General features: G+C 34.8%; 2 protein-coding genes across 5 annotated transcripts; both read right to left on the minus strand.

The window, feature by feature from the left end:
* Window positions 1-1,786: 1,786 nt before the first annotated feature.
* Window positions 1,787-40,087, minus strand: LOC131164824 (uncharacterized). Of its 4 annotated transcripts, XM_058122314.1 has the most exons (5): window positions 39,660-40,078; window positions 21,747-21,813; window positions 20,651-20,699; window positions 3,217-3,261; window positions 2,530-2,908 (listed from the first exon to the last, which is right to left on the minus strand). In XM_058122314.1, the coding sequence occupies exons 1-5, from the start codon at window positions 39,900-39,902 to the stop codon at window positions 2,842-2,844; spliced, it is 471 nt and encodes a 156-aa protein (XP_057978297.1). In that variant the 5' UTR covers window positions 39,903-40,078; the 3' UTR covers window positions 2,530-2,841. The 4 variants fall into 4 exon arrangements, with proteins under 4 accessions (XP_057978299.1, XP_057978297.1, XP_057978296.1 ...); XM_058122316.1 differs by lacking the exons at window positions 2,530-2,908; window positions 3,217-3,261 and adding an exon at window positions 1,787-2,123 and having other exon boundaries at window positions 39,660-40,087; XM_058122313.1 differs by having other exon boundaries at window positions 2,530-3,261; window positions 39,660-40,085.
* Window positions 40,088-52,368: 12,281 nt separating this feature from the next.
* Window positions 52,369-60,638, minus strand: LOC131164825 (tyrosine--tRNA ligase 1, cytoplasmic). The gene is made up of 10 exons (XM_058122317.1): window positions 60,283-60,638; window positions 60,037-60,184; window positions 56,209-56,498; window positions 56,027-56,123; window positions 54,432-54,537; window positions 54,248-54,330; window positions 53,955-54,100; window positions 53,748-53,853; window positions 52,811-52,870; window positions 52,369-52,675 (listed from the first exon to the last, which is right to left on the minus strand). The coding sequence occupies exons 1-10, from the start codon at window positions 60,396-60,398 to the stop codon at window positions 52,655-52,657; spliced, it is 1,173 nt and encodes a 390-aa protein (XP_057978300.1). The 5' UTR covers window positions 60,399-60,638; the 3' UTR covers window positions 52,369-52,654.
* Between the last annotated feature and the right edge of the window lie 11,451 nt (window positions 60,639-72,089).

Here is a 72,089-nt window from a genome sequence, read left to right on the forward strand (position 1 = left end):
TTACAGGTGTAGGGACAAGAGAATTTTTAATCAAAATAGGTGTACACTAAGAATTTGTTTTAAGTTCTTATCTTTTTTGCTTTAGTGTTGGATGAACTGTGTAAGAGTATCTAAAATGAGGTTCATATGGTATATGTTATTTGGATTTGATATTGTCTGGACTAATAAAACTAGGGACAAAGTAGATTCTAGGTGATAATTATAAAGATAAACTTTAGAATTTAGAGACTTTAGCATAAATTTGGATAAAATGTAAAAAAAAAAAATTATATAAATTTTCTTTCAAATTTATATAAATTTTATTATTATTATTTTGGTGCAATTACCAGTGCTAGATGACTCAAATTGGAGAGAAACTCAGACTGTGATTTCATCATTATTCCTGAGACTTTGAGCATTGTAAGTTAATAAAAAAGAAAAAAGACAACACACACAATCACAATTTTCTTGTTTTTTTAAATCCCCTAAGCACTCTGACCTAGAATTCCATAATTGAGGGCGGTGTTTGGCTCATTCAATTTGTGGCAGAAGTAATCATAACAAATCAAAGAAAAGTTGTCTCTGTATTAATTGAAGCAAGACGAATTAATGACGACCTCATAATTAAAGCTCCTCCACTTCACCTCGCTCATATGTCAAACCTGGGAAAATCTTTTTCATATGAAATCAGCACATCTGAAGTAGAAAATATTTTTTAAAAACAAAATTACCAAAAATTAGTCAATTTTTTTAATTTTTAAATATTTATATAAAGTAGGTGAATAGAAATTTTTTTATTAAAAAAAATGACACCATTTACTGTTAGAAATAATATAGGTTTTTATTTTTTATTTTTCAAATATTATACAAATATGACCTTGCTTTTTAATTTTCTATATTTATATATAAAAGTAAAGGAGAAAACAAGATATGTTATTCGGATCTTAAACTTTTATTTATGAGAATTATATATTAAACTTCTTTCAAATCCAACCCTCAAAATCTATGCTTCCATATACTATTTTATGCAATTTTTTTATAATTATTTTGAAATCTAAAAATATATTTTCACTCATGAAATCAAACAAACTCTTTATTTTCTAATTTTTTAAACACAAATATAAAAAATAAAAAAAAGTTATTCTTATAACTAACAGGCCCAAAGCATTTTTTTTTCAATACACCTATTTATTTTGAAAAAAAAAAAAATTTCAAGTCACTTCAAAATTCAAATAAGTTAAGAAATACATATTAAAGATAAACTATGTATTTACATTTATATTCAAAATGAATTAGGAGATTTGGATGGGTTGATAAAAGGCTAAATTGTTGGGAAAATCTCAAACTCATAACTTAAGACTTGAGAGATGAACTTAGGTGGCCTATAAATAGGATAACCATTAAGGAGTTGATTCAACACTATTTTACCATAATCCATAATGCACTCGATGTCTTCTTCCTCCTCCACCTCTTAGCCTCCTTTTATCTCTATCTTTAATTTCAATTGCAAATGAGCCGAACCACTCATGAGCCAAGCCATTTGATACTCAACTCGATAATGATTCGCTCAAACTCATTTTTAAAGTTAAACCAACCCAATTCGAGTTGAATGATACTCGATTTGCTAGACTCATAAATTAGCTTGTTTAACAGCTTACGAGTCGATCGTTTGTTAACTCATTTACTAGTTCGCTAGTAACTCATTAAAATAAATTTGATAATAGTTTCATTAAATATTTAATTTTAAATTATCTACTTTAAAATATCACCTCAGTTTATTTATAAGTTTGAAATGAAATCGAATCGAATCAAGTTTAAGACTTAAACTCATTCTCGAACCATTTGTTAATACGAAACTATACATGCGTGTAACAAATGAATCGAGCAGAGACATCAAAATTTAAACACAATTTGAGTTCAAGTTCTCCTTCAAATAAATGAGTCAAACTCAAGTCGACAATTATTGTAAAGCCAAAAATAATAATCCAACGGGTGCCGCACAAAGAAACATTAAAGCATAGGATGCGACCAAGGGTTGGTGGTGATCAAGGGGCGCACATGCTTCACAGCCCTCGATGTGGCAGCCTGTGGAGCCCACGACTATTTGAAATGCTTGCAGGTGACAAAGGTAGACCCCACCTCATCTGCTGCCGTCCAGCAAATCAGCCAATCAGATACTGTTATCTTATCAGTAGAAGCCTCTACCAGCTAGCCATCCCTCCCGCTTATTACATCAATTTTAGCTTTAAAAACCTATTCTATCATTTTCATAAATCAAAAATCATACAATTGTATATTTAACTTTTACATTGAAATATAGCATGAATTTCAACCTTAAATTTGAATAAATTTAAATACATTTTATATTACATCTAATCAAATTTGCACTATGTTTTTCTTTATCATCTTTTATTTTTATTTTATTTTTTTGTGATGGTGACAGGAAAAAGAAGATACAAGGAGTCTGATCGTAGTAAAATGTCTCCACCCGGGATATTTCCTGCCAACTGTGATGGATGGATGGATGGATGGTTCACTTGCTAAACGATAAACAAACAAAAAACTGGAAAGATCTTCATAATTTAGTAACTTCCACATCAGATGAAAGTTTCAACATCATAATTCACATTCTTCCTTGTCTCTCTCTCTCTCTCTTCAACACAAGGAAGAAAAAAAAAAGGGCCAACTCCAAGTGGGCAGAGACTATTCTAGCAAGAAGAGGAAAAAAAAAAAAAGCATAATAATAGTAAGGTGTGCTCTGTTTCATACTCTTAACAGTATCAGCCAAGCATGTTCTTTGGTGTTGTAAATGCAGCCAGATAAAACTGCAGGAATCATCTTCACAATTAGCAGAGGTTGGCGTTATGGCAAACGGAGGAGACTATTCACAGCTGAATCCAGCGCATCTACGTTCCTCCTCAACATCTTTCTTGACAAACGTAAGGGAGAACACACAGCAAAGTCCAATTGGTAACAACTGGCGAACACTAATCCAAATGAAATGCATGTTGGTAACCAACCAGACGTTTGATACATAAGAACAGAGTACGACGACATGGTATCAAATTCATCACTCAATTTTGTTATTTTCTCTATACAAATTTTCATCATCATCCATTCCCACCCAATTGCATTTCGCAAACCGAACGTCACCTAAGGTGGGTTTTTTTCTCACAATTAAAAATACATATATACACACAAAAAAGAGGCATTTTAGTGGGAATGTTAAAAGGATACAGCCGAATAGCTAGAGCGTCAATGCCCTTGATTTCCTCATTTAGTCTGCAGAAACAAGTTTCAAAAGAGTAATCTGATGTTTCTTAAAAACAGCACAAAAATAAAATTCAAAATAGAAATGCAAAAGAATAGCATGAAAGCTTGAATTCTTCCTATCAAACAATGATGTGCAAAGCTAACCAAGATTCCCTGCCGCTCTACAGAAAACCACTTCCACAGGAAAGTATGCTAGTGTACCACAAGTTTATCTTCTCTCCAAAAGAATCAGAATCCTCGACTTGTTATGCCCAGAAAAGTGTAATCAAAGGGGTACGGGAATAGACATTCTCATTTGAGTGTACCGGGTAGTACTACAATTTTTGGAATAATATCCCGTTTACCCAAAAGTTTGAAATTTCCAATTAGCATGAGCACCTATGCTGCTTGGGAATAACGGTAAGAATGTAAGGTGAGAGTATCTATTAGATTCCTAGGATACTTCCAGCTCCATGTCAATTGTGGAGGGGATGTGGCTCACAACCTTGAGCAGGCCTATTAGCAAGCAACTTTGCTTAAGAATTCCAGAATACTTGAGAAGCCTCAGTTTCTAGGCTAGTAGGCTTGGCCCAGGGGCATTACAAATGGTATCATAGAGCAATTGAGTGGAGATCTGCTCATTGTTACTCAAGTGGGAGTTGGAGACATGGCGTAGAGGTGTTTTATCTCATTGCGGAGTCGGACAATGAAGCAAAACAGATCTGTTCCCCACTCCGGTGAGACTAGGCATTTGAATTATGAAGTGAGCCTATGATGCAGTGCAATAAGGACATTGCATATTTAACTAGCAGAGATTGTGCTGCCCCAGTTCCAATTTACATCAATTGTGGGGGCAAATATTTGTGTCGCTTATAAGCTTAGTCAAGTTTACTACCGAGTAACTTGAGCATTTTGGATTAGCTAAAACAAGACTAAAAATTCATGTGCTAGTCAATTTGGCCCTAGGCTTTTACACAAACCAGCTCTATCAAAATGAACAAAAGCAATGAAACTCAAACTAGTTACTAGAGCCTAATGCAAACTCTTCCAAATCTGAGATCTAAATCTGCAATCTTTGTCAGATACAACTGAATGCAATGCACTGTTAGGACTGAGGGACTCATCAGTGGGTTTGATGTACATGGGCGAGCACCAACTTGACCCAAAAGCTTAAATCATTACCATGTATATAAGCACCCATCCTCCACTTTATTTTCCAATGTGAGACAAACTCGGAAGTGAAATTATCAACATGCACCCTACAATCTCCTTCATATACAACTTTGGCCACTCTCGCCAAGGAGAAAGTGCAGACTTCATTAGTCCATCCAAGATCACCAAAATAGCATAGCATTACCACTTTGGGTCCTAGGCAACCGACATATGAAGTCCATCAAAGTAGAAAGGGAAAATAACAAACCAGGCAACCGTCAATGTTCAGTTTTCACCGGTTAACACACTGGGAACTAAGCTACAAAATTTCCATCCTCTCCCTTCTTATCATTCCAACAGAAGGTTCTCTTAAAATCCCTCAGAATCTCTCTCTTCAATTCTTCATCGTTAGGCAATCAATACTTGTTATCAAAACTCAAGGTATCACACTAATGAATTTGAAAATCTGAAAGCAAATCAGCATCTATTTCACCTTAATTTTCTGCTTCCGAGGATCATTTTATTTGAGCTGCTTTAATTTTCCCAATCAAAGTGGGTCGAATTCTAATATTTGCAAATTGCACCTTCCCCTTGTAAGGCCTCAAACCTTTTTCACTCTTCTCAAGTACTATAGAATCTCCTTTGCCTTACATCAACTCCTATGCAAAAAAGTATTTGAGGCTTACCTCACATTGTTCCACAAACAAAGAACATCTCCAAATTGTCAAAGCAAAAAATACAGCTGCCAGTTCAAGATCAGGTGTAGGGTAAAAATTCTTCTGATAAGGCTTGAAACCTTCATTTGTTTGCAAGCATAAGCTACCACTGTCAGCATCAAAACAAAGTCTAGGCCCTTCTTGGAAGCATCCTCATTAACAGTAAAACTTCTGCTGCTTGAGGGAACATATATAGAAACTAACACCAACTACTTTAGCTCTGGGATAAACTTTTTTCACTCATCAAACTTCTTAAAACTTGAACTCCTTTCTGAGCTAGGCAAGTTAATACAAGAGAAACAAAGTTATGGTTAGCCCCGGTATCAACCATAGCATGGGTGCTCTTCCCTTTGATCCTTAAGTCAACAAAAATCAACCCTTTTGTTTGTGTAATTTTTGGTTCTTTTGTCCGCCTTTCCAATGCGTTCACTAAGCCGCATTACACCAATCCTCGAGATATCTTCCTCATCCTTATTATCCTCCAGCGCCCTCTCATCGATGGAAGTTTGTAAGGCATTTAAGTGATGACTTGTGAAGGCACTCAACAACTTTGTGAGGACCTCAACATAAGAAGCATGTCATCTTACCCTTACCATTGCGTGTGTTGGGTGATCGAGATGCGGAAGCTTCCTTTGAAGTTAACGCCTAACTGTCTACTTCCCCACTTTTGGATTTGCCCTTCTTGAAGGACTTTCCGCCATTTCCACCCACGCCACTCTTTGGATGAAGCGGAATTCTCTCTAGTAGGGGTGGTCAAGGAAAACCAAAAAACTGAACCGCAGAACCAAACCAAGCTAAACCATAAAATCAGTTAACCATATTTTTGGATTCGAAAATTTGAATTTTTTCGGTTAATGGGTTGGTTTTGGTTTTGGAAATTTCATTAACCACAGTTAACCAAACCGAACTAATAATATACATATATAATATTTAATATATATATATATATATATTTCAATTAAAAAATAAGGTAATGATATACAGCTGTACACCACTCCCGTCTCCCCCTCAAAATTAAAATCTGAATTCCCTTTTTCATAATTTCATCTTCATTCTTTCACTTCCCTCCCAAAACCAAAGAAACCCTTAATCCTAATAGCCTAATCCCCCTCCCCCACATTGTCGTCAGCCCATCACCCACTTCCAGCAGCTGACAGCCATCGTCTCACATCGCCACTGCCCACTAGCCGAGTCGCCGTCGCCGTCGCCACTACCCGCTCACTGTTGTCGACTCATCGCCCACTCACCACCATCGTCATTTGTCACAGATCTCACAAGTCACAAAACACTGCTGTCAGCCCGTCACTCGCTCCCAGCGGCCAGCAGGCAGCAGCCGACTGTCATCATCCCACATTGCCACTGCCCACTCTCTGTCACCGACTCGCCACCCACTCGTCACCATCATCATTCGTCACAGATCTCACGAGTCACAAACTCGATAAGTACGGTGGCACCTCTCTCTCTCTCTCTCTCTCTCTCTCTCTCCTTAGGTGGAATATGAGTCACTAAGTCCACGAATCCAACAATGAGCCAGTGAAAATTTTAATTCACATAAAATCAAAATGGAAGAAAAATATCAATTTATGTGAGTTTAAAATTTTAATTGGATCTAATGGTTCGGTTTGGTTAACCGTTGGATATTGGTATAAAATTCAGAAACCATTTGAAATGATTCGGTTTCAATTCACAGTTTTTAGTGAACAGAAAATTCGGTTCAATTAATGGTTTTGAGGGCACGGTTAACAGAACCATGCCCACCTTTACTCTCCAGTGTAGTTAGTCAAGCATTCTACGACAACTTATACAATAGACAAGTCTAACTTTTTGTCTATGAAGTTTTATCCTTGCCCGTGAAATCAACCCTTCTAGAAAATAGAACAACTTATATTCTTTGCATGTCTCAGATATCCAACATCAAAGCGTAAAATTGTTTCACGTATTCCCTGATTGACCAATTGTGCTTAAGGTCTCTCAACTTTCTCCTGCCATTATACTCAACATTCTCAGGAAATGAGTTCTTTGATCTAGTTTGCCCAACAATCAAAAACACAACGTCCATTCTCAATCTCATTGTACTTCGTACACCACCATAGTTTAAGGTCACCAACCAAGTACATGGTTGCAGTATTCACTTTCACTGAATCCATCCTCATAGCACAAAAGTACTATTCCATATCAAACAAGAAGTTCTCCAACTCCTTGGCATCAAGGGCACCCCCAAACGTTCTAGGTTTTGGTACCTTGGTCATGCTAAACTTCGAAGTGTTAAAGTTTCCCATTACAAAAACCATCGAGTTTACCTCCGCAATAAGATAAACCATCTTAGCCTACAAGGTTTCTACAATATGGTGAAGGTCCTCTGACATTTCCACCAGGGAACTTCGTTGATGTTTTTGTAATCCCTCCAATTCATCAACATGTTCAGCAAGTTGGGTCATCTCTACGACCACATTGTTGGCTATCGCAGTTTGGGCTTCTAGCATCCCAATTCTTTTGACAATGGTCGGCATGACCTCTTTCCTAAGCTTTCGAATCCCACAACAAAAGCAACCGAATTCATGCAACAATTAACAAAGCTCTAATACCAACTATCATGGGTCAAGTATTTCACACCTTTGTGAAGGGTTGTACGGTGCTAGCTAAAGCACTCTTGCCTAACCATCTAGCCAAAAGTTTACCACAATTTACCAACAAAACACATTCATCGTCATTAATGAAATGTAAGCGTAAGTAGTAAGCAATTCATGAATGTAATGGCAAGCAAGTGGTAAACATCGAAGAAACATAATTCATTAAAGCAATACCTCCATTAACCATGTCTGTCCAGCCAAGGAGGCAAGCAGGCTAAACACGTTTACAATGACTAGTGGGTTTCATAGATTGATGATCAATCATCCTCCCCTAAAAAGCTTTATATGCAAATCTAGCTTTGCCACTAGGATATATCAAAATGTCTGAGCAGTCATACTCCAATATTTTTTCTAAGAAAAAAATATCCTTCAAAAATAAAACTACACTAGTATATATATGATAGGTAACCCATCCCATGCACACAAAACGAGCGGTCACAAGCAAGGATAAAGCCTAGCTCGTAATGATCTAAGCATTGTTTTATGAATATCTTCCCACTTTAATTTGTAGTTTATGGTAATGACACTGATGGTCAATTTTTTAAATTACACTTGCAGCTGGCAACTGGTCAAAAAAATCATCAATTCTAGGCTAACAATAATTTTGCACCACCACCTTGTTTAACTAACGGTAGTCAATGCAAGGGTGCATACTCCATCCATCACAAACCAAACTGGAGTAGCCTATGGTAAAACACTAAGTTCCTTTACCCAACAATTCTAGAAAATGCTCCTTTAAGTCCTTCAACTCCATTTACATTTATATGGTACCTTACAGCATGAGTGCAACAAAATTAAATGAATTGAAGCAGCAGTGCAAGAACTATTGGAGGAGCTTTAGGAATAGGACAAGCACTTGGCACTAAATAAATGGAGAACTCAATGTCTATGTCAGGCATAGTTGCCACATTGAGATTCGAATAGTGAATCGAAACTCCAATTTTGGGAATCAAGAATCAAATCGAATAGTAAGATTCAGAATAAATTTCCAAAATCAATTCTAAATGACATGCATATATTGATATACAAACAACAAGTAAAATAGTAAAATACATTTAAATTTTAACAACAAAAAAATTCATATTTCATTTGAATGCTTTCCCTAAACAAATGAAAAGTAAGAGAATGAGTCACAAAATATTAATAAAAAAAAAATGAACTTTGTGTTCTTTAAGGAAAGGAATCAAGAAAAATAATAATAAAAATTTGAATTTTTGGTATCTATCAACAATTAAAAAATAATAATATTGCATGCATATTCTTTCTCGGCTTAAAAGAAGAAAAAAGAAACAATTAGCCAAAAATGATAATAATTGAACAAACTACTGAAAAAACCAACTAAATCTTAACAACACAATGAAACAAGAGTACCACCATAGTCAGTGAGTGTTCTGCCATTTCTTCCCAATGATAGAACACAATACTCCTCCTAGAGTGAAGGATGATTTTGTGAAGACAACATGAGACGTAAAATTCTATTTTCTCCTCTTCTTTAGTACAAAACTGACATAGACAAGGAATGGTGAAGGTAATTGTGTAAAAATAAAAGCAATAAAAAAAAATTGTTTTGGCGGTTTCAAACTAGTTGGGCTTATTTAAATAACTGCTGTATGAACGCTTAGTAAACGTAATCTTAATTGACAATTTACTGTGTTGTATTAGCTAACTCTTTCTTTAACATTTCTGCAGATACTACAGATGTGTGTGGTAGAGTCTGGCAATTTGGGTTATGTGGTGAGAGAGTGATTCTTCTTATGATTTTTGGTTATTAAGGAGTTATAATTCTTTGATTTGTTATCTGGTTTAGACATTAATTGTTGTGTTTAATTCTCTCAATTTGGCATTAGAAATGTTGTTATGGATATTGCAGTGGATATTCTTGGTGTTAACTTTGCTCACAAAGGAATAAAGGTTTCAGGTACTATGGAAGACAAGACTCTTGAAACAGTCAAGAGAGATTAGTCCTCGCAGTTATTCGTGCAATTTTTGAAATATTTATCAGCATGTTAGCCTTGCATGCACATGAGGGTAGGCCCTATGCGCAGAGCATCATTGTGACAATTCAAGCCTCTCTTCAGATGTAGGCACTACAGTATTTGTTTTGAATCTTGCTTATGCTACAGAGTTTGTGGCAATAGCTGTTGCGAGTAAATAAGCAAAATATCTTAGAAATTTGTCACCAGAAATTTCTAGATGATCTAAGCCTATGCAACCAATTTCTTCTTATTGTCATACTTAAGTGATTTCGGCAAAAGCATAGAGATAGAGACATGTTTGCAATGGTAAATCTAGACATGTTGCTTTTAGACACAATAGCGTAAGCTAATCAAAACAGGATGGTATTATTATAGTTGATTCTGTTACTGAGGCAAAAGGTTGGAAATTTCGCAAACAAAAAGACTAGCAAGGAAAATGGTTCCCATGACCACTACAGCACTATGGGATAGGATTAAAACCATATCTATTATCCAACTATTATGACAACTTCATACCCAAGTTCAACTAGTCAACAACAACAACAACAAAACCAAGCCTTAGTCCCACTAGGAGGGGTCGGCTATATGAATCCTCTTCCGCCAATTTATGCGATCATGGACCATTTCTTTTGATAGATAAAAATACCATAATAGATGCCTTCCTAGTGTAAGATGTTTGGTTCCTGTAATGAAAAAAAGGTTGAATTATATTATCTTTACAGGCCCATGACTTATTTTATGTCAAGTATGTTAATTATGGAAATACCTTAATAGGTTAAACATATGTGAGTGTGAAAGTGGGCCAATTCCAAGAGTTTAAAAGGCTTTAACTATATTTCATGTGGATTGTGACTCTCAATAGGATCAATGCATATGATTTGTTACAAATTAGAAGATCCTATCAGACTTTCAGTCATGATATGTCCATAGTGTGTTGTGAATCTAATGAAGTGCACACCTTTTTCTTCATTGTTGAGCGGCGAACCATCTATGGAGTGCACTTTTTTGTCTTTTTCTAGACCTGCTTGTTTGGGTTTCCCTTTTTTTTTTTTGTGCCCCGGTTGGTGGGGGGTTTCAAACTTCAAATGAATTGGAGGGCAGCTTTATTGTAATTTCTTTCATTTTTTCAAAGACATCGTCTTCTCTTATTGCATGTTTGTTTGTTTTCTTTCTTTAACTCCAAACATACACAAATATATGGTCCAAATTTTCAAAATTAATATATTTTTATTTATTTTGAAAATGGTGAGAGATTTTTGAGGTTTTTTCAACAACAAAAAAAAAAGGAATTTAAGTAACAAAATTAATGAAATAAAAAGAAGGTTGGGAAAGGAAGGAAACTTTGGTTTGTCTTATATGCATTCTCCATGCATTTTTCTTTAGATAAATTGTGGATCCCACATGGTGCAATCCAAGAGAAAGGTACACCTGTGTACACGCATGATGCTTTGATGGCACACCTTTACTTTGCACACAAGTGTCAATGCAATTAAACTACTTGGATTTATGCAAACTGGTCAACTCACATCCCAATAGCAATTTCATTCTAGATAGCAGTGCACCAAACAACCCCGCCTGTGATGCACTTAATGTATTAATCTTTTCACATACAGCTGGTCCCAAGCCCGGGTAAAAGAGGAGGCCTGCGTTAAGTAGCTGATAGTTAGTGTAAAAACTTGTTAGATTACTATGATATAAATCTTTATCAATTATTTGTTGGGGCGTCCCCTACGAGCAACCCGTTGCACTTATACCACCCGGGTGTAGCGAAAAGTGGGTGAGAGTAGGCAAGGTCATCACCCCGAAGCGACACCCCATGTCAGTGCCCGGGTATGATGTCAAATATGTAAGGGTTCCTACATCATTTTGGACATGAACGGGTAAAAAGTTAGTTCAAGAGACTAGAATTAGATTAGCAACTTGGAATATAGGGACATTTGCGGGTAAAAGCATAGAAATTGTGGAGACAATGATTAGAAGAAAAATTAATCTGATCTGCCTTCAAGAAACTAAGTGGGTGGAGAAGAAAGCTAGAGAAATTGAAGGATCAGGATTTAAAATTCGGTTCACTCGAAAAGAAAAACATAAGAATCAGTAGGAATTATTGTAGACAAAAACTTAAAAGATAACATTGTAGATGTCAAAAGAGTAGGGGATAGAATTATAAAAATCAAGATGGTCCAAGGCCAAGAGATAATGAATATCATTAGTGCTTATGCACCTCAAGTAGGCTTAGCAGAAAACCTTCAGAGACAATTTTGGGAAGATATTATACAAGGCATATTAGAGCATATCTCATGGACACGTTGGAAGAGATAATAAAGGTTATGAGAGGATATAAGGAGGATATGGATTTGGAGGCAAAAATGAGTCTAGGAAGATGATCTTTAGACTTCACCATGTCATATGATTTTATTACAACGAATACTTACTTTAAGAATAGAGAAGAACACTTAATAATCTTCAAAAATGGACAAAATAGAAGTCAAATATATTTTTTCTTAACTAAGAGGGCAGATCGTTTATCATGTAAGAAATTGTAAAGTTATCCCAACTGAAAGTTTAACCACACAACAAAGAGTTTTAGTGTTAGATATATGCATTAAAAAATGGAAGAGAAAGGATAAAATAAAACAGTGTAAGAGAACTAGGCGATGGAACCTAAAGAGAGAAAATATAATAAAATTTAAAGAAAAAATTATCAAAGATGACAATTGGACTATAGAGGATGGTGTAGACACAAACATTCTTTGGAGTAGGATAGCTAGCTCTATTAAAAAGATAGCAAAAGAGATTTTACGTGAATCAAAAGGAAGATTCTTCAATAGCAAAGAAAGGTGGTGGGATCAAGATGTCCAAAAAATTATAAAGACAAAAAAAATTTGGTATAAAATATGGCAACGAAGTATAAAGTCTGAAGAGGCGAGAAAAGATGCAAAAAAAGGCTATTAGTGAAGCTAAAAATAGATTGTTTAATAATTTGTATGCTAGATTATATACAAAAGAAGAGGAAAGAAACTTGTTAAAGTTAGAGAAAGAAAGAGTAAAGACTTGGGTAATGTAAAATGTATAAAAAGTGATGATGATATTGTCTTGGTTAAGGAAGAAGGCATAAAATAAAGATGACGAAATAACTTTGGTAAGCTATTTAATAAAACCAAGTAAAGAGCTTAAACTTTGAATTGACAAATGAGGAAAAAACAAAAAATATGAGATTCATTCGCATGATTAAAGTTGAGGAAGTTAAGTTTGCACTCATAAGGATGAAAAATAAAAAAGCTATAGGACCGGATAAGATCCAATCGAAGTTTGGAAATGCTTAGTTGATAACAGAATCATATAGTTAACTAATTTATTTAACACAATTCTAAAAACTAAGAAAATTTCAAACGAATAGAGGAAAAGCACTTTAATACCTATATACAAAAATAATGGAGATATTCAAAATTGTAATAAATATCGTGGAATTAAACTTATGAGTCATACAATGAAACTATGGGAAAAGGTAGTTAAACAAAGATTAAGGCTAAAAACAAAGGTTTCAAAAAATCAATTTGGTTTTATGCCTAAGAAATCTACTACAAAAGCTATATATCTTTTAAGAAGATTAATGGAAACGTTTGGGAAAAGAACAGGGACTTGCAATATGGTATTTATTGACTTAGAGAAAGCGTACGATAAGGAATCTAGGGTGGCGGGTGGGGGTTTTCAGAAAAAAAGAGTGTATGTAGTAGGTATAATGATGTTATTAAGGATATGTATGATGGAGAAATGACTAGTCTTAAGACTATAGGTGGAGAGAGTAGAGAATTTCCAATCACAATAGGAGTACATCAAGGATTTGTTTCGAGCCCTTATCTTTTTGTTTTAGTGATGGACAAATTGGCTAGGAGTATCCAAAATGAGGTTCCATGATGTATGTTATATTGTCTTGATTAATGAAATAAGGGTCGAGTAGAATTTAAGCTAGATTTGTAGAGAGAAGCTTTAGACTCTAGAGGCTTTAGTATAAGTAGAAATAAGAAATTTCAGTAATAGTAAGAGGAATATTGGAGACAGTTTAAAAAAAAAAAAAAAATCAATAGGACTAATAGATTTCGATACTTTGGATCTATTATGCAAGCTAAAAAAAGAAATTGAAGAAGATGTAAAACATAGAATTAAATCAGGTTGAGTAAAATGGAGAAGTGCTTTGAGTGTACTATGTGATCATAAAACACCCTTAAAATTAAAAGGGGTGTTTTATAGAGCGGTTGTAAGACCAACTAAACAATATGGATCAGAATGTTGGGTGACTAAGAAACAACATATCCAAAAGTAAAAGTTTTCGAGAAAAGAACGCTTAGATGGATGAGTGGTATAACGCTAAAAGATAAATTAAGAAATGAACATATTCACGGTAAGTTGGGTGTAACTCCTGTAAAAGATAAGATAAGGGACGGACGACTTAGATGGTTTGGGCACTTGCAACATATGTCACATAGTGCACCAGTGAGGAAGAGTGATTTAATTACTGTGAGGGACAATAAAAGGGGAAAATAACTTGGAATGAGATAGTGAGAAGAATTTAATAGTCCAGTATTTGTCAAAGGAAATTGTCCATGATCGAAAAATTGGAAAAAAGAGATTCATGTAGTCGACCCCACCTATTGGGACTTAAGGCTTGGTTTGTTCTTGTATAGTAGTGTGCCTAACACTCCATAAGACTTGTGGTTCAGCAAGTACAATTAAATGCCTTAAAGTTAGGGCATTGACAGGTAACTGCTAGATTGAAGGTGCAAAATCTACCTAATGGATAACATCGAGCATTTCAAATTATAGAAAGATTCTTGCAACCAGAGAGCTAATATTGCAACTGAATATCTTTCTTCTATAGTAAATCCCCTTATTTTTTTTCCAGACAACCAAAATTTTGTCCATCATAGAAACAACACTTTTGAATTGTTCATCTTCATTTGTGCAAAGTCCTCGTTGTATCCTTAGGATATTCACTCGAGCCCATTGAACACCATTTGTAATTGGAGAGGACAAATCATTGCAGAAAACAAGTCATGTAACATGCCTTGACACTACTTTCCACTATTCTATTTCATCTTTTTCACACCATTGTTCCAACGATAATTACTACATCCGACTGTTTAAACGTCCATGCCAATGCTATTAGGATTAGTAAAACATAATTTTGCCAAAAGCTTAGTCAAATGGTGAGAATAGCAAGAAAGACATATTAAAACCTATTAAGTCATCACTCAAACAAAAAGCATAATGACACAGCAGTAGCACTGAGGTTGTGCCATGAGAGAGATTAGAAATAGAAGGGGGAAAGGGAGGAGAGAGGAGATGCCAAAGGGGAACCCACATTCAATCAAAACTTCAAATTCATCAACAACTAACGCACTATTTATAAGAAAGCCTAAACACATAAAACTACACACATACTCTTAAAACTACATGAATTACAAACAAAAACATACTTTACATAAATAACACAAACAACCCCCAAATACACATAATCCTATACTAATTAATACTAAAAACACATAATAAACTACTAACCTAACCACACAATTCCTTAACACACTCTTCTTAATTATTTTCCAGCAAGGATCTTCCCAATGTCTTACTTCTTGTCCTACATCAACCATCCCACAGCTAGAAAAAATTCGGCCTTGAATTTTGAAATGCTGGAGGATCAAAAAGGCGAAGCAAACTTGGATTCTTTGAAAGCCAGCACTTGAGTGATACAAGAAACCACGATCCTTTGGCAACATCATAGACTTGAATGGAGAGTTGGCATCAATAAGCACATTAGGAATGACAAACTCAACAATTGGAATGTCTAAAGGACTATGGATGTCTTCAAACACAGTAATTTCCTTCCTTGTACTGTCTTCAAGCTGAGTAGTTATGATTGATTCTTTGTCTTAGTTCTTTGGAAGAGCAGACGTCAAAACGATTTTCTTCCCATTCTAATGAAAGACATATGTGTTCTCATGTCCTTGAGCCACACCTAAATCATCCAACCAAGAAGAACCAAGGAGTACATGTCAAATCTTCATAGGTGGGATATCACACCAAACATTAGCCAAATATTCACCCATTTGGATGGGAACTAAACATCGTTCATGAACATGTATAATAGAGTTGTCAACCCAAGATATCACACAAGGCTTTGGGTGAGGTTCTGGATGAAGCTGCATTTGAGTGACTCCGTTTATGGAAACCATATTCATTGGCCATTTTCCATCAATGATGATTTTGCAAACCTTTTCTCCACACTTGAGTAAGGTGTTGAAAAGCTTGAAATTGTGCCCAAAGTTTGGCAAATGACATCCCATAATTTGTCACCATGCTGCTGAATTTATACATATACATGCAGCTACATATCAAAACCCTTTTAACACAATTTCCCACAAGCCTTATTCTCAATTTCTCAAATACTATCTTTAATTCGCCTTGATATTGATTGACCTGCTGAAATGAAACAAATTCACAAAGGAAACTCACAAATTACAGCAACAAAACCTGATTTTTGATGCTGGCAGTTACAATTTCTAGGCTTTCATGCCAAAATTATCATGCTTGCTTCCAATATGTTGTGCCCACAAAAATATATCTCCTTGCAGGTCAAAATACCATGAAGAAAATCCAAAATCTCGTGGCTGAAGCAATTTTTCTCGAGACTGGAAATTGCAGAAAACTGTGGAAGTTTCCCAGTCACAAGTCACCAGCGCGTGGGGCATGTGCGCTGCCGGTGAGGCACCTCCAGCAATGAAACTTTGGTCGAGGGGAGATCAAGTGATGAGGAGCTTAACAGTGGTCACCGTGTATTTGAAAAATCACCAAATGTTGGGGATTCAAGGGGGGCGACGGCTGGAATCCTTTTGGCCAGCGTGAGAGTCTGTTCCAGTGATCGGAAGGCGATAAAATTATAGGGGAAGGGGTGTCAGGGTGTTCTATCTTTGATGGTGTGGGTGGTGTTGCAGGATAATGGCTCGAAAGTGGTATTTGAAGAATGGGGACACAGCTGGAATTTTCTGAGAAGTTCAGAAACAGCAGAACTGCTTTTCAGCATTTTCTTTTTTTTTAACTGATATTCAGAAATGGAAGAGAGAGAGAGAGAGAGAGAGAATTTAAAAAATGAAGGAGAGAAAAGAAGAAGATGGGAGGTTGGAGGAGTTTCTAGACAGAAACTGCCAAGAGACAACCACAGAATTCAGAAATGAGAAAGAGAGTTGAGACAGTCATGGAAGAGAATTAAAAAGAAGAGGAAGAAGAGAAGGAGGGGAGAAACAGAGAAGAAGCAAAGGGCAGAAGGCTGCTGGGCAGCAAAGGATTAGGGACAGAGCAGGAGATTAGAACAGAAAACCAGAGAACAAGAAGAGAAGAAAGAAGAAGTTGCAGCAGAGGGAGATAGAAGTTGCAGCAGAGGGAGATAGAAGTTGCAGAAGAGAGGGGGAAAGGAAGAAGAGAAGAAGAGGGGGAAAGAAGAAGATTGAAAAAAAAGATGGGTGAATTGAAATAGAAGAAAGTGATCGTGTGTGGGCTCTGAGACCAAATGATGCAGGGGCAGCACCAAGGTTCTGCAGCCATGGAGAAATTAGAAGAAAAGGAGGAAGGGGAGGGGAGGAGAGAGGAGATACTAGGGGTGAACTCACATTTACTTCAATTCAAATTCATCATCAACTAACAACATGGCTTTCCCACACTAATAAGAAAGTCTAAAGTCTAAACACATAAAATTACACGCATACTCCTAAAACTACATGAATTACAAACAAAATCATACTTTACATAAATATTACAAGCTGCCCCCAAATACACATAATCCTATCCTATACTAATTAATACAAAAAACAAATAATAAACTACTAACTTAACCCCACAATTCCTTAACCCACTCTTCTTAATTATTTTCCAGTAAGGATCTTCCCAATGTCTTACTTCTTGTCCACATCAGATAAGCTCTCAGATTTTGCGCTAACAATGCACACATCAAGCTTTAACTCCCCCCAACCCACCCCCCCCCCCCCAAAAAAAAAAAAAATTCCCAGCACATGTCAATAAGCAAACAACCACTGAATAACACCGATAACAACGCCCCACTTAGGATATAACCAAACTATAAACATGGGCAATAAAATAGAACCCAAGACCTCTTGACAAACATGCCTCGGAAATCATTTTTAAATATACCACTAACATAAAAGCTTAGGTGATGCAGGGGCAGCATCAAGGTTCTGCAGCCATGGGAGAATATAGAAGAAATAGAAGAGAGGAAGGGAACAGAAGAGATAGGAGATGGGAACTCATGTTCAATTCCAATTCACATTCATCAATAACTAACTTACAACATGACTTTCACACTCTATTTATAAGAAAGACTAAACTCAAAATTACACACAAACCCCAAAAACGACATGAATTATGAACAAGCCCATACTTTACACAAATATTACAAACAACCCCCAAATACACATAATCCTATATTAATTAATACTAAACACATAATAAACTACTAACTAAACCCAACAAGTCCTTAACCCTACTCTTCTTAATTATTCCCCAACAAGTATCTTCCCCGGGTCTTGCTTTCTTGTACTACATCAACTCTCCCCCAATTAGAAAAATTTCAGCCTTGAATTTTAAAATGTTGGAGGATCAAAAGGGAAAAGCAAACTTGGATTCTTCAAAATCCAGCACTTGAATGAGACGAGAAACTAGGTTCCGTTGGCAACACCATAGACTTGACTTGAGAATTAGCATCAATGAACTCATCAAGGATGACAAACTCTACAATAAGAATGTTTGGAAGACTTCGGATGTCCTCAAACACATTCATTGCCTTGCTTGTAGTGTCTTCAAGTTGAGTAACTTTGACATAATCAACAATCTCATATACTTCGTCCTGGTTGGTTGATAGAGCAGGCTTCAAAATGATTTTTTTTCCATTATAGTCAAAGACATACGTGTTCTCATGTCCTTGAGTCACACCCTAATCATCCAACCACAAAGAACCAAGGAAGTACATGGTCAATGTTCATAGGTGTGATATTACACCAAACATTAGCCAAATATTCAACCATTTTGTAGGAACCAAAAATCTCTTGCAAACATGTATAGTAGAGTCATCAACCCAAGATATCACATAAAGCTCTGGGTGAGGTTCCGGATGAAGTTGCATTCAAGTGACTCCATTTATGGAAACCACATTCATTAGACATCTTGCATCAATGATGATTTTGCAAACCTTTTCTCCGCACTTGAAAAAGGCGTTGAAAAGCTTGAAATTGTGCCCAAAGTTTGGCAAATGGCATTCCTTTTTCCTATAATTTGTCACCAAGTTGCTGAATTTATATACATGCTGCAGCTATATATCACAACCCTTTGACCCAATTTCCCAGGGGCCCTTACTCCCTAATTTCTCAAAAACTATCTTTAATTCACTTTGATATTAATTGTCCTGCTAAAATGAAACAAATTCACGAAGAAAACTCACAAATACAGCAACAAAACCTGATTTTTTATGTTCGCAGCAATAATTTCAGGGTTGCAATATGTTTCGTGCGAATTATCACCCTTGCTTGCAATATGTTGTGTCCACAAGAAAAATATCTCCTTGCAGATCAAAATATCGCGGAGAAAATCCAAAATATTGTGTGTCTGGAGCAAATTCTAGCAACACTGGAACCAGGACAAGAATCAGTCAGAGTCCCACTTGCAGGTCGCTAGGGCGTGGGGCGCATAAGCCATCAGCAGCGATTTCCCAGCGATGAGTTTTGGGGCGAAGGGAGATCAAGGGATGGGGAGTATAGTGGTGTTGGAGGTGTGATGAGAAAAGAACAGGGGATTAGGGTTTTCGAAGTGCCAACGGATGGAGGTGTTTTGGCTGGCACATGGGGTGTCCTTTGGTGGTCAGACAACAAAGAAAATTGGAGAAGGGTTTTGGGGGGCAGGGGGGGGGGGGGTGGTGTTGGTGATGTGGATGGTGTTGTAGAGTCTAAGCTGGAAATTAGGGCTTCAAAAAAATGAGACACAACTGGAATTTTCTGAAAAGTTCAGAAACTGCAGAACTGCTTTTCTGTTTTCTTTTTTTCTTTTTTTTTAGCAGAAATTTCAGAACAGAGATGAGGAGATGACAAACTAACAGAAAAAGAGAGTGATTAGTGGAGAGAATGGAAAATAAAAGAACTATGAGAATTTCATAATGCAGTGTCAGAGAAAAGAGAAGAAGAAGAAGAAGAAGAAGAAGAAGAAAGAACAGAGAAAGAGAAGGAATAGAGAAGGCAGAACTGAGATGGGGAAGAAGAAGACTGGAGGAGGAACAAGAAGAAACGAGAAAGAGTGAGGGAAGAATGGGGTACTGAAATGGAAGAATGAGATCGTGATTGGGCTTTGATACCAAGTGATGCAGGGACAGCATCAAGGTTCCGCAGCCATGGGAGAATTTAGAAGAAATAGAAGAGAGGAAGGAAAAGAAACGGAGGAGAGAAAAGATATCAGGGGAGCTCACGTTCAATTCCAATTCAAATTCATCAATAACTAACTTACAACATGGCTTTCACACACTATTTATAAGAAAGCCTAAACACATAAATTACACACATACCCCTAAAACTACATGAATTACAAGCAAACCCATACTTCACACATATATTACAAATAACCCCCAAATATACATAATCCTATACTAATTAATACTGAACACACATAATAAACTACTAACTAACCCAGAAATTCTTTAACCCTACTCTTCTTTATTATTCTCCAGCATTGATCTCCCCAAGGTCTTGCTTCTTGTCCTACATCATTAGGTTATTAGGTTGTGGGCTAACATATATTAAGCTTTAAATCCTATGTCTTGCCATTTTCAAATATATATTTCAGTCATTTCCAATATTTTTAAAAGAACAGAATAGTAAAAGTTGAGCATCAAAATACATACCTAAGACATGAATTTATATACCGGCTTCCCTTCGTCGCCGCATCAAGGGCTACAGAATTAGATAATAAAAGGAGGTTACATTTAGATCAGTGCAGACACTGTACAACTCAAAACAAACAGTTCCCACAATCTTTCAAGTATAGAGGTAAGCAAAAGAAGCATCTACACGGAATCAATGCTTAACCAAACCTTAACCAAACTAAACTTATACACTGAAAAGCGTGATTTTTTCAATCTAGTGAAACATCAAAAATACAAACATGGACAGTGGTAAAATGCATACCGCAAGATGACAGGCTAAAGCATCATGCCAATCACATTTGCATACAAACAAAAAGCAGAGAATAAATATTCTTTTCTTTTTTTGCAGAAAATAACAAGAGCCTCAAATAAGCTTAGATATATAGATCAAGAAATATTGCAAATTTAGCCCCAAAAAATATTAGAAAGAAACCAAAACAGATGCCATTATATGCAATTTCACCAAATCCCTTCTGACCATATTAAGGACAAAAGCGGCCTTAACATGCCTAATCATCCCAAATCTTGCAAAAAGTCTGGAGGCCCTAGACATAAATTTGAACATAAACACATAGGGCAACTTTTAGTAATTCCTTTTTTTTTTTTTTAAGTTCTTGTTTAAAAGCATCACATTTAAAATATTCAGTAGTCAGTCCAGTTCAACAAATTCTATGCCGGAGATTGAAGTATAACAGTACATGAATAAAGGCCTTTTCTTCCTCAAGCTTTCCCATCCTTTCTAGGTTTCAACATGCAACTGAACCAGTGAAGCTGTACACTTCTAATGCTGGTCATATCACCTAATTGCAACCGATTTTCTTCGCATCTATCCTGGACTCTCTTTAGGACAATAACTGCCAATAACCCACTTCAGTTCTCTCAGAGATGAAGTCTGCAATGCATCATATATTTTCTGCCTTAAATTCTGCTCATGTCACCAGGCATAAGTGTCAAATCAACTGGCTTTCAAAATCTCAGGATTCAAAAATTAATGCAAATTCACTTCACCTAGCAATCTGCAATATGTTTAAAAATATTTAGAACATTATATGCCGCACATGCATCTTCAATTTACCAGATTCTTGAAGGCGGCCAGCAGCATCACTAAACAACTGTACATGATCAACCGAACTGCTTGTAACCTACAAGAACAATATTCCATCAGATTCACCACTATTAGGTAAAATAAACAGTTAAAGCTTGACATACATGTCGGCCCACAGCCCAATAGTTTAAGCTTTTAGGTAAAGTCATAATCTAACATGTTATCAGATCTGACTACCAAGAGGTCCTGGGTTCTAGTCTTGTTGTCCGCTGTTAATGGTTATTTAGTCTTTTAGCATTATTATTATTTTGTGTTAGAGCTTTCTTAGTAATAAGTGTGAGTTCGTAACGATGTTATGGTCATTCCTATTGTATTACATACATTATAAATAGAGGGAGAGACCTATCATTGAGTTTAGGTCTTCCATTTTACCCAATTACTCAACATGGTATCAGAGCGTGATCCAAACTAAACCCTACTCTCCTCAGCTGTCGCCGAAAAATACCATTCCCACGGCTGTCCTTCCTAGATTCACCTCCATCCCATATTTTATTTCACAAAACCAACCATACACCCATAAACACTCGCCCCACAAAACCCCATTGCCGGAGGAGCCCCCACGCACCGGCCAAATGCTAGTAGGGCCGACCCCGCACGCCGGTGCACGAGTGAATTTCTAGCCACCTTTTTCTTTTTTTTTTCCCCCTCTGCCATGCTCAGATTCCTTCTCTACCCTTTGCTTGCACAGTCGCAGCTACTCCACTTCAAATCCATTGTTGCCTTAGTCATCCATCCTTGGACAAGTTGAAACAGCTAGTTTCTACATTGAGTTTTGTGTCTAATCTTGAGTGTGAGTCCTGTCAATTGGGCAAGCATCATCGTGTTCCCTTTGCTCCCCGAGTCGACAAACGGGTGGTTAGTCCTTTCATGCTTGTCCATTCTGATATTTGGGGTTCTAGTCATGTGACATCAAAGTTGGGGTTTCGATGCTTTGTTACATTTGTGGATGACTACTCTAGGATGACTTGTTTATATTTAATGAAAGATCGTCCCAAGTTGTTTGATATCTTTCGTGCTCTCTATTCCCAAATAGACTCAATTTGACATGCCAGTCAAGATACTTCGTAGTGATAATGCTAAGGAGTACTTCAGTACCCAATCTAGTACTTAGAAGACCAACTCTAGTATGATCCATTAGTCCTCTTGCACCCACACTCCACAACAAAATGGAATTGCAGAGCGGAAAAAAAAACATATTCTTTAAGTCACTCGTACCCTATTTTGTATCAAATGAATGTCCCCAAAGTCTTTTGGAGTGATGTTGTGCTCACCGCTTGCTCCCTCATCAATAAAATGCCATCCTCTATCCTTGGTGGTAAAATCCCATATTCAGTTATCTTTCCTAAGGCTCCTTTGTTCTCCCTTCCTCCTCATATATTTGGTTGTGTCCTTTGTCCGTCAATTAACTCCAGGAATGGATAAGTTGGATACTCGTGCTATCAAATGTATTTTTCTGGGCTATTCCTATACTCAAAAGGGATATCAATGTTATAGTCCTACTTTACTTTGATTCTTTGCTGATGTCACCTTTTTTGAGTCTACACCATACTACTATGATTCCTTGAGTTCAATGGCCTTGATGAGTCCCTTCCTCTACCTCGCCTTACAGATCCAAACCTAGCATCTGTGCCCAATCCTCCTACATCTTCACTAGTTTGAGTCCTTCTTGTTGCTTAAATCATCCCAATTTGCATGTACACGCACGACAACTCAAGCATGAAGTGCCTCCGCCAGCTTCTATTGTGCCTCTAGTACCCTCGTCAAATGATCAAATTTCTCGCGATGTTGATCCTCCAATAGATGTTCGAAAAGGTAAACGCAGTTGAACCCAACATCTGATCTCTAATTTTGTTTGTTATTGTAGACACCCCAATTTGTCTGGGGCTTATATAACAAAATTTAACAATTTTTTACAGGAAAAATGAAAATACAGGAAAAAATTCTGAATAAAGCAATTTTACATTGAAAAATCAGAAGAAAAAAAAATAATAGCAATACAAAAAAAAAAGGGGAATAAAAAAAAAATCGAATTCTCCAATTCCATGCTGGCACCTGCACACATGCACAAAGGAAACAATTAGGAAAATCAGCAATAAAGATTGACTGGTCTGTCTCTTAATTTGATTGATCTGCAATAAAGATTGATTGATCTGTTTCTTAATTTGATTGATCCGTTTTTAAATTGATTGATCAAATTTAAATGCTTCCGAGACACACATGGAAGGAAATCAGCAATAAAGATCAAGTTTCAATGCTCCCAAGCCTATGATGGAAGTTGTTTTTCAAAAGGAGAGGACACACATGAAAGGATAAACAATTAGGAAATCAGCAATAAAGATTGATAGATCTATTTCTTAATTTGATTGATCCATTTTTTATTTGATTATAATGCTGATCAATGCTCTCGAACCTATAAATAGAGGCTTTTTGAGACACACATTCACAAAGACAAACACAAAATCATAGAGAGAAAAAACATGTGAACCATTGTGAGAATTCTGATTGATTGTGAGAGTTATGATCGTGAATTGGAGGTACTATGAAGGAGTAAAAGGAATTCAAAAAGTTGTTGAAAGAATCCAAGAGAACAGAGGCAATTGCAGAGTTGAAGGAATCGAAGGTTTTAGGAGGAATTCAAGAGATTCAAACAAAAAGCTAGTGGCAGAGATGAATTGAGGGAGGGCAAGAAGATTGAAGGAGTTGACGTCTGAGCTTGGTTTTGCTTTGTTTTCATGTTCTGTTTTGTTTTCATGCTCAATTTTTGCTTTTAAATTATACAAATCTAGCAATTTAAAAATGCAAAAATTTTGTTCTGAAATTGACCCATTGACCCAACCCAGCAGATTGGATCTGACTTGTCAGACTGGGTCCGACTCATTGACCCATAAACCATGACCCATTAATTAGATCCGATCTAAAAGCCCAGAACCCAAGTCCAATTTGGACCTAGGTCCACTACCCAATCTCGTTCAAACCCAAAGCCCAACTAAGGCTTAAGAGAGTTCAGCCCATTAGATTTAAGTCCATAGGCAATTGGACTTCGGCCCATTTCCCCATATTTAGCGTATTGGGCTCGGCCAAATGAGCTAAGCCCAATTTAATCCTAGCCAACCAAGCCCAATTGGGCCGAGCCTGATTAATTAGATTTAAAATGGGTAAATTTGAGCCCAAAATCAAACTCCAAAATACCATTGACCCGATTTGTTTGAGCCCAATAAACTGGACTTGATCCAGAGCCTAACCCAAGATGTTTAATTCAAAAGAAAAATAGGGGGGATTTTCTCAAGAAAATCCAAGTTGAAAAAAAAAAAAAAAACAAACAAACAAACAAATAAAGAATAAAGTTAGAGAACTCATCTTGATTTGAGCTCAATAACATCAAGGTTCTCTGTCCACGCTTTCCCTTTTCCTGGTTCAGATCTGCAAAACAAAATTATTGAATAAGGGTCGGAGAGAGAGAGAAAAGAGAAGAAAAAGGAAAGGAAAACAGAGAGATCAGAGAAAAAAAAGAGAAAAAAAATCGAAAGAAAAAAAAAGGGGAAAACAAAGTAAAGGAATCGAAAGAGAAAGAAAGACTGCGAGAGAAGAGAAAACAGAGAGATCTGAGAGAGAATAGGAATCGAAAGAGAGAGAGAGAGAGTATGCGTGAGAAAGAAAGGAAAAAGAAAGAAACAAAGGAGAGAGAGAGAGAGAGAGAGAGAGCTGCAAAGCGCAAAAAACAAATGAGAGAGGATAAAGAGAGAGAAGAGAAGAGGATAAAGAGAAAAAAGAAACAAGAGGAAAAGAAAAATGAGAGAGAAAAAAAAAGCTTTTATATAGGATTCGTGGAACACGTGTCACCGTCCACATGGTGACACGTAGTAACGTGGCGCAATTCTGGCCGTTTGATCTATGTTTTCTATGGACTATCAGATTGCTGCCACATCAGCAATCCATGTCAGACTTTCACAACCGCTCAAAGTCAACCACGTCACCTAGCTACAGAAAATAGAAAAACGAAAAAAAAAAAAAAGGGAACGTGAAGATTCACCACGAGGAGGGTGAAGTCATGCTAACGTCTCCCTGCTACAGTGAATTTTATAAAAAAAAAATTTAAACTGAGCCACGTGTCACCACTGTGGATGGACGAGTGGCCCACTAAGCCCAACCGATTGAGCCCGATTCAGATTGATTGAACCCGATCTGATTCTCTGAACCATTGGTTTTTAAAAAATTTTATTTTTAAAATTTTTTAATTGATTTTCAATTTTTTTTAAAATAGGAAAAATAATAATAATAAATCAGGGAAAAATCAAGAAAATTCAAGAAAAGTATTTTAAAAATCAAGAAAAAATAAATAAAAATTATTTGAGTTATTTTGACTCAACTAAAAAAATGAAAAATAAAAATACCAAAACAAATGAGGAAAAGTTTTTAAAAATCCCAAAAAATTTTAGAAAAATGTTGGAAAACTTAAGAAAATTTCTATAAAATTTTGGAAAAATCTGGGAACGTTTTAAAGACCCATTTTTGCTCAAATTTGGATTTTATGTGTGTGTGTGTGTGTGAGTCCCAATGATTTAACAAAGGGTAAAGAGGTATTTTAGACCTCACCTATATTAAGTCTGAGGGGGATTTATCTAATAAGACCCCCTCCTTTGGAGGTCTTATTAGACATTCCTAAATCGCACTGTAGTTTTCATTTTCTTTTTAAATTTTTATTTATTTATTTATTGGTTTGTTTTAAAGGAGTTAATTAAAGACCATTTATATTCAATTTAGGGATAATTCATGATTAGGTACCATTCATAAAACAGATGTGTAGGGGGTGCCAATACTTTCCCTTGCATAACTGAACTCCCGATACCAACTCTAGTAAAAATAGACCGAGACTACTAGTTCCTTGGCCTAAGATTAGTCTAAAAGACCAATCAACAAGTAATAATTAGGTGAACTAACAGCACCTAGGAAAATAACAGGTTAGTGGCGACCATAGTAGTTAGAGGCGCGAGGCGAGCCGAGGCGCAAAGGGTCTTTGAAGCCGAGGAGCGAGGCGAAGGCGCGCGCCTCATGAAGGTGAGGCGCACAATTATTAAAATGGTGTAAAATGTCTATTTGGGGTAATTGATATATGAACATATGAATATCTAGTAATATTAGAATTTAAAATGCCAAAACATTCAATTACAAAATTGAAAATTTAATAAAATTGCTAGTACGAAGCCCAAAAGCATCAACAATTCAACATAGTTCAACATCAAAAAAAAAGAGTACAAATCAAAAAATAGTAGCTAAATTTCAATAAAAAGAATAAATATTATGTATTAGTTATAATTTATAAACTCACATTAATTAAACTAAATATTAAAAATTTAAAAATAGAAGCTAAATTTCAGTAAAAAGAATAAATATTATGTATCAGTTATAATTTATAAACTTGTTTTATTAAACTAAATATTTAATTAGTAATTACATATAAAGAAGAAGAAGAAAAAGAGTAGCCAAATTTCAATAAAAAGAATAAATATTATGCATTAGCTATAATTTATAAACTTACATTAATTAAACTAAATATTACAAATTAAAAAACAGTAGCTAAATTTCAGTAAAATAAATAAATATTATGTATTAGTTATAATTTATAAGCTTAGATTAATTAAAGAAAAGAAAAAGAGAAGCAGCACACAGCAGTCAGCAGCACGCAGCACGCACAAGCAGGCAGCAGGAAGAAGAAGAAGAAGAAGAAGAAAAAGAGAAGCAGCATGTAGCACGCAACAAGCGGGCAGCAGGAAGAAGAAGAAAACGAAGAAGAAGAAGAGAACTCGCGAGGGCTCCTGTTGGTTCGAAAAGAAGTCGCGAAGGGTCGTGCTTCTTCAAAATGTCGAAGACAAACTCACAATCCTGGTTCGAAGGCTCGCAGACGAGCTCACGTTGCTGATTCAAAGGATCGCAAAGGCTCCTGCTGGTTTGAATGTGCAAGACGAACTCATGAAGGGCTTCGAAGGGCCGAGAGGGGCCAGGGCTATGTTCGTTCGAGTCGAATGAGGGCTACGGGTCTGGCTGTGACTATTTCTCTCCTTTAAATGACTGAAATTCACAAGGCGCGACTCACTGCGCCTGTCGCCCCAGTGCGCCTCGTCTCGCCTAGCGTCGCCTCTTGCAGGTCGCCTCGCCTCACCTGGTTTGAGGCGCAAGCCTCTTCGCTTCACTGCGCCTTGCGCCTAGGCGCGCCTCAGACGCGCTTTTAACTACTATGGTGGCGACTCGATCAAATTTTCAATATTATTATTCCTTGCCATTCCAGACCCTTCTTCGAGACTCAGCGACAGTTATGATTTCTTGTCACCCTCTTATTACTATTTTGTTAGTACTCTATTTCTATTGCTCTTCCAAGATCTATTTCTGAAGCCCTATCCGATTTGGAGGACGGCAATGGTTGAAGAGATGCATACACTACATGATAATGATACTTGGGATTTAGTACCTCTTCCTCCTAATAAGTCTATGGTTGGTTGTTGCTAGGTGTACAATGTGAAAGTCAATCCTAATGATTCTATGGCTCGTTTCAAGGCCCACCTTGTTGCTAAGGGGTATACTCGGGTGTATGGTTTGGGTTATTTAGACACATTCTCCCCGATTGCTAAACTTGCCTCTGTGTGTTTGTTGATTTCTTTAGGAACCACTTGTCATTGGCCTCTACATCAGTTAGATGTAAAGAATGTTTTCCTACATGGTGATCTTCAAGAGGAGGTATATATGGAGCAACCCCTTGGACTTGTTGCTTAGGAGGAGTCAAGCTTAGTATGTCGGCTCAAGAAGTCATTGCATGGATTAAAACAATCTCCAAGAGCATGATTTGGCCTTTTAATGCTCTAGTACTTGAGTTTGGCCTTCATAAGTGTGCAGTAGATCACCCTGTATTTTATCATCATACTCCATCGGACAGTATTTTGCTTATTGTATATGTTGATGACATTGTGATCACTGGTGATGATGATCATGGCATCCAAAACCTAAAGCTTTTTCTACAGAGTAAGTTTCAGACCAAAAACTTGGGACCATTGAAATACATCTTGGGTATAGAAGTATCAAGATCTCATACGAGAACTATCTTATCGCAGAGGAAGTATGCTCTTGATCTTTTATATGAGACGGGGTTGTTGGGATCCAAACCTGTTGATACACCCATGGATCCCAATAATAAGTTAATGCTAGATATGGGTGATTTGCTGCCTAACCTAGATCGATACCAAAGAATTGTTGGAAATTTGAATTATCTCGCAATCACTCGACCAAATATATCCTTCGCAACAAGGGTTGTGAGTCAATTTCTCGATTCCCTAAGAATAAGTCACTAGGATGCAGTAATTCGCATTTTAAGATATCTCAAAGGTGCACTAGGGAGACGTTTCTTATATAAGGATTGGGGTCATACATTATATTCAAGGATATACATATGCAGATTGGGCTGGATCACCTTCCGATCGAAGATCCACAAGTATCTTTGTCGGTGGTAATTTGGTGTCTTGAAAAAGTACGAAACAAATTGTGGTTGCCAAGTCGAGTGCTAAGTCAAAGTATAGGGCTATGGTGCACACAACATGTGAACTTGTTTGGCTGAAGAACATGTTAAAAGAACTAGGTTTTCCACATTCTCAGCCTATGGAGTTGATGTATGATAATCGAGATGCTATTCATATTGCCTCCAACCCTGTCTTCCATGAGCAGACAAAGCACATTGAAGTTGACTGCCACTTTATTTGAGAAAAACTTGTACAGAAGCTCATTCCAACCACTCATGTGAAGTCTGAGTTTCAGCTTGCTGATTTTTTCACTAAAGCCTTAGGAGGTGCTCATGTGAAATTCATTTGTAACAAGCTAAAAGCATATGATATATATGCTCTAGCTTGAGGGGGAGTGCTAATGGTTATTTAGTCTTTTAGCATTATTATTATTTTGTATTAAGAGTTTTGTTAGTAATAAGCATAGTCTTAAATTTAAACGAAATTGTCGAAATTTCCGTTGAAATTTCCAATTTCCGTCACCCTCAAAATTGAAATGGCATTCGATTTCCGTCTTGCATAATTTCCGTCGAAATCTCAATGAATCATCCGAAATTTATCAAAATCTCAAAATTTTAGCAAAACTTGCCAAAATTTTAACTAAACAATAAAATTTCCTTAGAATTCAAATGAGAAATTTAGGAGTGAAGTGAAATTCTATCTTTATTTGTTTCATTTATTTTGTCGGAACAAAAGATTATTACAAGTGCTTTTGAAATTATATGAAAAAATAAACTTACAGTAACATTTTATTTAACCATTCATGTCTAAATTATCATTATTTGTATAATAAATAATATTTAAATGATTTATGAATTTCATTTGTATTAACTGAATATGTTTAATGTACATTATCTTAAATATATTTGATACACATACTATTTTACAACTTTTCCACCTCATACAAAACATAGATGTATTTAATTTGTAATATATTAGTCCTAAAACTTATATTATTATGTTTGTTAACCATTTCTAAAGCTTCACAAAGAATTCCATGCTTTTTTACTGAATCCCATTACTTTTTCAAATCAAAATTGACATCGAAATCGAAATTTCCATCAAAATTTTCGTACTTTTGGAGCTTTGAAATTTGAGTCGAAATCGAAATTTAAGACCTTGGTAATAAGTGTGAGTTAGTAAGGGTGTTATGGTCATTCCTATTGTACTTACATATATTATAATAGAGGGAGAGACCTATCATTGAGTTTAGGTCTCCCATTTTACCCGATTACTCAACACCCACATTTATTGTTTGGTGTTTAAAAAAATATTGTATTCCCTGTAACGGGTGTTATTTATAATGTGTTTTTCTCTCCACATGCTGGAGAGTATTAAAGTTTGATATACATTGTTGGCCATCAACCTAATAGCTTAAACTTTTACATAAAGTGGTAATCTTACATAAACAAATCAAAACAAAAAACTTAAAATTTGTTCCCAAATGATTAACTTTGAAAGGCCATAACTTTGGCTACAAAACTCCATTTGGGACGATCTACCTATCAACGGAAAGCTCTCAACGAGACAAACGCGCCTACGAACAAGCTATCGCTCGTTCAATTTTCTGGGCCCAAAAAAGGTCGTCTAAAGCCTACAATCATTAACACATCTTTGGCCATGTCATGATATCTTAAAAAAAAAACCTATTCTAAATTCTGATTAGACTATGACGCTGTAATGTGCAACAACATGAACAGTTGTGAGGCTAATCACATCCCAGACAAAGCTACAACAATTATATACTAAATTTAACAATCAGCATTTGATATATGCATGCACTCCACCTGTGTAGCACTAATTGTCCCAAATCTCTTTAAAACCAACTAGTCCCAAACCCGACTAAAGGAGTAGGATTGCATTAGGTAACTGACAGCCAACATAAAGTGTCAGCTCTTTATGATATGAATCCTTACCAAATATTCACTAAACCATCCCCTACAAGTAGTGCATTTCAGTCATACCACCCGGGTGTAACAAGAAATGGGCAAGGGTGGGCTTTGTCCAAATCATTCTAGACGAGAGAGGGTTAAGAAGTTAGTATAGGAAGCTAGGGTCAAATTAGCAAAACTTGGAATATAGGGACACTTACAAGTAAAGCATGCAGATAGTTGACACAATGATTAGAAGAAAAAATAACATAATCTGCCTTCAAGAGACTAAATTAGTAGGGGAGAAAGCTAGAGAAATTGAAAAATCAGGATTTAAATTTTGGTACATTGAAAAAGCCATAGTAAACAAAGACCTAAAAGAAAGTGTCTCATATGTTATAAGAGTAGTGGATATAGTCATAACTTTAAACCAAGAGACGATAAATGTCACTAATGCTCCCGAACTAGGCTTAGCAGAAAATATTAAAAGACAATTTCAAAAAGATATGGATAATATTATACAAGGGGTATCAGGATCTGAGAAACATTCATAGAAGCTAATTTGAATGAAGACATTGTAAAGGATAATAAAAGTTATGAGAAGATACATGGAGACCATGGATATAAAGATAAAAATGAGCATGGTGACATGATTTTAGACTTTTGCCAAGACATACGATTTTGTTATAATGAATACATGCTTTAAGAAGAGAAACACTTAATAACCTTCAAAAGAGTGGACAAAATGAAAGCTAAATAGATTTTATCATGTAAGGATTGTAAAGTTATCCTAGGTGAGACTACACAGCGCAGAGTTTTAGTATTAGATATATATACTAAAAAATGGAGGAGAAAGAGTAACATAAATCAATGCAAGAAACTAGGTGATGGAATCTGAAGGGAGAAAATACAGTAAAATAAACATAAATTGATCGAAGAAGGTGACTAGACCACAGGGGATAAGATAGATGCAAATACTTCGTGGGGTAGGATGGTTACCTCTATTAACAAGATAGCAAATGAGGTTTTAGATGAATCTAGCGAAAGATTCTCAGCCACTAAAGATAGTTAGTGGCGGGATCAAGGCATCCAAAAAGCCGTAAAGATAAAGAAATTTAGAATAAATCATGGCAAAATTGTAGAAACATAAAAACACTAAAAAGTTAAAAGAGGCAAGAAAATATGCACAAAAAAAAAGGCCATTAGTGAAGGCATGAAGCTAAACATAGGAAAAAAATTTTCAAAAAAAAATAAGGGCAGCCAGGTGCACAAAGCTAAACATGGAGCTTATGATAATTTATATGCAAGACTAGATACAAAAGAAAGTGCAAGGATTTAAGTAATGTAAATTGTATAAGGAATGATGATGATAATGTCTTGGTTAAAGAAAGAAGACAGAAAGAAGAGGTGGTGAAGCTACTTTAATAAGTTGTTTAATTAAAACCAAGTTGAATCTCCCTTTGCGAGAGAAGGATGGATTGTTAGTGTAGACGATTTGGAAGATATAATCGGAGGACATGTATGGTCAGGTTCCATTTGTATACTTGGTGGAATCTGGCGTATCTTAACCAAGCCCTTGCATGGGCTCGCCATGCAGTCTAGAGAGACTTACTTGTCTTATAGTTTAGGTGCTTTATTTGTCTTTGGTTTCACTGCTTGTTGCTTTGCCTGGTTCAATAATACTGCTTCTCCAAGTGAGTTTTATGGGCCCACTGGACCAGAAGCTTCTCAAGCTCAAGCATTTACTTTTCTCATTAAAGACCAGTGTCTTGGGGCTAACGTAGGATCCGCTCATGGACCTACTAGCTTAGGTAAATATCTAATGCATTCCCCGACTAGAGAAGTCATTTTTTAGGGGAGAAACTATGCATTTTTTGGGATCTACGGGCTCCTTGATTAGAACCTCTAAGGGATCCCAATGGTTTGGACTTGAGTAGACTGAAAAAAGACATACAACATTGGCAAGAATGAAAAATGAGGAAAAAAGCTAAAAATCTAAGAATTATTCGCAAAATTAGAGTCACTTAAGTTTAAATGGCTTTAAAAAAGATGAAAAGGTGGGAAATCTATAGGACTAGATAACATCCTAATTAAAGTTTGAAAATGTCTAGGGGATAACGGAAGTAGATAGTTAACTAATTTATTCAACGCTATAATTAAAACCAAGAAAATGTCAAACGAATGGAGGGAGGCACATTAATACCTATACACAAAAACAAAGGTGATATTCAAAACTATAGTAACTATCACAGAATTAAGCTTATGACTCGTACAATGAAGTTGTGGGAAGGGGTAATTGAACAAAAAAAAAAAGGTTGGAAGTATCAGAGAATCGATTTAGATTTATGCCTAGGAGATCGACTACAAAAGCTACTAATCTTTTAAAAAGATTAATGGAAAAATTTAGGGAAAATAGAAAGGATTTGCATATGGTTTTTCTTGACATAGAGAAAGCCTAATGATAGGGTACCTAGGGAAGTTTTGATTTTAGAAAAGAAAGGAGTATGCAATAGGTATACTGATGTCATTAAAGATATGTATGATAGAATAACAACTTGCATTAGTACTACAAGTGGAGAGATTTGCCAATCACAATATGTTTGCATCAAGGATCTACTTTAAGCCCTTATCTTTTTGCTTTAATGATTGATGAAGTCAATAGTGAGATACCATGTTGCATGTTGTTTGTAGATGATAGAGTTTTGATTGACAAAAGTTGGAGTGAAGTATAATCTAAGTTAGAGTTATGGAGAGAACCTTTAGAGTCTAGAGGTTTAAAGATAAGTGGAAATAAGATAATATGAAATCTAATTTCAACCATGATAGTAGAAATACTGAAGAAAATATTAAAATGTAGTGCTCAAAAGTTAATAGCACTAGTAGATTTCGATACATTGGATCTATTATGCAAGCGAGAGGAGAAATTGAAGAGGATGTAATACATAGAGTTAAAGCAACTTGGCTAAAATGGAGGAGTGCTTCATGAGTGTTGTGTGATCTAGAATACCATTAAAATTAAAAGAAAATGCTATAGAAGGACTATAGGACCAACCATGTTGTATGGATCAGAATGTTGGGCAACTAAGAAACAATAATTCCAAAAAAGTAAAAGTTTCAAAAATGCAAATGCTATGGTGGATGAGTAGTATAACATTAAGGGATAAATTAAGGAACGACCATATTTGCAATACGTATTTGGTTGCATGGCATTTGTTCACATACCAAGAGATGAAAGATTCAAGTTAGATGACAATTAAAAAGTCTACATAATGTGTCATCTTGGGTTATGCACATGAAGAATTTGGTTATAGACCCAAATCTAGTTAGTAAGAAAATTATAAGAAGCTGAGATGTTCTATTCTTTGAGAATTAAACCATAGAAGATCTTGAGAAAGTTGAGTAGCCAAAATTATGCAAAAAGGCATTGTTGACTTGAATATGATTCCTCCACCTACGATGAGTGATGAAAATGGGGGAGAGATGCAATAAGATCATAGTGATATTGTGATAGACACAATGATACTTCAGCCTATGATAGAATGAGTTGTAGTTTCTTGGATAAAGTCCTCACAAGAAAGGGTTTTGGTGAGTGTTGGCATCATTGGATTAGGGGTTGCTTGTCTAATGTGTAGTTCTCGGTGATTGTTAATAGTGAACCAAAATCCTTGTTTAGTGTTTCGAACGCCCTTAGAAAAAATGACCTATTATCCCCTTTTTATTGTCCTAGTAGCTGAAGTGTTGAGTAGGATGGTGGACAAGGCTATGGAGAGGGGGTCGTTAAAGGTCTAGAAGAAAAGAGGGAGTGGTGGTTTCCAATCTCCAATTTGCTGACGGTGCCATTTTTTTCTTGACAATCATAGCCCTTCCTTTAGGATAATTTTGGGTATTCTTCAAATTTTTGAGACCGTGTCTGGTCTTAAAATTAATATGGGGAAAAATGCTTTAACAACTCCTTAATGAGCCCATGAAGCATGTCAAGGGATGAGCTACTGAAGTGGGGTGTGGCATTCTAAATTGTCCATTGACTTATTTAGGGGCTCCCTTTGGGGAAAATCATAGAGCAATAGATTTTTAGAATACGGCGGTGGAGAGGGTGACGAAGAGATCAAAAGATTGGAAAAAGATTTTGACATTTTTGTTCTCTTTTGAGGGAAGAATAACCCTAATTAGGCTTTTATTTTTAGCATTCCATTATATTTCCAATTTTCTTTTAAGATTCCACTAGGGATTGCTCGCTATCTTAAGAGAATTACAAGAGAATTTTTGTGATCTAGTGTGGGGGGTCAGAGAGACCACTTAGTTAGCTGGGGTAAGGTTTGTATATAGAAAAAGGAGGAGGGTTGGGTCTAAAACATGGCTCTTTTAGCTAAATGGCTATGGCGCTTCCCTCTAGAAGAATCATCCCATTGACATAGAGTAACAAGAAGCAAGTTCGAATTGGATGAGAATAGGTGGGATAGCAATATCAATTGAAGATGTTCTTTGAGGATTCTGTGGAGGTCCATTGCTCATATTTATCCTTCTTTCATCCCTCACACTAAATATGAGGTGGGGAGGGGTTCTCATATTCGTTTTTCAGAAGACCCTTGGTTGGGTACGCATCCTTTTCCACTTCTTTCCCTTATCTCCTTCAATTGAGCTCTGAGCAAAATAGAGTCATATCATTCTTTTTTGGGGGATTTAAGTAGCTTATTGGTTTCCTAGGATCTCCATTTTAGGAGACCTCTTAACAACAATGAGATGGTAGATTTGTCTTCTTTGTTATCTTTATTGAATGGGAGTAATCTTTATTTAGGGAGGGATGTCCAGTCTTGGTCTTTAGATCAATCGGGAGTGTATTCTTGCAAATCTTTTCTTGAATTCTTGACTCACTCCAATTCTTTTTTCCCACTCTATCATATAATTTGGATGGCCAAAGCTCCCTCAAAAATTAAGGCTTTCACTAGGTTGGTTGTGCTTGATAAAATAAATACTAGCAACTTGCAACAAATCAAGATGCTCGACAGCTCCTCATCCTCTTTTGCACATTGAATTTTCTTGGAGGATTTGGAATAAGTTTTTTTGGTATTTCAGGAGAGAGTTGGTATGTTCTTTGGTGGGAGAATTTTTAACAATTTCTTTTTGCAAGCTTTGGAAGAAGGAAGGAAAGGGCAATTCTTTTTAAGGGGTTATGGTTGAAGCAAAATGCACAGACATTCACTAGGAAGAAATTAAATTGGGCGCTGGTTTGAGATAAACAATATTTGGCCTCACTGTTGTGTATTCGTTTGGGATTTTTCAAAGGAATTAGTTTCCAAAAGTAAGAAAGAGATTGGAGGAACCTATTGGCTTGTTGATGTTCTCTTTTTATTAATTTTTTGTTGTAGTTTTTTTCTGGATTTTTCCAAGCCTTTTTCGGGAGATGTTTCATTCTCCCTCATGTAAATCCTCTTCCTATTAATGAAATTTTCTTTTGCTATCCAAAAAAAAAAAATAATGATACTTTGGTTGATGATACAACATCCAAACAAGACGTCAAGCTAGCACCTTCTTAGCTATCTATAGAACCTCAATTAAGGAGATCTTCCAAATAGAGACAACCTTCCCAAAGATATTCTCCTCATGAGTCTTTGTTACTTATATCATGCAAGAGAGCCCAAACACTATCAACAAGCCATCTTACAAGAGCACAAAAAAGTGAGGGTGAAAGTCATGCAAGAAGAAGTGAAATACTTGCATGAGAATCACACCTTTGAGTTGGTGAAGTTGCCTAGGGGCAAGAGAGCACTTAAATGTAAATGAGTTTGCAAGTTTAAGGCGAAAGAGATTAGCTCACATCTAAGGTACAAATCTAGATAGGTTGTGAAAAGATTTAGGCAAAAGAAAGGAATTGACTATGATGAAATCTTCTCAATGGTGGTTAAGATGTATTTTATCCGGGTTGTTCTAAATTTGGCAGCAAGCATGAATTTAGAAATTGAGCAGCTTGATGTAAAGGGTCTAACGACTGCATTCCTTCATGGTTACTTAGATGAAACAATTTATAAGGAACAACTAAAGGGTAGGTTCAAAATAAAAGTTAAAGAACATCTTGAGTGATAATTGCTAAAAAGCTTATATGGCTCAAGCAAGCACCTCAACAATGATCTAAAAAGTTTGACTCTTTCATAGTGAACCATGAGCATGCCCGAACTACTGCATATCATTGTTTGTTTGTCAAGAAGTTCTCTAATGACAATTTTATTATTCTTTTGTTTTATATTGATGATATCTTGATTGTTGGCCATGAAACAAACAAAATTGACAAGTTGAAGAAAGAACTTCTTAAGTTTTTGCCATGACAGACTTTAGAGCAGCCAAACAAATCCTTGGTATGAGAATCACTCGTGATAGGATGAATTACAAGCTTTGGTAATCTCAAAAGAAATATGTTGAAAAGGTGTTGGAGAAATTCAACATGAACAAGGCAAAACCGATATGTTCTCCACTTGCACCCACTTTAAGCTTACTTTTATAGTCTCACATCAGATGTGTATTATGTAGATCTTGAGTTTATAAGGATTATTCAGTGTCCAACCATGTGAGGTGCCTTTTATAGGACAAAACCATAAGGCCGGTTAGCCAAAGCAAACAATACCTTAAAAAAGTTGGGTCAAAACCATTACATTTGGTATCAAAGCCATTATGGGGGTATCATCATGTGGGTAGATCTTATACAAAGGTGCGAATCACTCTAACGAGGGCGTCAAGGATCAGACTAGAGAGCATGTTACGGTCCCGCATCGAATGTGTACTGGGACGAGTTTGGGCTTCTAAGAATAGTTTGGGCTCCAAGTACGTGAGCTGGCTTTTATAGGACAAAATCGTGAGGCTAATGAACCAAAGTAGACAATACCTCACCGGAGTTGAGCCAAGATCATTACACTTAACAAGTAGTCTCCCACTAATGAATATATATATATATATATATATATATAAATGGATAAAGTGTCTTATAAATTTGCAGTTCATAGTCTACAATATGTTGTGGTTTGTAATAGGCCATATATTGCTCACGCGGTTGGTGTGGTTAGTTGTTTCTTTCTAATCCAAGTAAAGAGCATTGGGCTGCAATAAAATGCATTCTTAGGTATCTCATGTGAACCTCCAAGGTGTGTTTATGCTTTGGTGATGATAAGCCAATTTTGGATTGTTTTACAGGTGCAAACATGGGAATGGACAATAACACTAGGAAGTCCACTTCTAATATTTGATGACATTTTTCGGTAGGGCAGTATCATGCAATCTAGGTTGCAAAAACGTGTTGCTTTGTCTATAATTGAGGTTGAGTAAATTGCTATTGCATAAGCTTGTAATAAACTTCTATGGTTGAAAAATTTCCCCCATGAGTTGAGCTTAAAGCAAGAAAAAAATTGTACTTTATTGTGACAGTCATAGTGTCATCCATCTCAACAAGAACCCAACATTTCATTCAAGATTAAAGCTTATGGGTTTAAGGTATCATTGGATTCAAGTCTCAAGATGCTTTGGAGAGGAAGTTGTTACAGCTTAAGAAAATCCATACAAATGAAAATGAATCCAATATGATGATTAAATATTTACATATGAAAAACTTGAGAATTGCATAAAGGTAGTGGGCTTGGTGGAACCCCCCATAGATGGGCATGAAGGGGTGGGGGAGATTTGTTGGGTGGTGTCCCACCCATGTGGTCGGGCCCACTTCATCTTGCAACAAATATATAAAGAGAGAGAGAAAGGAAAAGAAAAGCCAAGCACTTGGTTAGTGGGATTGTATAGGAACTTGCCATGTAATTATCTTGGTAGTTCGCATTTTCTCTTGGATGAGAGAGTCAAACAGTCATTCTTGTGCTTCCAATTGGAAGTGGGTTTATGCTGGGAGCAAGAGAAGCGAAAAAAACCTTCACCACTTTTACATCTTTGAAGCCAAGATCAGATGGTCATTCGAAGCCTCATTCTGAGGAAATTTCAATATGTTGCTCCCGATGGCATGAAGATTACTTCTCTTAATCATTTTACATTCCCATCTGTTTGCTGCAAATACCACATTTTTCTTGGCGTTTTGTTGAAAACCCGCCTGAACATTTACGTTATACAAGAGTTTGTACACTCATGATCATCATCTTTCTTACTAATTGGCCATGGTGGAAGATTTGCCCAACTTGGGTTCATGATTTTTCCCTCCAATGTAAAATTTGCTTGCATCTCTTGTGAGTTAATTTGAGATTGTATGAATTGATTACTTAGAGAGCTATTGTTATTGCATTTGACTTGTGAGTAAATTATTTTTTTGGGCTTGTTAGAATTTGGCGTCACCCCAACACGAAGAACAGAATGTAGCTTCTTTTATACGTAAGATTCAAATTCCATTTCCATCACCATTTTTTCTCAGCAACCAAACAAGAATGAAACTCGATTCTTTCGTCATGCAACAAAATGGTACCCAGAAAGTTGAGGAGAGTGAGAAAACAGACCTCGGAGAGAGCCAAGCGGAGGGAGGCGAAGAGAGAAGTGAAGCTCTCGGCGATGGCGACAGAGTCCCTCTCAACGACTTCGAGAGCCTTAAAAATCTCCGCCTGATTGAACGAGGGTTTCGGCTCACCGCCATCGCGTTCCGCTTCTTCCTGAGCGTCGGAAGAGCTCGGGCAAGATGTGGACAGCGGCTGATCGAGGCCGAGTCCTGAAACTAGGGTTTCTGGGTTCGTCGAAGGATCCATAGAAGCTATCTTCTCTCCTTCTTCCACTTTCCCATTTCATTCCAGGCTCGATAATGATTTGCAATTTCATCTAGTAGCTAAGATTTGAAATTTTTATCTCTCTTTCCCCTTTTTCCCGGCCAACTGGCTACCGGTCAAAACACTGTCAAGTAGACTTTTGTTTTAAGATCTTCCTTGCTGATAACACTCATTTAATTTTATATTTATATATATATATATATATATATATATATATATATAACTTAAATTTGTGCTTTATTTTAGTTATAATTATAAAAAAATTATAAAAATAGATAGGCCAATATAATTATTTAAATTTTTTATAAAATTAATTAATAATTTATTCTTAAAAAATACTTTTACATTAAAATTAAAAGTATACTCAACGCAAATATTGAAGTCTTCGCCTGTATTATAAGGTTGTACCGTTAATTATATTTATTTTAATATATTCTCAACTTTAATTCTTTTATTAATACGTTTGTAATTTTAGGAAATATTAACTAGTGACATTACTTTTCATTCTTACTTTTTTTTTAGTTTGTATTACAAAATATTACTTGAGCTAAATTATTTAAAATATATAATTATCCATAGATAACAAGAAAATATTTGATGTTAATATGGCATTCAAACTATTAAACTAAATTAATCTTCTATTATTCATTCCAACATATAGAATGAAACTTTTATTGTTTTTAACTTGTAAAATTGTCAAGTCTGACCTCCATTTTTATATTTTATCAGCTCATGATGAGGGCTTAAATGCCAAATACCATTAACCCCAATGACAATATTTGTGTAGTTCATAAAAAAATAAAAAATAAAAAAATGAAGAGAGGTAAGTGATATTGTAGATTGAGAGAGTTTTTTTTTTTTTTTTTAAATGAAATGGCAGCATTAGCCCATATCCTATATTCTTACTGAGTCAAGTAATTTAATATGTTGATAAATAACTTAGTTAACGAATATAAATACAACAACAGCAAAAGGTTTTACTATGATCTTAACATTCGCATTCCAATAACTTTTATATTTTGTATATGTTGTCTCTTAATTGCCCAACATTCTAAACTATAAAAGCGTAGTTAGTCTTGTAGTCATCTTATAAAATTTTCCTTTGTGTTAAGAGTATTCTACGATTACAAAACACACCCAGTGCACTCCTTCATATTAACCAACCTATTTTAATTTGGTGTCCTATATCTATTTCAATTTCTCTTTCCATTTATATAATAGGTCAAAAATATCTAAAGGTATTAGTGGTATTAATTTATTGATCATCAAGTTTAATCTTCTCCCCACTACTATTCCTTAGATTATTGAAATTACACTTCGTATATTTTGTCTTATTCTTACTTATTCTAAATCATTTAAAATCTAATATGACTGTCCAAAGTTCTAAGAAAAATATTTTCTCAATTTTCAAACTTAGTTAATGAATGTTTTAAGAAAAACAGATTATGTATCAAGGTATTAAATATTTGAACTATAAAGTAGACAAAATAGAACTGTAAAAAATGAATATAAGATGGAGCCCAAAAATACTTCCATTTACCTTGCACTTGTATTTTTGTTATGGAAAATAAAATATAAAGATTATCAAACTTCTTGATGTTGAGTGGGGCCTGAAATAGTCTGTTTGGGGTGCAACAGGAAAAAAAATAAATCAAAACTAACAACTCGTAATTTATTCCTTGTTAGCACATCTCTCTATTTATGTATCTCCCTTATTTTGGCACATTTATGTACTTATTGAGTTACCCTTATAGTCTACCTCCTTCACCTATAAAATGATGACCCTTGTACAGTTTTATACACAAAAAGAGAATAATACAGAGTTTATTAGTTTTAACATTCCTAATATATTAACATAATTAAGTAGTCAATAATTGGTCAAGAATACAAACCGTCTCAAATACCGTCATTTCAACAACAAAAAAAATAGTCAATAATTAAATTCCAAATATTTTTTTTCTTTTTTTTTTTCCATACACAATTTCTAAATATTATACAAAAGAGAAGGGGTCTACTAGAATTTCCTTTCCTCTTTCATCCCGGATATAGATGTAAATGAGGTGGATTTGGGGTAGGGATAGAACCTATGTTCGCCTCGCCAAGAACCTCTCTACTTGCCACGTCGAATCGTTCTCAAAACATTCTTCATATCTCCATCTTGCATCCTTACAAGATCCGCCTTCCACTAGAGATCTGAATCTGCCCCACCAACTATAAAAAGATTAAAAAAAATTTATTAAAAATCAAGCCTTTACATTATGAAAATAATATAACTTATTTATTTTTTTATATAATTATAGATAACATGACATTTTTAGTAAAATAGTATAGAACAAAATAAAAATAATACCTTTAGAAATGAATAATTGAATGATAATACTATATTTATATACACACATACACCGATATATATTTGTTTATTTATTTATATTCAAGGGTATGCTTTGGTTAAATGTAGTAGTATTCAACGCAAGATAGATCCGAGGCCTAAGGTCACAAACTCATCCCAAGTATTGTCCCAAATCCATTTACAAACAACTAAAATCGTCTCTATAGAGGCAAATTGGGACAAGATATCTACCAACGTGAATCCATTTACATCCCCTCAAAGAAGAAATCCCCATAAGAATGCAACTTTCGCCCTTCTTTTTTAGCCCCCTAAGGTCTAAAAAACCGTGTGAACTGCTATGGCATCACTATAATATAATGAGAAGTCATTGAATCAAATTCCCTTTTTTTGAGAATTTCACTTGTGAGTTTATCTCACATTGGAAAAATTGAGTGAATGATAGGTGTTTATATATATGTTTGGGACTAAGACCCAAGAGGCGTAAGCTTTTGGGTCAAGTTAGTGTTCACTTATATATATCAAATTTACACATATACTCTTCCGATGTTAACAAGTGGTATTAGAGCCGACGGTTCGTAATTCTAGGTGAGCGACATCATAGAAAAAATCGAGGTGTGAAGCTAATTCTCATGATGTGCTAACAGCTGGAGGACCAAGTGTGTAACCGATGTCAATAAGGATTATCTAGGCCTGGGATGGATTCGAATAGGATCAAAACGTGGAAGGAAGAATTGGTTCGGAGGCACGTGGACTACAATACGAGGTACGTAAGGTGTCAGTGGTAAGACCCACTTGAGCAATTGTTGAGAAATTGGGCTTACTCCCATAAGGGAGACGGTTTCCGTTTAAGAGAGAGCAGTTGGAACTCACAAGTGAGGGAAGATTGTTGAGAATTTCACTTTTAAGTTTGTCCCACATTGAAAAAATTGAGTGGATGATGGGTGCTTATATCTATGGTTGGGTTCAAGACCCAAGAGACTTAAACTTTTGGGTCAAGTTGATGTTCATCTATGTATATCAAGCTTACCCATGGACTCTTCCGGTGTTAACGCCTTTATTTAACAGTGAATTAAAAATTATATTTGTCAAATTTAGTAAAATGGTAACAACTCAAACACTAAATGACATAAGCCAAAATTAGTTAAACTCCCTTCTATCAAATTACAAAAAAACTCTCTCCCTCTCTCTACAATTCTACACCGGCACTTGAACAAATTGCCATGACCGCTTGTTCTAGTAACGAGTTGATACTCCTGCAGTGGCGAAGGCCATGATGAGACTGTCAGGGCAACAAAGAGTGTGGTCTTCTTATTCTTACACAAGCAGCCTATGCTACCATTGCATGAACAAATAATGCAATGGCATCTTGCATATCTATACACATTCCTCTTCTTGCTTAAGGCCCATTCTAGGAGTGATTGTTTGATAATATGCCAAGAAGGCCTTTTTTTTTTTTTGGAGTACTATGGAAAACAAATAAACTACCTAAAAAAAATAACACCAAATTCATGAAACAAGTAATGATTCTAAACTCACTTGAGACATCATTAGCTCCATCACTAGAGCAAATTGCTTCTAATTAGCAACACTAAATCAAAGGAGATATAAATTTGGTTGTTTGAACGACTTCAATAATATGTTTTAGTTTATTTTTTGTCATTTTTTTTTATTTATGTGGATTTTTATTTGGTAAAGTTGTATGTATGTAGCATGTTTGATAATATGCCCGATAGAATAGTTGTTCAAGAAGGCATTGGAATTGTTTTATATTGAAATTGGAAGCATCAAAGCTTAAACTAGTAAGGTGCATCTTTTGGAGTTTTAGATTACATTTGATTCAAGGAATGTCTATTCTCAAAAATATAATAGTTATAATAAGTCTGTTACAATCAGTTATCAAAAAATTATATTTTTATCAGAAGCAAATACACAAATGAAAACTTTTTATGAGTTCACAACTATTTCAAAATTTTACCATACAAATATTTATACCTTTCTAATTACATGTTGGAAGATAGTAATTATTACATCTATTTTCAAAGTGAACATTAATTGTATTATATCTTATCCCAAAGAGTAGTAACTCTATGGACCAAATGTAACTCTACTCTTTTGGTGAGGAATAGTTGTAGTTGCTAGTCAAATGAAGACAACCAAGGTTGGGAATCCCACCTACTCTAGGTCCATTTGATAGATTTTAACCCCTATCATGGCACATGAAAGAAATCCTATGAAGTTAATAATTACTAGTTTGAAGGCTAAAGAGGTCTTTTTACACATTATTTTTGTTGATATATATGCTTTTGAGTTTGTTTTGATGATTTTCGAAACACTAACTTTAATGTTAAAATATTTTATGAATTCGTGTTATTCAAATGATTTGTGATTGAATTTGCATGAAGAGATCATTTATCTTATGAATATATTTGTTTGAGTTTATATGTTTCAATTACATCATTTATTTAAAAAAGAATCAAGTGTGCATCAAATGTATTTTGAGATGCATCTCTAGTCGTATCAATCAGAAGCATCATAAGATGAATTTGTAGGACACACTATGAGATGCATCTACAAGATGCAACACGAGGCACGTCCATAGGAAGCACTATAAGATAGACCTAAAGACACTTTCATAAGAAGTATTATAAGATTGACCTTTAAAATGCATTAATAGACACATTTGTAGATACAAGCTTGTTTTGTGTTGAAAATAAAAACAAAAAATAAAAAACAAATCTCTTTTTGCTTGAACTTAAATTATGATGATTTATTTACTAAACAATTTTTTTTAAAGGATTATATGTGTTGTATACTGTATGTCTAGGGAATTTAAATTATTTTAACTCTTATTTCTTTGTATTTAATGCTTTATTGGAATTAGCTTTCCTAGAATTATTCTCTCCTTTTTTTTTTTTTTTATTACGTAGGAACTCCAGCCACCAACAAACCCTTCGGACCCCCTGGTGCAATACTAAACCTACGAATCAGCTTCCTCCGCCCCCAGGTCTCGCTGATTAAGGTAAAGTCCGAATGCAGATACGGCTTATGTGCATTAGTTGGACGTTCGGCCAATCTGACCCTTGGGACATATCTCCATTACCATCTACGGTCCCCGCTGGCTCATAAAGAACTCTCACCATCCACGGTCTCTGCTAGCTCACAGAGTAAACTCTCACCATCCACAGTCCCCACTAGCTCATAGAGTAAACTCTCACCATCCATAGGTATCGCTAGCTCCGTGAGTGTATCTACCAGAAATTGAACCCCCGATACTCCTTCTTATTTGCTGATGCTTTTCCACAGCGCCATGCCATGGGGGCATTATTCTCTCCTTCTTGTCCCAGTAACATGTTGTTTTTTTTTGTTCTCATAAGATGCAAATTTGAACTTGAATTGTGTTATGCATCAAATATGATTATTGGCTTTTAGAAATAATTTTACTCTTATTGTAACATCCTGCTATTTCTTTTTCAGTTCTGATACCTACTAGACTAAACCAAACAATCAGCCTAAGCAGCGAGAAGCGGAATCCATATAAACACAATCAAGAAAATATACAATACCAGAGTGCTAAAATGTGTCCCCAAAATATACATATATGGTTGTTTTCCAAAATACCCTCAACTGGGCTAGGGCTATACATAAATACTCTAAAAAATACTCACTTTACTGACAGGGCAGTACTAAAACCCCTCTATTTGTGAGCCTGATCTGCTCGCTTACCTGGATCACCTGAAAAATGTTAAAGTAATGGAATGAGACGACGCTTAGTAAGACGAAATATGTTATTGCTAATATGTGGCAAATGAGTTACAATACTTTAAAGATCTGTTTCTAAATAATCATGTATAATTGAATATGAGAATACATGTACAAATAACATATACAACCACCACCTGTACCCATGTTGCTTAACATATCTGTTTTTATAAGTTTTCCATTCATAATACTTCTACTATACATAAGTACTCTCACTGTTACTGTAAAACTGTATATACATATAATAACTGAAAACTTTCCTATAGATGTTATATGTCATGATTTAACCCCTCATGACAGGGTTGTGCGGCTCATAGGAAGGATCTATCTCGATTGGCTGACCAGGATAAACCACTATACTCCATCAGTCTGATCAGCCCTCCTCAATCCATATCTGATGGGGAGTTAGTCCACTCGTGGGCTCTATACGATTGACTTTCATACCACGTATTATCTAAATAGGTGGTTGTACTCTATACTGTATGTAGCAACGGTACCGTGCTTTGTAAACTGTATGGTCCAACAGGGTCTGATACTATATAGTACAGTTTTATATACAACTATCTGTTTTACCATGATTCTGTAATAACTATATAAACCATGACACTGTGATAAACTGTATCTATATCAACTGTATTTCTGAAATGAACTGTAAAATTGTATGTCATGGTACTATAAACTGTATTTGTATCAACTGTATAATCATGGTATTCTGTAATTGCTATAAAACATATCAACTGTCTGTATATTCTGTAAACATAACTCTGAAAATATTGTAAAACATGTTTCTATACTATATTTATATTCTCAAGCCACACATTAATTTGAAGCATATTAAACATACTTAATAAATTGTATAAATTTCTGTTGTGAATAATAATTTGATAATAACGTATAATTTATACTGAAAACATACTAGAATTGTCTAGCATAGCATATTTCCCTTACCTGATTTCTACTAAAATCCTCCTACTGTGACGAGTCCTACACCCGTAGGGTTCTCCATTCAACACACTGAAAACCATATATCTCAGAACAAAATATTACTATTTCTACGTCTACTACATTTCCTACAACTGCTAGAAAGCCAAATTTTGCTTAAAAGACTTTACCCTGAATTTGGGATGAAATTCAACTTCGTCCCACCGACGATCCGCTCCGACAGACTTAGGGAGAACTTCCCCAAGAGCATCATGGTGGCCTCAGATCGTCGATCCAGCGAACAACGGGGCTGAAATCGAAGAGAGATGGAGGTGAAGCCGTAGGAGAGAGAGAGAGAGAGAGAGAGGGAGTGAATTTGTGTGAATTTTCTACGTAAAAATCCAACTTTTAGCTATTTATAGAGCCGGATTCGTCGACGAGACACGTCACCTCGTTGACGAGTCCTGTAGAAAGTTCATCGACGAACCTGCACCCTCGTCGACGAATTTTAGACTTCCAAAAATCCTTTCTTGGTATCTTCTCGTTGACGAAACTTGTCTTCGTCGACGAGGCCCTCTTGTACCCTCATCGACAAATCCCTTGTGTTTGTCAACGAAGACTTGATAAATTCTCTTAGGTTCGTCGACGAAGTCAACTGCCTCCTTCTGTTACTGTTTCCATTTCTATCCCTCTTTATTATTTAAATACCTTTATTTTTCGAGTCGTTACACTTATTATTTGAGCTAACTTGTGCGGCCACTTTTTGAGTTTCCAAAGCTTAAACTTTTGAATTTGAGTTGTCTAATGCATTACTCAAGTTGTTGAAAGCCTATTTCTCTTTATATTCTTATTAAAATCTAGACTTTTTTGTTATGCATTAATTCTAGTTGCTAGTAGTTGAACATTAACTCTTGATGTTGGAAGTAATTCTTTCCTTGTACATGTTATCTATAAATATGCAAATTGTTTTTCAAAAGAGAATACTCAAAGAAATACACTATGATATACAAAAAGGGAGTTGTTGTGCTACTAAAAGAAAGAGTTAATTAAATAAATATTTAATGAGAAAGAAAATAAAAGGAAACAACACTCAACACCTGAGAGTTTCTGTTGATTTAGGCGTAATCCCAAGAGGGGGGTGAATTGGGTATTTTAAAATTCTTTAAAACTTATTTACCTCTTAGTCCCACTTTCTAAATTTAACAAATTACTTTTCAAGTTCGTGTGAGGTTATTCAACATACATACATGCAATTTATGTAATGAAGTGCGTTGTGAAAATTAAAAAGATAAGGGAAGAAAGAATGCAAACACGATTTTACGAGGTTCAGCCAACCCGCCCTACGTCCTCACTTTGAGCAACCCACTCAAGGATTCCACTATAATCCCTACTCCTTAAATTGGGATGGAGCTTCCCTTACATTCGCTGCTTACAAAAGGTACAACTTCCTCCTAATCCGCTATTTATAAGAGATATAGCTCTCTTCTCAAACCCGGTTCACAACCCGAATCGTGATTACAATAGAATATCAAATCTGCAAAGCACTCAATCTTGCTTCTAATAAAGCTAGTGAGTACAATTAAAATTCCTAACATATAATCATATGATGAAACTTGAAGTTCAGAATGTATGTAACAATATAATCGTTATATGCAAGAGATTCACTAACTTTCCCTTTTATCAAATCTTCAAAAAATATTTATATAATTCAATGCTTTGGAGAACTTAGGTTAAATCTTTGAATATATAAAAAGCTTTGAAGATTGCAAAGATTTGAAACACATTTTGTCACAACAATATTTCTCTCAAGTGTATATAGATAACCTTTAGACTTTTCAATCATGTAGATTTTGGAATATTAAAAATATCAAGTCTTTGAATGAAAACTCACTTGAATAAAAAATATCTAATCAATAACAAAAGTTTTTCTCAAGTGATAATCTTATCAAAATGATTTAGTATATGCACACTCAAGATCAACCTTTTAACAAATATTCAAAAATGGATTTTGCAATGACAAACTCTTTAAAAAATAGATATCAATCAGTAAATCAGTTTAGATGAAGAAACTTTATGAGAATAACTCTTAACATGTAGTGTGATTTACCAAACCTCAATATCAAAAAGCTTGTACAAGAAAACCTTTTGAGGATCAAAGTAGCTTTAGCTCAGATGTGTAGTATAAGATTTGAAATCCCAATCACAACCTCAGTAGTGTGATCTCTCAAGTTGTGCTAATATGCTTAATCGTATTCCCAAGATTTGATTTTCTTCCTCTCATAGTTGTTTCTTATTGTTCTTCTTGTTCTTGTTGATCTTAGCTTCCGCACTAGGGTTTAGATGTTCAATATATAGGTATCTTGCCCTTAGAATAGATCTCATCCGTTGCATAAAAAAATAGCTCGCGTGTTCTTTCATTAAAAATTAAAATTTTAAACTTTCCCGCAGGTTCAGGCGACTAAGGTTAAAGGCCCAGACGACTGAAGTTCCTTAGAGCTTCGAAAAATTAACCTAGACACAGGGTCAAGAGACTGAAGTTGGGGTTCAATCTACTGAAGTGTCGGGTTCAAGCGACTGAAGTCTGAGTTTAGTCTTCTGAGGTGCTTCGGCCAGATTCTGTATTTCACCATTAATTCTTCAGGCGACTAAACTTAATCTTTAGTTTCCTGAAGAAATTTTTCAGGCGACTGAACGTTAAGTTTGGTTTATTAAAGTTACCAAATCTTGGATTTTTTTCTTTTAAATTGAAAAATCTTCTTTGCTCTCTTTCTTGGCTTTTTATAACGAGATTTTAAAAATATTTCTAAGTTCATAAATATCCCCTAATGATGTTCATGAGATGCACGAGTCCTAAGGTTATTCTAGGGTATATGTTGAGCCTCAAATTAAATCATATGAAACATGTGAATACATAAGTTCTAAGTACTCATTCCCATGACGTTCTCGAACATGTCGCTTGTATCTTCATTTTCCAACTCTTTTAGATCCATGAATTTTACCAATATATGTATGTTTTAATCTTCATGGCTTCCATGACTTGTTATCCTTCCGTGCATGCTAAATATTATTCGTGTTCACAATCTCAATGCACAAATCAAATACCAAGTAATTTATCATTATTAAAACCGGATTGAACTCATAGAGTCAACAGTTTCCTTGACAATACACTTGTTAGAGTGAAAGAAAGAAGAAATGCATTGCTAAATTTTTTAAGAAACAGAGAGTTATGTGTCGAACCTCTTAAGAACCCGAAAGCTTATCCTAGTTCTTATGCTCTAATTTTACGTTTTGAGAAGTATTTCGGGTTGTACATATTTTTTACATTATCGTAACTTTTGTGAAGGATTTTGGATTTGATTTGGATTTCCAAGATTAGGATAGGTTGTCTTAGTGCTCTTAGAATTGTATGCACAATTTTATCACAACATCCTCCCCACCATAAAAACAAAACGAAGACAAGTAAATTACTAGTTAAATGAACCCCTTGTAACATGGATGTAAAAGGAATATTTGCTCCATCCAAATGAATATCTTAAAGAAATTTTATAGCTTTATGTTTGATATTATACATTTTGTATACGATAAACTAGGAAATGAAACTAAGGGCAAAAGACTTAAGTCTCACTTGAGATTTGCCAAACCACTAGACTTTCTTGAAATTTCAAAAATTCTACAAACCTCCCATAAAGTTTCAAGCATCTTATACTTATCTCGATATCTAAATTTTAGGGCACTAAAACCCTTCAAAAGGATTGTATTTTTGCAAAATATAAGGAGAGTTTAGTGCCTTTGTGATAAACCTCAAGAGAAGTTTAAAGGAATTTTAAAAGCTCAGGGCAAGTCTATGTCTTTTTGCTAGAATTTTTTTTTTTAAAGTTAATGTCTTTCACCCTAAACCTTAATGCCCCATTAGAGCAATTAGCTTTAAAAACCAAGTAAAAATCTATCAAAGCCTAAACCCTAAACATTACTAATGCACGTGAAGGCAACCAAATTTTTTACACCTAGTTTAGTTTGTAGGTTGATATGGAATCAAAATGTATGCTTTGACTTCCATTTATACGCCTGGTTTTAAAATGGAATCTCATATTTTATTTTGAATGGAATCATGATCAGAGTTGTAATTTTAATATAAAAGAGTTGGAATCCTTATTTATTCGATGAAATCATTGTGGTTTCCTGTAATACCCTTCCCCTCCCCTTCCCATACAAGATTAATCGAAAGCAACTATGCAAGACCTTGCCTCTCAGTTGATATGAGCTTGCAAATCATTATTTGAGCTTACACATAGTGTAAATCAACAGCAAAATCTCCACCGAGTGAAAAACTATGAAGGCCTACACCGTAAACATTACTAATGCCCGTTAAGGCAACCGAGTTTAGTTTGTAGGTTGATATGGAAAATGTATGCCTTACTTTCATTTATACACTTGGTTTTAAAATGGAGTTCCATATTCTATCATGAATGGAATCATGATGTAGAGTTGTAATTTCAATCACGAGTTGGAATCCTTATTTATTCCATGAAACCACTGCCATTTCCTGCACTACCCATACCCATCCCCTCCACTTCCCAAACAAGTTAATCGAAGGCAACGATGCAAGACCTTTCCTCTCCGTTGATGGCGTTCTAGCTTGCAAATCCGTGTTTTGCGCTAGCAGATCAAAGACATTAGCAACAAAATCTCCAAAGTTGACAATATGAGCTTGAAGATTGCGCAAATCAACACAGCTTCAGGAATTTATGACCTGAGCCTGCAAATCATTATTTGAGCTTAGACTAAATCAACAACAAAACCTCCCAGTATTGGTGATCTGAGCTTGCAAATTGGGGCAAACATGCAGGTACCTTCCATTCCAACACCTCCATTATTTCTACCAAGCAGGAGAAAAGAGCCAACTCCTATGAGATTGCTATTTAGCTTGTAGGGGCAATCTCCGGCACTAAAATTTTTCTATTTTGTTTTGTAAATACTTTCCTATTAAGAAAATTTTAAAACAAAGAATAAAATCAAAATCATAACTTCAATTTTAAAAGAGCATTTCTGAAAAATGCTTACCTTCATTCCGTTCCAATTGTCATTCTACATGACTATCCAAACATTGTAATCACATTTTAAGATCGATTCCATTCATACTCTTCCAAACATTATAATAACATTGCAACACTGTAACCAATGGTGGGTACTTTTCTAGTGATCATAGAAATTATGATGACCGGTTTGGATTTTTGCTTCTGTTTCTTTGCCTTTCAAGGGTTATTCAAATAAACCCTAATACGACAGTATTCCATCCACCATGACACACTGAACCTAGATGGTCCGCTTGTGTACATATGGAATAGGTTGCACACCTGCTGTTGGAAAAAACAAAAAACATTCTTGGAGATCCTACCACCCAAACCATACGAAGACCTATTAAATCAAAGTCTTCTTATATCAAAAATAAATGAGCAGAAAATCTGCATTACAATTCTATCACAACCACCTTCCCACCAAGAAAACAAAAACAAAATAACATAATGAAGAACACCTGAAAAAACTAAAAGATATTAAAAACATGGATTGTAACTAAAAAATACAGTAGCTTTTTTAACTGATTGTATACATATGATGATTATTTTAAACTAGTTCGAAAGGGTCGCACTACCATCCACCAATCAGAATAAGTGGCAAATGGTTTACTGCATGAAGCTCTTTGATCTCACCTGGTGATTCTGTAAGCCTACAAAAATGAATAAATATTTCATTGAATAGGAGTATGCTTATAGCTCCCAAGTAGGATCGGGGATGACATGGAGTCATATAAATGTTACCACAAAAAATGTAAACTGTAACATAGAGCCAAAAATGCCCATACCTTGACCCTTTTTAGTAGTTCTTTGGCATTGCTGTCCTTAGCAAAGTGATCACGAACAGGCTGCAGGCACAAAGATGAGAAGATTTAGCTTCTGCAAGACCAAAACCCATGGACTGAAGGCACCACAAAACGAGACGTGTGTCTCACACTATAATCAGAACAATGAAACCATTCCACGATCACCAAGTAACGAGAAAAATGTAAATCGTGTATCCACAACTTGAAAGGGAATTGGATTGACAAACTTGTACAAACCCTTTGTTAATGAAAGTTTAGACCAAGTAGCTAAGCAGCAGGTAATCTTATGAAGTTAACACCCTACTAGCACCATGATGCAGCCAAGCATTAGGCAAGCACCACGGGGGGGAGTTTCATAGTTGGCTTAAACCTAATAAGAATATTTTCATATTGTTGAATCATACTGAAAGGGAGGAGGAAGATGAATTTAAATAAGGGATACAACTGCACATGCACCATTTAGGTTGTTTAACACATTATACTTTAAAAATAATTGAAAAAAAAAAACACCTTCTAAACTACTGAGATTTAAGTAAACGGTGACTAAAAAAAGGTTGTATCATTTCTGCCTTCCAATGCAAGGCTACTGATCGGTGGATCTTTACAAACAGATCATCAGTGTCATTCCATCACATCCAACTGATTCCATCACATCTAGCTGGGCCATCACATATATAGCTAAAAGATAGTAATTGCTCTCACAAGTCCATTATCATATACGTAAAAGATGCACTGAAAGAATACAACTAAATGCCTGCATCCAAATAATTTGTGCTAGCAAAAGCTTCTAGATCCAGTTCATAAAATGTAAGAAACTAAAAATGAGAGAGCAGCAGGTGCAGACTGCTATCACAAATCTGCAAATATGGTCAAGAAATTTTGAACTGGGAGATGAACGCAATAAAATGATGAATCTTGCCTGTAGTATCTTATTTAGAGCCTTTGCTAAAGAAGGTTTCAGGTCGCCTGGATGTAGCTCTCCACTTTCATACTCAGCAATTAATTCACCAAAGTCTTTGAAGATCCTGGGGCAGAAGACCAATTAAATAAACTCATAGGAACTTCAATTCTTTTTCAAGGTCAAATCTTTTGTAAAAGAAGACCACAACATAACTGCATAACTCACTTATCTCCACCATTTGCAGCACTACGTTCAACTTTGAACTCATTAAACCATGGGAATATAATATATTTTATGTACTCCAGGCATGGATTTCCTTCCACAATCTTTGGAGGGCAATATGCCTTCTTAATTTTCAGATTCACTTCAGCCTGAGACATTTAAGACAAAAGAATGTATATTAAACATTAGATATCCAAAAAAAAATAGGAAATTTAACTACAAATTGACTCACAAGCGAAAAAATCAACTAAATCCTTTAAATCAGAAACCTAAATTCCCATCACATAACTCCCTACCTCTTCATCCTCCATGTAAATGGAGGATGATGGATCACTTTTGGACATCTTTTCTTGGCCTTGCTGTAAACCACACAGCATGTCTGCAATTCACCAATAGTTAAGGACAACATATCGGATCACTCAAAACACAAAATTATAAGTGGTAATCACAAACATTATATCAGCAACATTGTGAGGATACGGTGAGACAAAATAATTGGCTTGTTCTTCCTCTTGATGTCATCGCAGTACTCTCTTGCAAGTACATTTACTTTCCTTTGATCCATCCCGAGCTGACATATGTCGGCCTATTTAAACAAGCAACAATTCACATGTTTCTCAGTTAGGTCTTTACATGAACTAGGCATCAAATGTAATGTACCCATCCTTTGATGCAAGCGCGCACACATTATTGGCCCAAATTAAGCAATGAGCTAGATGACCCGCAGCAGCCCTACAGCAAACCCAAGTAGCAACTCCAAACTCTAAAAATATTGAGTACAAACCCAAACCCCACCCCCACACAACAGCCAAAAAAAAAACACATAGCACCTTTACAAAACACTAGGAACAAAATCATGTACAAGAATTAAACAAAGAAAAGTATAAAATCACAAAACAAAAGCCATCAGACTGGTAAAAAGCCAAAAATAGCAATTAGTGTAACCTGAACCCACCACCCACCAACAAACAAGGAAGATAAAGCCTAATTTCCCCAACAGCACAGGCACCTCAAACACTTCATCAGCACAAATATGCATTTGTTTTGCACACAAAGGAAAATAATAGATGAGTAGATGAGTAGTCCTTCTCTAAATAGTGTCATCATGGAATAACTAAATCAAAATTGAAACAAGAAGTTGTAGATATATTGGTAATTGAAGCCACTCGAAAGCATCCCAACCTGGCTTGCTTGGCAACTCAAAATACACTCTCAGATTTGCTATTGCAGGAAACATGAAGGGAAAAATCAAAACAGAATAGAATTCTGGGACTGAAGTTTTACAGCCAAATGAATCATATATTTGATTTCCCATATCATTAAAACCCTCCCCTTAGAGGTCAAAACAAATCTATTCTCCAGTCATTTCTCCATCTATTCCTTTCCAGCTGGTTTTAGACAACAACATTCCAGGGGTTTTAACAGTATTCTGCGATGTTGATAGTAGATGAGTGCCAACATTATACAATTATTCGATTCTCCTCAATCACAAATTGTTATATTAATATTTGGCCTCCCTACAATGCTGTGGGACCCACATTATTGAAACAATACTTCTCTCTTGTATGGGTCCAAGTGCTAACATGGCATGTTCCAAATCCTACATGGAGGAATCATTCCTTCTAAGTATTTCTCTTTTTGTTTTCACTTTAGAATTGTATGCATTAGCACTTTCTTCCCTCCCAATATCTGAACAGTCAGTATCTAAGACGGATTCCCCCAAATACAAACAGCATGAAACCAAACCAGTAATGTCTGACTTAGACACAATAACAATAATTACATGTGTGCAGTTAACCACCCATTGGTTTCCCATACCACCATTCCTTTAAATGTGATTAATCACCAGGGGATTTTTAGCATAGTATATCATTGACGGGCATGATAATTAAGTGGATTTTGTATATGCTTCCTAGATTATTGCAGGATGGAAGCTCAAGAAAATAGAACAGTCATAATATAACCTCTCCATTAAGTTTAACTTTCCCAAAAAAAAAAAAAAAAAAAATTCCTCATACGTTGAACCCTAGTAGCTAAAAATATGCTAATAATCTAAAAAATGAATTTAAAAGCACCTTTAGGAAAAATATGTCAGCACACTGCATGCATGGATAGAGAATCTGTGCTGCTGTCAACTCGTCCTCCTCATTTCTACCCATTATTTGAACGCACCTAAAAATTGAAAATAACAAAGATATGCTATATGTTTAATTTTGGCAAACATTATAAGCAGTAAATGTACCAAACATTCATATACCTCTTAATCCTTGAGAGATTGTTTCTCCGGGCTATGTCAATTACCAGTGGCCAATATTCGTGTGCATGAGCATTAATTTCACGCGACGACCACAGAAATTCAATTTTACCTCCCTCAATATCCATCCCAACAGCCTTCCAAATTTCAATAAAATAACGCCCAACTGTCTCGATTTTCTTCAGATCACCACCCATTTTATTGTTTAGTTGTGCAAACCAATCTGCAATCCATATTTTCACTCTCAAACCGGCTGAGGTTAATTTGTTAACATTTATTGTCTTCATAACTCCCTGCACAGAAAATGGGAAACATCACACTAGGAAATCAAACCATAAAATTCTAGGTCCTCCCAGCCCAGCATGCCCCAGACTTCAAGTTCTCCTTAAAATTATAATAGCCAGGATCACTAAAAATAGAGGTAGGAAAAAACACTAAGAAAATCCAACAAATAAAAAGGTTGTGAAAGCTCTGTCACTATCACAACTTAAATGTTAACTTCACAACTCACAGCACATGCACAAAAATCTGAGACTACTAATCACATCATTTTCAAAACAGGCCAGTCTCTTTCGCATTGTGATTTTGTCAATCAGTTCTGTTAGAGACGTATATATAAATATAAAATTTTGATACAAAATTGATTCTGCCAATTTTGTTGACATTCAGCTCTCTGTCCGACTCTCACTGAGATTCTAAAAAAGCATCAATAATGCAAGGTAATATAAGAAAGAAAGGTATCGATTCTAGGGTGAAACATTGTGAGTAGTTCTTGGGGAGGGAGAGGGGGAGGGCTCTGGGACTAGGTAATTTTGGTGCCTAAAAACATTTCCTTAGTGGGGAAGTGGTTATGGGTGTTTTCCTTTAGAACCTACTCTCTTTGGCACAATGTAATTCGTGATAGATTTGGTCTCTACAAAATGGGTGGAATGCAAATGCAAGAGTTAATAATACTGAAGTCCTTGGAAATTTGTGTATCGAATCTATTGTTCTTTCCTTCCCAATGTTCGATATAAAGTGTATCTACTCCTCATGAGTCTCATATTGCTGCCTTCCTCATTTTTCAAGTGGTCATTCTCGGGATTTCATTTTGGGAGGAATCTCAATGAAAGAGAAAACAAATAAGCTTGCTTCTTTGACTATCATGCTTGATTCTTTTCATGTCCAGTTGGGAAGTGATAAGCATGTTCGTAGTCTAGGTCTCATCAAATCTTTCTTCTCATTTGATACATGACCCAAATATTAGCCCCTTTGCCCTTTATTCTCTAATTTGGAAAGCCAAGCAATCATTTGGTATCACTGTGAAAAATTATGGAAATGAAAACCAGAAAGGAAAACTGAAAACAAGAAACAGAAACTAAAAAACTAGCTGAAAACAAGAAACAGAAACTAAAAAAACTAGCTAACTGTTTTGGCTAAATTTTTCAATATATAACAAATTAAAACCTAATTGAACTCATGTTCATTTTTGTCCTTCAATCAAATAAAAATTAAAAAATATGATTAAAACAATGTGGCAGAATATAAATTAAAAAAAAAATATTATAATAGAAAAATAGAAATATTATAATTATATCATTTTATTATTATATATTTAAATTCATTTTTCAATGCTCCAAGAACAATCCTATTGAACATGAGATTTGAACATTGGTAAAAATGATTTTTTAAATGACTTATTGTTTCTTAATTATTAATAAATTTTATGGAGATTTCATTTTAATTATACTTTAAATTCATGTGGTCATTTAATTTTAATTTAAAATATTATTTAGAATAAATGATTTAATCAATTTTTGCATCAACAAAAACAAAAACAAGTAACATAAATAAACACATTTTCATGACATGCTTTTTCTCAGTACAAAAACAAAACAAACAGAAAGGGGGGGAAAAAAATGTAAAAGATCACAAACAACCCTAAAATTCCTTCAAAGATCAAGGCCTTCTCTTGGACTGTGAACCTTGAGAAATCAATACTAATGATTTACTTGCAAAGACCCAACAAAATCCTATCTTCTCGTGTCCGTGTGTTTTACGATGAGAAAATTGCTCTCACTTGTTTTTACATTGTCCCTTCTCTTGGGGCCTTTCAAATAATTTGCAAGTGATATATGGTGAAAATTGGTCATGCCTTGCTTTCTTTGGAGTGTTTCTGCATCATTTATTTTTGAAGGTTTTGGTAAGAGGAACCAGAAAAAAGTTTATGGGCAATGAACTGTTTTGAATATTATTTGATGCATTTGGTTGGAAAGAAATACCAGAATCTTTAAAGGTGTTGCCACTTCCAGTAGTATGCTTAGGAGAGAGCAATCTTCCTTGCATCCCTTCGGTGCTTGGTAAATGGGTTCTTTCATCATGGATTTCAGAAGACTTGCAGTGGAATTGGCTGGTGTTACTTCATGAGATTTGTCTTCTATTTATTTCTTTTAGTTTAACTGCTTTCCTTTTGTAATTGGAGGATATCTTGTTCTCTCTTGTTTTTTTCTCTTTTTCTTTTTCTTTCTTGTACTCCTTCCTTAAATACAATTCTTTGTTCATTCAAGAGGGGGGGGGGGGGGAATGAGTTTAGATATGCAGGAAATGATTATCATAGTGCTGCTACCGCATCTCCATACAGTGGTCAAGGAGACAGCTGAAGCGCACCTTAATGGACCTGCTTTTGTTGGCGGTTAAACTCATGGTTCTAGCATTGCTCTCAATCCTACTCCATGAACAACCCATAAGGCCACTGCACACAGTAGTAAACTCCAGTACCAAGTATAGGATTCATCTCCTAAAGCTCCATGACTGGAAAAATATTCATTTCACCTAGATTCAGCTTTCCATGTGTTAAGCATGGAATTGAGACACAAATAAACCCCTCAAAAAACAAATATTTTAACCCTGAGCAGCTGCTTCTTTGTTCTGAAGATAACTAATGTAGTAACATTAATACTACTGGTACCCAGGTAGAGGAAAAATAAAGGGGAATTTAAGTTTAGAGAATATGCAATTTTCTACAAATTTCCTCTCACTCCTCCATATGCTTCTTTCTCATAAAGAATTAGGTCATATGAACAAAATATGCGTTAAAAATAATGAACCCACAGTTGAATATTTTTTTCCCTTGCCCTTCTTTCCTTCTAAGAAACAAACATATATTTCAAGGAACAAAATGCATAGCATGAGCCAAGTAAAATTGCAAAATGATCAACTTGATTATCACAAAATAAAATGAAAATATGACGACTATAGAAAACAAGTTCATTTCACATTAGTTTTCTTGAGAACTTCACTCTAGTTGGCTCATGTGAAATATAGAAACCCAATAAAAAAGGAATTAAATCCCGGACCTTTAGAAATTTATTTTTTTTAAAAAAACATATTAAGGCATGTTCAATCGTGGAAAACAGATTTTTTTTCTACATTTCTATTTTTTCCCAAATAATTACAAAAAATTCCCCCATGTTGTCCTATTTTCCAACATTAATATATAAAATTTAGAGATCATATTTTTATAATTTTTAGGTTTTCCATATAAATGTTGGAAAACTGGAAAACAATGTTACATCTTTGTACTTCTTTGAAAAACGGAAATGAAAACGAAAAACATTTATTACAACTAAATTTTTTGAATTTAGTTACTGCAAGCTTTTCAATCTTCGCACATCAGAAACTGCAAAATGGCATACAAAATTTACTATAATTTCTATAATTGATTTTCACATCAACTTTGCAGTGAGCTAATTAAAGAGACCGCGGAGTTTACTTACCCGAAGAAACAATGGATTGCAACGAATGAATAAATGTATGCGAGGATCATAATTACAAATTTTCAAAAAACAGTACCTGGGCAATGTGCATTCTCCCAGAGGGTTCGAAGCCATCATAACAGATCGCTCCGGGCTTTTTGGCGAGCAGGTTCCTCAACTCTTCCTCCTGGATACACTCCTCCCCAACGCTTCTCACGATGTCGAACTTCTCTTCCAAGCTTATCCTAAACCCACAAAACACACACAACGGAGTCATCAGAATCGGGCACAAAATCGATTGATGTCCAATAAACAGGAGATCTGAGCAATTCGAGACGCGTACTCGTTGATCGGATTGGAAGTGATTGAACTGGCTTCAGCCTGAGAGTCCCCGGCAATGGACAAGGACTGCATCGCTCCGGGTGCGCTTTGGGCAGCGGCGGCCGCCTCCTTCTCCATGTCTTGGGCTATTGTTGGGGCGTAGGGTTTTGGCGGAGGATTGCTCGCACGTTCCCTTGCGAATGGAATATTGTAATGTAATGTAGTGCAAATGTGCAATGAGAGAATTTTCGACTTTTATGTTTTGTGATGTTCTTGAGATTAAAGTTATGGGTTTAGATAAAATTTAAACAATTTAAAAACATAATATCCGAATTTATACCTTTAAATATGGATAAATAATTAGAAAAGTTAGAGAAAAAAAATTCCATGTTTATGTTTAAACTTTTAAGTCTTAATTTAAATTTATATGAACTAAGATTGACGACTCAATAAATTTTTTATTTCATTTTATTCTAGTTATAGGCATGAGTCATGTCAAAACTCTGCCACTTTGGTCCATGGCAATAACTTTTAGAGAAAAATAGTTATTTTTGTCCTTATAATCCAATCATATAATTTCATACCGAGTCAAATAAAATTTCATTAATAATGATTTAAAAATATCTAAATGCTAAATATGATCATGAGTAAATGAAAAAAATGAAACGAAATTAAAAAATGTAAATTAGTAAATTTGAGCATGTACAAAAATGCAATTAAAAATGAAAGACAATAAATTATAATTCAAGAGAATGTGTTCACCTTGAATAAAGGGTTGCCTTACCTTAATTCCCGGGTTGTGCCCTTCATTTATTTTACTTCCCTTGTTTAGTAGGCAATTAAGTCCTTAAAAAATATAAGACAAATTTTGCCCGCTCCTAATCAAAGAAGAGTAGCTTCAAGGTTTATGAATATTTTAATATTTTCCTCAGGCTATTGGTGCTCATGCCAAGCTCTTTACCTCTATATATATATATATATATATATTCTACAAAATAGTAGTTTCTCACCTTTGTTTTATTTTTATTTTGGGGTGTTAAGCCAAGCAACTTACCTTGTAAGGCTTCCATTGCTTGCACACCCAAGATGGCTTTTTCTTTCAAGTTATTCATCTTGATTATGGTTGATATCAGATTATGTCTAATGTGTCAAGACAAGCTCAAAGTACTATGGCTTTAAAAGGGATTTTACCTCAAAACTCTAATTGTTAAAAAAAAAAAAAAACATGATGATGGTGAAATGAAGCTTTTTTAAAATATCGATGTATGTTACCAATTTAAAAATAGGCTTTGAAAGAGGTATCGAGTTGTATTATTGATATTTGAGGAGAGAATGTGAGGAGGTGTCAAATTGTACCACCAATTTTGAAAATGTTTTGGAAATTAATGAATTTGATTCAAAATTATAAATTGGCCCATTTCTTTTAAAATCAATAAGGTTTTTGAAAAAAATTAATTTTTTTTTTAAGGTTTTTTAAGTGGGAACTCCAAAATACAAAACAAACATCCGATTAGGCAGTACTTGGTTCATTTGATCTAATCACATTAATTAAGACCACAATTCTTCTCCTTCAATCAAATTTTAGGAGTTAATAGTTTTAATCATGCCTAGCGATAAGGGGATGAATATACTATATAGTAAAATCTTCTCCTTATCTCATCATAAGCCGCATTTAGACTACAAGAACCAAGGTTACGCGACCGAATACGTGACATAACACTTAGTATTAAAAGCTAAATAACTTTAAAAAAAAAAAAAAACAATTTGCCAAGTAAAACTATTTTTTTATTCTTTACATTTTAAAAGTTTCAAAAGAGACGAAAAAATAAAACTAAACAACATATAATAACACAACCATGCTTAATAGGACATATTAAAATTTCTTCTTAACTCATTTAAGATCATACTTACTTCCACTAATTGTTTACATGCATACACACTTATATATATCGGTACTCTAAAAATGCACATATATACACAAATCTTACCAATACGCATATTAGTGTTTTTTATATTCCCAAATACACATGTGTTTAAATATACCTATGCCTACATGTTTATATTATACACATTTTCATAGTTTTAAACACATTTATATACAAATCTATACCACATTTGCATATTCACATATCATTGAAAAGAATTTACGAATATTAACATGCATGTCCACACACACCTTTTACGCACACATATACACCATATTCAGAGCCACACTCCTATATATACACATTTATATCTTTCCACATGCATACTACATCCTAAAGCACAAATATCTATATATACCTAACTGAATATATGCATATTTACCAATATATATATTGATAACTCGAAGACTTCAGCTACCATCGCGTCACTTTGGACATTATGGTGTGGCACCAAACTTAAGAGGGTGAAAGTCGCCCAACCATTGATGCACCCCTAGTAATTCACCAACGTAATGTCTTAAGGGGGAATCGAACTCGTGACCTTAAGGTCATCAAATTCACAATTCGTCCTTACCACTTGAGTTAGTCCAGTTGGACAATATATATATATATATATATATATATATTAGTACCTAGCATACTTATTATTAGAATTGGTGTATTCCCAACAGGGGGTGAATTGAAATTTTAAAAATTTATCTCCTAGGTTAAACGAAATAGCTGTATAATACAACTTAGGGTCTTTCTATGTAATTTCAAATGCACCGATAAATATGATACGTGGAAATTTAAATCATGCGCATCATTCACACCATAACATACACGTGCGGTAAATATAAAGTGCGGAAATTTAAGCAAACACGCGATATGTTATCGGGGTTCGTCCAACTATACCTACATCCCCGTCTCTAGCTCACAAGCCCGAGGATTCCACTAAAGACTCACTTAACGGGTGGAGCGGCACCGATTACAATCAGGTCAATTAGCACAGGACTGACCTCAACTTACACCTTAACAGGATGATGCACCTAACTTTCCTAACCGGGTCTAAGTTAATCCAGAACTATTTCAAAGGGCTAGTCTCCCTTTTCCGGCCTATGCCTGGAAATACAACAGTATTTTTCTCAATCAAGTTGGTACAGTGATTGTACTTTCATGTAAAGCAGATATGTACCCAATACGCGCAAGTAATAATCAATCTATACCAAACATGTAAAAACTGTAAGCTAGCTCAGTGGTGTAATATGTACTCTCAAATAAATATTTGCTATCGATGTAATCAGGGTGTAAGAGTGCAATCACGATAATATTTGTATCACAAGATGTATTCACTCTAAGTGCTCAAACAAAGATATTAGCCAAACAATATATATGTATATTTCAATCAGCAGATTTTCTCAATCGTATGATGCTCTAGTAATGTATATGTTTGGTTTGTAAAAAGAGTTTAATCTTTGTATTCAATGAATGATATAAATCAATGAATATTACAACAAAGATTTTTATCACACAAACAAATATCTCTTCAAAGATTTATCAAGATGAAACACACTAGATATTTGAAAATGTTTTGAAAAAATTTTGCAACCAAAAACAAATACGAACTTCACAAGATATTGCAATGAATATGCAATACTCAGAAGTTCAATGGAAGTCTTCTTATGAGAGACTTATTAATAAAGTCTCCTAAGAATACTTGGGTTGACTCTCAATAAAAATCATCACAATCAATCACAACACTTGGGAGAGTAACCCTTCTCAACACTCAAATCAACTTACAAATGATTTTCAGCAATATGGGAAGGTAAGATTGAGTGTATGGAGTTAAGAAATGAGTATTATGGATTTTAGAAATTTCAAAGAATTTCTCCTAATCAAGATTACTAATCTTATACTAATTATTCCAAATTAGGGGGTATTTATAGACTTCCATTAAATTATAACCGTTAAGGACATGATTGGAATAATTAGAAAATATTTAATAATATCTAATTATTTTAACCCTTTTTAACCAAGTTAACCACGATAAAAAAATAAGTCCAATCCGAGAGCACTGGTCGACTACGACAAGTTCGGTCGATCGGGCCAAAAATGAACTGCCCATTCGATCAACCGGACCTGTATGTCTGAGGCAATTTTTCAATATTTATGAGGTTCGGTCGACCAGGGTCAATTTGAATTAGACTGGTCGGTCAACCAGACCGTTGGGTTCCCATATGTGGGAACTCGGTCAACCAGGTTGGTGGTATATAAAAAGTTCTCGGTCGACCAGAGGGTCAAAATGTTGACTTCCTAGGAGGTTCGGTTGACCGAGGCCAATTGAACTACAAGAGTTCGATCGACCGGGCTGTGGTCAACCAATTGACTTAGACCAGGTTCGGTCGACCGGGGGCAAAATGAACATGAATTTTCGGTCGACCAAAGGTGTCCATTTTGTGCACTTCAGTCCTGTTTCATCCAACAAACACCCTATTCAAATGACTAATACATACATGTGCAATAATGAGTGTCCTAGGGTCATTTTAGGCTTTTTTTAGTGCAACGAAAAAATTCGGTGTGGGTCGATCGAAGGGTGTTCCTTAAGGTCTTTTTATGGTAATTTTGATTTTCAAGAGATGTGTAGGGACCTAAAGTTGTTTTAAGGTCTTTGACCTTATAGTTCCTACATGCATGAAATGCAGATTATTACAAACATTTTCTTAATTAAATGTTACAGATCCGAATAGAAATTACAACAATTAAATTATAACTAAAGTCTTCATTTTCCTCTAGGCTTCCGAGTGTCATCATATGATACCGTTAAGATAAACCTGCACATCAACTCGGCAGACATTAAATACCTAAATATTTGTCATAATCAAAATAGGTTATGACCAGAGAGTAAACACTTATTTTACATGTATTCATATTCACCTACATATACACTAATACCCACATCCATATTCACTTATACATATCTACAAATGCACCTAAGTGTATATTTATATACATAAAAAGTAAACTCAACACATGCATGCACACATTCATTCAGATGCATGCATCCATGTACTCACATACATACTAACACAAACTTTTACACCATGTCAACACATTACATGCATTCATACATACATGTATGCATAAACACATACCATGCATGTAAGCATAATTATGCACATATGTCACACATGCATGCAAGCAAGTTACCCTATGCCCATACCTCTATGCATGCAAACATACATATTCACATACATTTACAAACGCACGCACGAAAGACACACATCACCTATACAAGACCATGCACATATTCATGCATGAAAATTGCACACACACGTACACCCTCCTAACATGCACACACATGCAAATGCTGTATTGGGAGGAAATTTCTTGGAGAATCAAATCATGGGAATTTCACAAGCTGCACAGCAGTTTCTTAGAAAATTCGGTATCCCTCCCAACCAAGCTGGTTATCGTTGAGGCTAACGTTCGGCAATGGATCCAAGAAAATAAAAAAGTAGGGATTAAAAATTTATCAGAGATGAAATTCCGAAAGGTGTTGTCGAGAAGGCCGGAAGGTCGAGAAGACCGGAACCAGAACCAGAACCAGAAGGTGCTGTCGAGAAGGCCGGAACCAGAACCAGAACCAGAACCAGAAGGTGTTGTTCAGAAGGCTGCGACGTGAAGAAGGTGCTGTGGACAATAGCAGGAGCTGTCACCATAAAAATAAAGTGATTAATAGAATCAATTGGCATTGAGAGAGTGGATGAAGGTGAGGACGAATCACTAAAAAAACATTAATCAAGCAATAAGTTTTATTTAAATCAATTCACCCCTTTTTACCTTATTTTAAGTTTTTTTTAACATAAACAATTTTCCAATATATTTGAGATTTAAAACAAGGTTTATTTGTGTTATAAGGTGATACAATATATATATATATAGTTAGGGATCATTTGGAACCATTTAATCCAAAGTGTTTTTCAAAAAAAAAAAATGGTGCTAAATTTAATAAGTACTTATAATAAATATTGAACTAGAAAAGTGCTGAAAGTTATAGTGGTGTTTAGTTGTATTAAATAAGTGGTATTTGGATACTTACTTTTATTATAGGAGTATTGTATAATTATTTTTAAACATATTTTAAATTACAAATATGAATTTTTTTATATTAAAATAATAGCATTAATTAAATTAGTATTTTTTAAAATATTTTATATTAGTTTAAATTAATAAAAAATTCTTTTTTTTTTCATTCCAAAATTAAATTATGTTTCATTAATAATTAATATTATAGAATATATAATAAAATAAAATGATTATCTTTTAATGTATTTTTAAAATTATAAAATAACTACTAAATTTTCTTATATTTACAAAATTGACCCTGTCTATGAACAGTGTGTCACTTATAAACCAAAAATTTATCTTAGATTACTGCTCAAAATTCACTTAAATAGTATTTAAAAAAGTGATTTTGAAAAAATACTTTTTGCAATTAGTGTTTGTTGTAGTATAAGGCAAATATCAATTTTTTTTTATAAAAGTTTTTATTTTAAGTGATACATAAGCACTTTTTTAAGCGCACCCAAACGGGGACTTAAAGCACATAACATTACAAATTGGTAGAGTAGTTTATACATAAAATAAAAATTAAATAAAAAGATTAACCATATTTTATCTCTTGATAACTTTTTGGATTGCATCAAATTCAACACATTAGTCTGCTTTGTTGCATCCGTAGATTTTATGGCATCCTCTTCTAATGCCAAGAAGTTTATTATCACCAATTTGAGTTAAAGAAATATTTTTTTTTTGTAATTAAATCGTGTTTCGTATTTTTGTAACTCCATAATAGAAAAGAAAAAAATAAAGTTACCCTTAGTATTATTATTATTTTTAAAAAAGCTTTAAGAAATTGAGTTTAATTACCTCAATCGCACACACGCACGCTTAAACCTTATGTTCAGACTTGATTTCACAGATGTTGCTTTTAGAATGAACTGATTAGGATTATTTAAAAAAAAAAAATACATTATTCAATATAGCCCTTGACTTGAACTCAAATTACAAATTTTATGCGTAAAAAAGATGCAGGATATCTTTGTACTAAGGAAAACACATAAAAATAAATAATTCAAAATCGATACTTGACAAATGTAATTATAGTCCATAAAAATTCCAAAGTTCACCTAACATTGACTTGTCTTTAATAAAAGTTGTGTTAATTATACATGCTCATCTATAATATAAAGATTTACTTCTACTAGTAACCAATAATATATTGAGAATGAGAAAAAATATAAATAAATACTAAAAACTATACTTCCCTCTAATGTAGTATTAATATTTATCTCCCTAGTTAACATGAGTAATAAGAAATGTCACGTATTCACTTTTTGGGTCATTATGTTTGCTATGATGCTCTAGAGGTGGAATTAAATTTTAGATATATATATATATATATATATATATATTAAGGTGCGAGGATAAAAAATATTTGCACACAGACATACTTCTAAATGACTATTACGATAGGATGACGACTAAAATATGTCATTAACCATTATAAAGATGAACTATTTTCACTATCCATAATAGTTGTACCGCAACTCATGGTCAAACTCAAATTCATATATATTTGCAAGCACATAATAGTATTTGTCATATATCATACAAATTCTTATCAAAAGTGAGTTATATATAAGGAGCATTGGGGGTTCAATTTCATGTAGATACACTCACGGAACCCGTGGTACCTGTGGATGGTGAAAATTTACTCTGTGAGCCAGCGGGGACCGTGGATGGTGAGAGTTCTCTATGAGTCAGCGGGCATCGTGGATGGTAGTGGAGATGTGTCCCGGGGGTTGGGTTAGCCGAACGTCCAACTGATGCACGGAAGCCATGTCCGCATTCCGGACTTTACCTAATCAGCGAGACCTAGGAGGAGGATGTTAATCCGTAGGTTTGGTGCCGCACCAGGGGGTCCGAAGGGCTTGTTGGTGGCTGGAGTTCCTATGTAATCAAAAAATATATATAAATATATATATATATATATATATATATATATATATATATCTATTCTTAAGACTCATTGATGAATATGACATCAATTTATAGATTTGTGAGTTGGTCAACATTCATGACAATTGAGATATCTTGCAAACCATAGCTAGGAGTAATGGATCCAATTAATTACTCTTGTAGCAATTGCATCATCTCTAAATCTATTTCAATTTTTTTGTATTTATCAAGTTTATATCATATTATTTAAGTTTCAATAATATCCAATAAAATAATTGATAAGGTTGTAATCTTTGTTCTTGTCCGAATTAGAATAAGCCTTACGTAACGATATGCGGCCCAACTCTCCTAAGGTATTGTTCCCTTTGGTTAACTGGCTCCATAAGTTTGTTCTATAAAAGACGTCTCACATAATTGGAGTCTAAACTATCATTATAAGTTTAAGATCTTCCTAATACACATCTGATGTGGGACCGTGACATTCCCTCCCGTATGATCTCTAAAGCACTCGTTAGAGTAACGTACACCTCAATGTAGTATCAACCCATGTGATAGTACTCCTAGGATGACTCTAATATCAAATTTAATAGTCATGGACTCAACTCCGATGAGGTATTGTCTGTTTTGTTTCACTGGTCTTACGAGTTTGTCCTATAAAAGACACCTCACATAATTGAAGCTCAAACAATCCTTATAAGTCTAAGATATATTAATATGCATCTAATATGAAATTGTGACACCTTACTTTAATTTTGTAGTTAAAAGACATGGACCTGTTATTACCCTCGTCTCACTAATGTTAAAAGATTTGTGCATAAGTTAAAAATACTTTTACATAATTTATGAAATTTTTGAGAAGATAGTGGGGAGGGCACACACGTATATTTCACTTATATCATTTATCTTCTTTAACAAATTGTTGCAAGGAAAAAGTAAACTTCAACGATTAGGTTTAGTTTGAGACTTAGTTCTTATTAATTTAAGTCATGGCCCTTTATTATACATTTATTAAATTTCAACTATTCTACTTTAGTAGACATTTATTTTTATTATTAGCTCTTAGCTCTCCAATTATAGAGAGGAAATACATAAAGCTTGAGTTTTCAATTTCCAATTTTGATCTTACTATGTTAGAATTGGCTAAGGAAAATTAATCTTTGTTTGACTTTTAAAGGAGGAGGAATGTCTCTTAAAGATAAATTAAAAGTCTAATAAAGCATACTAATTGAAATTTAATGAAGGTTAAAATTTATTCAAAGCCTAATAAAGGGCTAAGGCACAAATTAAAAGAGCATAGACTCAAGTGAAACCTAAATATTGAAATTTACTTTTTTTTTCATGGAATAATTTTTGAACAATACAAATTATTTAAGTAATGAAACAAATGCCCTCCCCACTAACTTATTGAAATGTTCATAATCTATGTAAATGTCTTTTAGCTAGGAAATTAAATAAGATTTGTTATGACCATACCATAAGTCAAAAGAGTATTATTACCTCGCAATTTTTACATCAGTTATTTTTATTTTTATTTTTGTTATTATTTAGTCTTCCTATGAAATATATTTCATGGATATAAAAATCTTGAAATAAGCTTAGAGTCTATTAATGATGCAAGTATTTATGCTTTATTGTACGTATTCATTTCCCCCTCAAAGTTAATTTAACTATTAGTGGAATGAGTTCCTTACTTTTGTCTTAATCAAGGATGTTGGGATGTTTATTCTCCATTGATTTGATTGGATCATATTATTTCCCTAACTTTACCTTTGGACTTTAATTTTTTTTTTCTCTTATTAATAATTAATAATGATATTAGATGAACCTAGAAAAAAACAACCAATGATATTAAATGCAATTTTTTTTTTCTGAAAAAAGAGTTTAATTGTTCATTGTAACATGAGAATGGCCGATAATAGTAAAAAATATATATATATTTTATATTTCTACAATTTCTTTGCCAACCAAAATCCACACATTAGTTGATCGTCCATTTGAGTGCATCTTGTGACATCCCGAAAAAAATGAAATTCATATCGGGTAATACACATCTCAATAAGACAAAATAGATTAATATCAGTGTGTGGCTATCATGAGGTTTGTGTACAAAATATAATCATCATTTACAAATTAATCCACAATTATAAAATCGTTATTTATCCCTACTCACACACATACAACGTATTTTATTAACAAGAGTTTCCCAATGATTGGGGTGATTACTCGTCCATACAAGTAGCACACCTCTGCTATGATACCTTATGCAACCAAGTATGGCTACAACCGATGCTCATCGAGGCACTTACCTTATTCAGTAAACCCTCAAGCAGATAGTTTGTCTCGTATTCACACACATTCACACAAATGTTTACACACAAACAATTTATTTATACCTATTATTTTACATTACACATATTAAGTGACACTTAAATGGTATTACTGTTAATAGTTATACAATTATTTATATTTTTATTTATTTAATTAATTTAATATAATAATAATTTTTATTTTTTATTTTTTATTTTTTTTTACACTTCCATGCATATTATTTTTGGGGTCGTTACATTCTCTCATCCTTAAAAGAATTTCATCCTTGAAATTCGCTACTCGATAATTTTTCACATTTCTAAAATTTATTAACTCATTGTATCTTATACATTCTAGTATATACCACCATTTGAATTTCTACATTATCTACAATTAAATAAAACCATCATTATCTTAAAGATAAACTCGTACCTGCACACTTGGCAATATCTGCCTCAGTCGGGATCATTGTGTACACACGTGCTCGACCACCTCCACCTCGGGGTACGTGCTGGTTCTCCCAAATTTGATTAGGTGCAAATGCATTGGGTAGTAGTTCACGATAGTTTCTAGCAATGTGCCCTGGCTTATTGCACCTATAGCAGTTGGGACCCCCAACTCGACAATCACCCCTATTATGTTCATTAAGTCTCTCATTTATAGCTAATTCGTAGGTAATCAGGGAACTTATCAATTCATCTAGAGTCATGGCCTTAAGGTCTTTACCCTAAAAAATGGTCGTAGCCTTAACTTTCCAAACAGGAGGCAAGCCTCTAAGGATCTTCCTAATCATCTCATATGTAGGATAGGTCTTACCCAATGCATATAGTGAGTTTATAATGTGTGTGAATCTAGTGTACATGCTCTAAATGAACTCACCTACATTCATCCAAAAGGCCTCATATTCACTAATCAGCATATCTATTCTATTATCTTTCACATCCCTAGTACCTTTATATGTGACTTCTAATTTATCCCAAATTTATTTTACAGTAGCACATGTCATTACTCTATTAAACTCATTAACATCAAGACCACAATAAAAATTATTCATAGCAGTGACATTCAAACTAATAGCTTTCATATCATCATCCTTATATCACTACAAAAAAATGGGTTTTTAGTAACAAAAGTATTAGTGACGAATTCAAATTCATCACTAAATGTTGATAATAGTGACGATTTTTAAGCACCGTCACTAATACTACACTATTAGTGACGAATTTGAATTTGTCACTAATAATTTTGTCACTAAAAAGAGCGCGGTAAACAATTTCCGCGCAAAAATTTATTCGGGAAAATATTAGTGACGATTCTACGGTATTAGTGACGATTTTGAAACCGTCACTAATAATGTATATTTTTAAAAAATATTAAAAAAGAAAAGGTTAAGGGTATTAGTGATGGTTATCCTTAATCGTCACTGATATTGATTTATTACTAACGGGTTTAAAACTATCACTACTAGTTTTTTATTTAAAAAATGTTAGAAAAGAAATCGTAAGGGAATTAGTGACGGTTTGGAATAACTATCACTAATAAGGTGGTATTAGTGACGGTGGCCAACCGTCACTAATAGTGTTTTTATTTAAAAAAA

The sequence above is a fragment of the Malania oleifera genome, chromosome 9 (genome assembly GCF_029873635.1).
Source record: "Malania oleifera isolate guangnan ecotype guangnan chromosome 9, ASM2987363v1, whole genome shotgun sequence".
NCBI lineage: Eukaryota > Viridiplantae > Streptophyta > Magnoliopsida > Santalales > Ximeniaceae > Malania > Malania oleifera.

Coding starts and splice junctions, on each gene's coding strand:
- LOC131164824 (XM_058122313.1), bottom strand. CDS start 39,902: ATGGATCCTTCGACGAACCCAGAAACCCTAGTTTCAGGACTCGGCCTC. Junction 20,700..21,746: donor TGGCCGCCTTCAAGAATCTG/GTAAATTGAAGA, acceptor CTAATTCTGTAG/CCCTTGATGCGGCGACGAAG. Junction 3,262..20,650: donor TATATAAATTCATGTCTTAG/GTATGTATTTTG, acceptor TTGTTTCTGCAG/ACTAAATGAGGAAATCAAGG.
- LOC131164825 (XM_058122317.1), bottom strand. CDS start 60,398: ATGGAGAAGGAGGCGGCCGCCGCTGCCCAAAGCGCACCCGGAGCGATG. Junction 60,185..60,282: donor ACTTCCAATCCGATCAACGA/GTACGCGTCTCG, acceptor TTGTGGGTTTAG/GATAAGCTTGGAAGAGAAGT. Junction 54,101..54,247: donor TTTACATGGAGGATGAAGAG/GTAGGGAGTTAT, acceptor TAAATGTCTCAG/GCTGAAGTGAATCTGAAAAT.